The sequence below is a fragment of the Physella acuta genome, unplaced genomic scaffold, assembly GCF_028476545.2.
Source record: "Physella acuta isolate Inbredline_101_S28 unplaced genomic scaffold, ASM2847654v3 ptg000240l, whole genome shotgun sequence".
In the NCBI taxonomy this organism is placed as follows: Eukaryota; Metazoa; Mollusca; class Gastropoda; family Physidae; genus Physella; species Physella acuta.
The window spans coordinates 892,634-964,722 of NW_026731759.1; the positions used below are offsets into that span (position 1 = coordinate 892,634).

A 72,089-nucleotide genomic window follows, 5' to 3' on the forward strand; every position below is an offset into this window, starting at 1 on the left:
GGTCCCCATGCATCTCATCGATGCAAGTTCAAGTCTGCAACTTGTTATAAGTGCAGTGAGCAAGGTCACATTGCTAAGGCCTGCTTTGCAAAGTCTTCGTCTGTTGCTAAATCTAGCCAGTCAAGACAGTACCGCAACCAAAAGCAGCACTATGTTAACTCTCACCAAGACTACCTAAACCAACCAATGAACCACTCTACCTGTGAAAATGCTCACACTGATTTGCAGCCGGAGTTCAACCTGTTCCCTGTGAAATCAGAAAGTCATGCTCCCATCAGTGTACTAGTTAATATCAACGGTAAGAGCATCAGCTTCCAACTTGACACTGGAGCATCTCTAACAGTCATCACAAAGAAGATTTTGACGCTGTCACAGGAGGATCAGTGCCTCTACAGCCATGTCACAAGTGTCTAACAACATACACTGGTGACAATGTTCCGGTAATAGGAGAGTGTATGGTTCATGTAAGTTATAATGGTCAAAGTGTTAAACTTCCTCTTCTTGTGGTTGAAGGAAATGGACCACCATTACTAGGTAGGAACTGGTTAAGTGATCTTAAGTTAAATTGGGAGAGTATTTGTTCATTGAAGAATGTAAAAGAATCTAGTCTTACTTCACTAGATAGAGTTATATCTGAAAATAAATGTGTTTTTGGTAACTCTGGATTACTAAATGATAGAACAGTGAAGTTAAGCATTAAAGACACAAATCCAAGATACTGCAAAGCTAGAGTTCCACCTTATGCAATGAGGAATAAAATTGAAAATGAGCTAAGTAGATTGGAATCTAATGGCATTATAAAGAAGGTAGACTATTCCAATTGGGCAACGCCCATTGTGCCAGTGTTAAAGAAGGATGGTTCTATAAGAATTTGTGGAGATTATAAAACTACACTGAATAAGCAAATAGAGCTAAATAGGTATCCTATTCCTAACATTGAGGAAATTTCTTTGAATTTGGCAGGAGGAGACAAATTCACTGAATTAGACTTTAGTCATGCTTACACTCAACTAGAACTGCATCCAGATTCAAAAGTCTATACGACAATAAACACACATAAAGGACTCTACCAATATGAAAGACTATGTTTTGGCATATCATCTAGCCCTGGAATTTTCCAAGCTGTCATGGACAGTATTTTTAAGGATATTCCAAATGTTTGTGTGTACTTTGACAATGTGTACATAACTGGTAAGAATGACACTGAACATCTTAAAACACTTGATAAAGTATTGAAAATTGTTGGTGAAAAAGGTTTAAAGATAAACAAAGATAAATGTCAATTCATGTTGACAGAAATTAGTTTTCTTGGTTATATATTAAGCAAGCAAGGCATCAGACCTCAACCTGAGAAAACAAAAGCCATTAAAGAAGCACCCAAACCTGAAAATACCCAACAACTAAGAGCTTTTTTGGGCTTAATAAATTACTATGCAAAGTTCATGGGAAATCTGTCTGGTAAACTATCACCACTGTACAAGCTGCTACAGAAAAATGCAACTTGGCACTGGGGTAAACAACAAGATACTGCTTTTAATACAGCAAAAGAGGCTTTGTCTTCTGACACCTTACTAACTCACTATGACCCAGGGAAAAGACTTATATTAACATGTGATGCTTCACCAGATGGTGTAGGAGCAGTCTTGTCCCACATGGATGAGAAGGGTGACAGACCCATTGCTTTTGCCAGTAGATCTTTGAACCAGGCTGAGAAAAATTATTCTCAGTTAGATAGGGAAGGCTTAGGCATCATTTTTGGTGTTAAGAAATTTCATAAGTTTCTGTTTGGTAGGAAGTTCACCATCTTTACAGATCATAAACCATTGCTAGGTTTATTTGGAGAAAACAAAACCCTACCTGAGCATGCCTCACCAAGAATTCAAAGATGGGCTATCACACTAACTGCATACAATTATGAATTGAAATACAAACCTGGATCTGAGAATAGTGCAGATAGCCTTAGTAGATTACCTTTAAAAAACCAAAGCCTGAGCTATGTACCAGAAGATGTATTTGTTCTCTTCACTATCATGGATAACTCCAATATAAATGTGAATGATATTAAAAGAGAAACACAAAAAGATGAGTGCTTAATAAAAGTATATGAGCACTGTATGAATGGTTGGCCTGAAGAGTCAGTGAATGATGACTTAAGGCCATATTAAATAAGAAATAAAACCCTTTGTGAAGATAATATAAAAGATGGAGAAGATGCAGTCCATTATCAGTCAGAGTTGCCTAAACAAAGTATTTGTAACTTAATAAATGATTATGGTGATATGGCAATTTCAAATGTTTTAAAGAGAATACATTAGTAAGAAGGAATGTGATCATCAAACAACTTTGCTAACATCATTAGCACTTACAGAAACTAAAAGAAACTAAAAGGGTAACATCAAAAGTAAATACCAAACAGAAGAAGCTAAATATGACAATGAAAGAGTAAACAGGTTATTAACCAAATACCGCACAACTCCTCATATAACAACAGGTGTTGCACCATGTGAATTGCTATGTGGTAGGAAAATTAAAACTCATCTTGACCTACTACATCCAACTGTTCAAAGGTCTGTTTCCCAACATCAACATACACAAAAAGTAAATCATGACAAATCATCCATTGAAAGAGAATTTGGTGTTAATAAGAATGTGTATCTAAGAAATTATGGGAGAAAGGAAAAATGGATACCAGGTCAAATTGTTCAATGTACAGGACCTGTGCCTTATAAAGTTAAAAATAACTTGTGCAGATAATAAGTGTGAACCTATCAATCCCACCAAATCTGAACAGTTCACACCAACTCAGTTTGTTCCACAACCAAGTTCTGTTGATATGAGTGAACCAAGTTGTCTGGAGTCAGAAAATGTAAATTCTGGAGTTAATGATTTAAATCCTAGACCTCCTGAGATAGAGAATCCAGATGGTCAGAATCTTGAGTCACCAAATCAAAAGCCACTGAGAAGGTCAAGCAGGACAATCAAAGTCCCAAATAAGTTAGACCTATGATTTTAAAGGTCAAAAGGACTTTGACATCATTGTTTTGTATCTTGATTATGTTGTAGCATATTGTGCATTGTTTGTAAGGATGTAATCTACCATAGTGTTCATGTTACAATATAATTGGTGATTTTAGGATACTATCAATTGTTCTATTGAGAGATGTGTTATTGTGTTCTAAGGGTAAAGGGATGTAATAGATTGAGATAATTGTGAGGTCAAGGGAACTCACTCTTCTGTATTAGTATTATATTTATATTGTTATCTTGAGTGATGTCCCTTGCATATTGTACTTCCTCTTCCTCTTTCCTTAATGGCTGTAAATAAAGGCTGTTAACAACCAATGTGGCTCCTCGTCAGTGATTGACAATCTTTCACAGTTTTAGTTTTCAGTTTTAGTTTCTAATTTTACTTTTCAGTTTTAGTTTTTAGTTTTACTTTTCAGTTTTGCTGATACCACAATAAAAGATCGAACCTACCATCGAGTAGAAGCAGTGTTTCTTCCAGACTTTTTTCTCCGGGGGGCATTTGAAATTTTCGGGGGGGTGGGGGGCGGTAGACTTTCTTCGGGGGGCGGACACTGTTAAAAGTATATATTTTCTATATAAATTATATAAATTTCATTTCGTTCTGGGGGGCGGTAAATTTTTTTCGGGGGGCTTTGCCCCCCCCCCCCCCCCCGAAGAGATGCCTGGAAGAAACTCTGAGTAGAAGACAAAAGTGTTAACTTCATTGGTTACATTTGGCGCTGCGAGCTGTAAAACCAAACAAGACATCCATTGTTCGCTGAGTCAACGGTCGAGGGCAACCTAAGCTTACCTGACGAGGGCACCCTAGGCCTAACTGACGAAGGCACCCTAGGCTTACCTGACGAGGGCACCCTAGGCCTAACTGACGAAGGCACCCTAGGCCTACCTGACGAGGGCACCTTGAGTCTACCGGACGATCGTACAAGACCGACGGTCAGGTTGTGTGTGAGGATCCGTGCATGTTGGACGTGCACAAAGTTCACTGTCATCAATCGTGGAGTACCAACACAGGCATACATTGGTGACTGAACTGTACTAGTGGATTGTTTTATTTCCCCAACATTTAGAAGTTTGAACTTTGTGTGATGACATTCTTGATTCCTGGGACCCAGAGCGAGTTTTTCGATGTCATGATATTCAGGTACAGAAAGATCCAGAAGGGGTACTTGAGTTAATCGCCGCGTGAAAGACTAGATGATTGTGATGATTAACCTTTATTTATTGTTTATTTCTTTACACACTTTGGAGGTCTGTTGGGGTTTAGTTTTTGAGTTTTAGTTTTCAGTTTTGCTGATACCACAATAAAAGATCGAACCTACCATCGAGTAGAAGACAAAAGTGTTAACTTCATTGGTTACATATATATATATATATATATATATATATATATATATATATATATATATATATATATATATATATATATATATATATATATTTATTTATTTATTTATATATATATTTTTATATTTAAAATAAGACCCCAGAGCTTTTCTGAAAGTTGCTATGTCAAGAACTCGTGATTCTAAGACAGTGGGCACTAAATTTGTTCATATATCTTAAGTAGTAAAAAAAATTATGACGTTTTAAAAAGTTGGTTTTTAACTTTTTTTCCCAACACCCTAAAAGGCGTCATGTTTGAGAAGATATATCTGTAAGAGTATTTGTCACAAACACAATATTTGGAACTGAACACAAACACATACACAGAGAACAGACTCAATTTTTTTTAAACCTCAAAAATAAGTATTAGATTTAAATTAATCAAATAGAAATAGGCTTTTCTCACTTTTTTTTTATAAAATTAATAAACCGGGAGTGATCTCCCCAAAACTTTCTCGAATATTCTTATATAACTTGGAATATAGACATGATTTTTAATTACTTAAACTTTAAAAATAGAATAGAATCTCATAGTACTTTATAAATTTACATGCTTTTTTTTTAGAAATAGGAAATAGCGTAAATTTATACTTCCGGTCAACGGAAATTACTCAAAATTTGATAGAAGGTAGAGAATTAGATCTTTTACTTACACGTGAAATTTCATTTATCTATCCTAAATAGTACTCAAGTTATAGGCTTTTGAAAAATTCAAAGTAGAAAAAGTACCACTTCCGGTTATCGGAAATCGCTCAAAAGTTTAAACGGATCTACGATTTTGATAAAATACTTATATATGAAATTTCATCAACCTAGCTGTAACGGTACTCAAGTTATCGTGTTTACACACAGACAGACAGACACACACACACACACACACACAGATACACAGACATACGGACAAGATTGCAAAATTATGTTTTTCCGTATCAGTGAGGGGAAAAACGTCGAGATTAGTAAAAATCTCGACCTTTTAAAAAAAATTTTTTGCACGATTACAAGACTTTCTCTATACTTCGTATATACGAGAAAGTAAAAAGGGAAGTAAAAACACAAATTAGGTACATTTTTAAAACATCACCAAAAAATGTGAGATGAAAGAGCATACTTGATAAGTATATCAAAATGTAGGGGAACAATGCCTCTTTGATCTTAAGTAACATGTATGCCTACAACAATTACGTTTGAAACACACGTTTGATAAAAAGTGTGCAGGGGTTCACAATCTGTCAAAAATTCTTCTGTTAATTTTTTTTTACAAAAATAAATAAATAATAATAATTAGGACACCTGCAGTAGATCTGAGTACATAGAAAGAAAGAATAACAATAGCTCTTAATAGGTAAACAGTCTTTGTGTCTGTGACTAATTCGAATTTATATGCGATTCTATGGTGGCTGGAGTAGTGCTAGGGTCACAATGAAAATATTTTATGTTGAAATAATTATTAGTCTCTAGAACCAGTAGTGCATTTAAAAGTACGAACATTTATCTAGAATGCCTCAGTCGATGTATCTTTAAATATGTTATAAATATGTATCCTAATATATAATAGCCCATATGCGCACTTCTCTCTCTCTCTGTCCGCAAAATATTTTCAACGGATATCACATCAGCAGCGATATTTAGAGAACTTGCTACGGACTTTTGTTGAAAATCATATGGTAGATGTTTTAAATGTATAACCACAATTTTATTTAAAGAAGAAAAATAAAAAAATAAAGGCGTATTCGAATGTAGAAAAACAGTTTTAATTATGCAACAGGAAAAGCGTTTATAGTTGTGAAAAAGAATGCATAAAACCGTGACGTCGATAATGTTTATACATTAACTAATGACGTCATCTGCCGTGTTTAGAATAAAAAGAAATGACCTATTTCATTCAAATTTTATTTAGATCTACGTACGCTATAAAATTTATACAATACAAATTTGCTCGGGCTAAACTTTAAAAAAAAATTCTATTAGGATTCTAGATCTAGATATTCTAGATATAGATATTCTAGATCATCTAGATCTAGAGATTCTAGATCATCTAGATCTAGAGATTCTAGATCTAGATGATCTAGATCTACGGAAAAACTAGACCTTACAGATGTAGACCCTACCTAGATCTATAATCTATTCAAATAATACATTTCTATTCTAAAGTATTTCAGGCCTTAATTACTTTATTGAAATCTTTGTTTATCTATGCAATTTGCTAATCTCTATAATATATAAAGCAAAGTTGTCGGGTGCCCGATAGGGCACTTCCCGGCGCCGCAGGCGCTTCAAATTTGGCAGGATCTTGCCTTGGGGCGACAGAACACAGGGGCCGGTTGGCCAAAAAGTCTACGATGAGGAGGTCAAAACAGACCTCGACTGACCGGCGCCTGATATGAGCTATAAATCGAAAAAAAATTGTCCACGTAGGAACCTCTTCATAACTCCTGAAAATTCTCAATTTTTTCGAAAGCCTAATCGAAGCTGGGCAGCATGCCTAGTTTGTACAAAGCTGGTTCTACAATTATTGCGATATGTTAGGGCTACACCAATATACACTTGCCTAGTAAATACAACTACGTAGGCTAATTGGCAACCATGCTAGTCTTGTATTCTCACCCTTAGTATCTTAATAGTCGTTCTTCAGAACTATAACTTGTAAATATGTAACCAATAGCCACCATAAACGGTCAAAATAATTGAGTGGACTTAACAAGGTTTTTTTCGTAGACAAGAGCTAAATTCTTTTAAATTAATCTAATAAGGGGTTATTTCCAGGTTGACTGCAAAGTGTAAATACATCTGCACTCGTGCACTGATCATTAATATATATGGACATTGTTACAACTGTAGTAAAGATCTCGCTTACCCCCCCCCCCCCCCCTCCCCATTCCAGGTAAGCGTTGGAGGCATTAACATAACATCTAGTTAAAATTGAAATTAAAGAACGCACTAAAAATCGATTTTTGGGTAATGTAAAGTATTTCAAGCTGCACACCATATACTATTTAGTTAAAAATAATCGCTAAAACCCAAACCATTCATGAACTTGGTGGGGTTTTCTACTTTAAACTATACCCATATATTGTTGACACTTGCGACGCAATGTACTATCACGTGACCTTTTACATTTAACATATAAAAATATTCAGATATTCTAAAAAGATTAGAAAAATATGGTGTAATTAATTTTCAAAGTACCCTCTGTCAGAAAAGATAAAAATATTTGAACACATACGATTGGGTTTTAGAGTCGTTCACTAAACATAATCAGGTGCGTCCGCCGGTAACCCGGCAGGGTGCGATTTGGCGCCCCGAGCTTTTTTGGGAGGTAGTGTCGGTAAATCCATGCCCGATAAATATAATCCAAGCGCAGGCATTGTTAAAATTTAAATAACCCAGTTTTAGAAAACAAGGTCACGCGTCTAAAAATATAGGATAGAGCATTGATGAAACCCTCCTAATATATTTCGTCAGATTTTATTTGTCTTTTACGCACGGCTACACCTTTAATCTGAAACTTTGGGAAGTTGTTGAGAATACTCCTGGGGAGGTTCTGCAGGAAGAAAACTCAATTTAGCAGGGGCGGCGTCTCGACAGAGTGTAATTTGGCGCTCCGGGCAGTGGCGGAACTAGAAAAAAAGGACCACCCCGCAAAGAATTTTTTTGGGCCCCATATATATATATATATATATATATATATATATATATATATATATATATATATATATATATATATATATATATATATATATATATATATATATATATATATATATATATATATATATATATATATATATATATATATATATATATATATATGTATATACGAAAATACCAACACAGAATACTCATTTCGGGCTTGTTCGAAATTTTAGTTAAATCACTACAATTTAGTAAAATACTTAGTTTTTACTAATAAGTAATACAAGTTACAACAGGTCATTTGTGTGATTGCTATTAGTCTGTTTTGAAAATCTCTGTTATAACATGTTTACTTAGATGCCTTCATGAGTTAGTCGGTCGAAATAATATAAAGAATGAAAGCTGTGTATGTGTAATGGTTTCTCGCCTTATGTTTATTTTTATGTTTTTTTCTTATAATATTATTAGTTTTAAATGCGTTTCCTTATTATGCTTTGTTATTCTTTATTATGCATTTTTTAAAATAATAATTAAGAGAAGTAATTGCTTTTTAATTTGTTTAGTGCAAATTTATTAAAAGGCGCTTAAGAGCACACATATTTGACTAGTTAAAAAAGGGAAATAAGTCATGGAAGTGGTTTGAACAATTGCGTATCTTTCACGCGATTGGTTTATTTTCAAAAGAATTTTGCCGACAACAGCGTGTGTTTGATTGTAGGAGAAAGAGGACTTAAGATGGTGTCTATAGAATAAAGAAAATCCAACCGCAGCTGCAGTATTCTTTTTACAAAACAACCATGAAGTCAAAAATAAAAGAAGATTATTTATTTTTAACTGTAAAAAAATTGATTATGGTCGGCTGCGGGCCCCTAAACGTCCCGGGCCCCCCCGCAATGCGGGGTCTGGCGGCACTGTAGTTCCGCCCCTGGCTCCGGGTTATCCCGTGAGCGCTATAGCGCCTACGTTCGTTTGCAACAGTGCGATAGACTATGGATAAGATGGGGCGTTTAGTCGTTCACTAAATTGAATCAGGCGCGTTCGTTGGCGCCCCGGGTTATCCTGGTAGCACTATGGTGCATACGTCCGTTTTAAAGAGTGATAGAATATGGATAAGAACTAAACTGAATAAGACGCGTTCGACCATGCCCCGGCAGTTTGCGATTTGCCCCAGGCTATCTTGGGACTTTCTTTTAACCCCGCGGCAATGGGAACCCTAGTAAACTATAATTTAATAAAAACTAGACTGAAATTTTTTTAAATTAAATAGCTACAAGTTTTTTTTTCTGGACCCTCAAGCCTCTAATAGTTGCTAACATCAATTGAGAAAAACTTGTTGGTGCGTTGTTAACGAAGAAAACGGCCTTTCCCCCCGAACAGGCCAAGAGCTATTTTAGTGATCGCCATAGTGTGTTTTGTCAAGCTCGGCCTTTTTTGACCATGCTCAGAAATTTAATCATAAACAATATAAGTGTTTTAACAGAAAAAAAGGACCGCCTTTCTGAAAATGCTAATACAAAATTTATACGATGTCAGAATCATATGCTAATTTTAGAATTTCTTATTTTTTTTTAGCATTAAAAATATTTAATCTATTATAGCCTACATTTTTTTAGTATCCCACTAATGGGTATTCAGTACTGCACATTTTACAGGTATTTTTAAAGAAATACGTTAAACGATCAAAATAAGGCCCGCGAGTTGAATGAGAGAGGGGTCAAATTCCGTTACTCGACTGCCTTTGAAAAATTATCTCGGTGATAGTTTTCAATTGGTAGATGAGATATACTGTGTAATTTCAACAACTATAAAAATTACGCACAGTTAGAGGGCTTAACATCTACTTTTTGATGGTACCTAGCTTATTACTATACGATCCTTTTTTATTATAGAAACTAAGAAGTGAAAAGGTACGACATTTGGCCGACGCGGGCGAAAACGACGTTTTTACGGCCGTTTCACATACATATTAACAGTGAATAAATATATAAATACGAACCGACCCGCGGCGTATCACACGCCGCTACTTAGTTTTATTTTCTACTTTTCAGTAATCCATAATTTGTGAATTCGACAGAACCAATGCTGTCACTGAAAATACTTGCTTTAAAGCACTAAAAACCCTCCTTTCCCCCAACTCACACCCCCACCCCGTGAAAGCAGCCTCCTCTTTAGTTACCTCCCCTAAGTTTAAAATAGTTTCAAATTAAATTATTTGCCCCTAATAGGCGTCCTTAAACCCGGATCTACGATTGTAAACATTTAGTATGAACCACAGCTCACCAGACCATGTGGGCCCAGAGAGGAAGAGAGGGGACTGCTAGGTGCGCTTATAGCTTGGTGTTTTCTAACGTCTCCAAGAAGAGAATTATATATATATAGATATGTGTGTGTGTATGTGTGTGCAAAATTGATAGGGGTCATCCATTTATGACGTCTACAAAAAAAAGTGGGATTTAGCACCCCCCCCCCCCCCATTATGGACGTCCACAAAAATTTAGTAGACCTCTCGATACATGCTGCAAAATATCCCACAAAGTTTCCCTATCAAACCTGACGGTCTATGGAGCAAGTGAAGTAGAGTTCATTTGTTTCCCATGGGGTGTGATATTTTAGGTAACATCTATTACTAGGTCTAAGTAATAATTAGGAATTAAACTTTTCCAAAATGTCCCTGTTAACTTATCGTGTGAATGTGCTAAGACTATCTAAAATTGTTCTTTATTGAAAGAGTGATCGCGCATGGACGCTGTGTACCCTGCTTCTCTGTTTAAAGGCTTTTAAACCCACTATTTGTTATAAAGCACGGGTTCCCAAACTGGGGGTCGCGAAGTGCTTTCTGATGGGTCGCCAACTGGTATACTAAACCTTAGCAATGAGAAACAAAACAAATATTTAGAAGAATATCTGAAATTCGACTTAACTAACATCACTGGAGGAAATGGAAGAAGCCATGCGTGCTGTACAAAGTTGTTCTTAGTCACGAGTTTATGAATCCTTGAAAACTACAATGTCATTTGAGACGAGTCATTCGGAGCACACCAAAAATATAAGGAGTTCTTTCGTCTGCGTGAAGCTAGTTGCAAACGTCAGAGACTTGATTGATCAGGAATTTTTCATAAGGAAACACAGCGTTAGTGCAAGGATCAAATAAAGTCACGATAGAAAATGCCAAGCAAAAAAAAAAAAAAAACACAATAGGAGAAAATCTCTTAAAACCCTGCATGTTGAAGATGATGAAGTTAATTTTTGGGGATTCCAGTGCAGTAAAGATGCAACAACTATCTCAGCCTAATAATACTATTCAGCGGCTTATGTTTGCTTTTCAAGTTAATAAATCAGCAGACATGAGTTCGTATTCGCAGTTGCTTGTCTTTTTCTATATTCATTCAGATGATAGCAAAGAAGAGTTGCTATTTTGTGAAGATAGCATGGAGAAAATAAACGTTTTTTGAAAGTGGATGATTAAAATGGGTTAAAACGGCTTGGGGGTTTGTACGGATGGTGTGCCATCTATGTGTAGGTCAAAATCGGGCTTTCAGAAAACAGAAAAGATTTATCTCCCTAAACAACGCCATCAAGACGCTTCCGACTCCATTGCTAGTAAAAGTCATACGGTAAATTATATTAAATCTGGAGCTTAAAAAAAAACTGAGCAACGACATTAATATAGATCACGAGGTTCTGCTTTTCTACACTACAGTATGCTGGCTGTCAAACGAAATGACGTGAATCGTGTTTTCGAATTGAAATCTGAAATCAAATTGTTCTTGGAAGTGCAAAGGAAACAAGACCTTTTGGTAAACTTTAAACGACATGGAGCAGGAGTCGGCAACCTGCGGCTCGCGAGCCGCTTGCGGCTCTTTTGATGTCAAGATGCGGCTCTTCAGCTCAATGCACAAATATTAATAATCATTTATTTTAATTTAAAACTAATAAAAAATATTGTTCTGCAACAGTCAGTAATGAACGATGTAATAATAAATATAAACGATAAACACTCGCTATTCTATTAGAATATTTAGTTAGGCCATATTTCAATGTATTTCCTATTAACTCGTCTATCCCAAATTGAAACATTCAACTTCATGGTGGATATCACACATAAAATAAACGAGCTAAATGTAAAACTGCATGAAAAGGAAAACCGAGCCTATGACATGCTTGAAGAAGATTATTGTTTCGAAAACAAATTATTTCATTTTGTTGAAGACACGGAGAGCGGTAAATTACTTTATTTCGAAAAATCTGAAAAAAAATTATGATAAAACCAACGCTACTGTTAACATAAACTAGACTACCCGTCATCCGTTGGATAGCTGTGGGTTTCGGGGGTCATCCATAAAAAACATCACGTCTGTCACTCAGAGGCGTAGCGACCCTTCCCTGCGCCCGGGGACAAACTTTTCGATTTGACCCCACCCCTCAAAATTTCGATGTGCACCCCACTCAACCTTTCAATTTATTTTTCCAACCCATTTTGGCGCCCCCTAAGGTCGGCACCCGGGGACATATGTCCACCCCCCCCCCTCGCTACGCTACTGCAGTGTCACTTATCATCACAAAAAAAACAGACCCCACATTCAAAAAGATGTTTCGGACAATCCCTTCATATACTGACGTCACAGGTGACTTACTCAACTCTACTTCACCTGCCCAGTGTCCCGCCAAGTCTGAGACAACATGTTTTTATCGTTTAAAAAAAACGATTCCAGCCGAGCATGTCTCTGACAACACTATCCCTTCATATGCTTAGGACAAAGAAACAGATGAACTCTACTTCATCTGCCCTCTATCCCGCCAAGTTCAGATAAGCAACTTTATCATTCACATCTAAAAAATAAAATAAAAATTGAAAAAAAAAATTATCATTAGCGTATTGGTCTAGAAATCGTGCCATCCGCATGCAAGCCTATTACACTATCAACTTAGCTGTTAAACTCATACGTCTCAGATGTAATTTTATACTATACTTTAATACTTTGAGTCTCCTTATGCAACTTGATTTACGCGCATAGATCTAGATCTAAGTCTAGTAGTAGTACTTTTCAAATTAAATTTTATCTTAAATTAGCCAAACAAAGATTTATATAAAATAATGAAGGTTTGAAATTATCTAGAGCTAGATAGAATTATCTAGATCTAGATTCTACGACTAGTTTACTTAAGTCTTAAGTGCAGAGGCGTATCCATGTTTTGGTTGTAGGGGGAGCGGAAATAGCAAAAAAAAAAAGGCGCCGAATTTGTAATATTTTCTATATAAGTATATATATATATATATATATATATATATATATATATATATATATATATATATATATATATATATATATATATATATATATATATATATATATATATTAGCTGTATGTTATTGCTTCGATATGATGTAAAATGAATTTAAAGTAGCACTCTGAAGAAATAAAAAAAAACACACACAATGTAGGCCGACGAAACAATATATATATATATATATATATATATATATATATATATATATATATATATATATATATATATATATATATATATATATATATATATATATATATATATATATATACAACCAAAAACAATGAACGCGGCATAATCTGTTTCGTAACTCTTGTAAAAAAAATTACATAATAATTCCTGGAACATCTATTAAGACTAGCGAAAAGGGGAAATAATCAATATCTTAATATAAATATGTATATGTCTACACATTTTATTATAAATATCAAAACAAATCAATAATTACTTTAGAATCTAATAAAGTAGCTTAACACTATTCGATTTTACAAAAATAATTTGTCTACAATCAGAATTAAATATATTGTCATTATAAATGCTAAAGTATTACAGCATAATGAAAGTTTTTAAAATCAGAGTTGGTATAAAAGCCAGCTTTTCAATGAAGAGGTAAAACATTCGTAATAATAGCCTACATAGAACTAAAATATCGGTCTTACATTTCAGATCATGCACTTTTTAATTAGCTACTGACTTTTTGTGTTCTTTAAAGATAATTTTTTAACATAATGAGAAGGTGTGGTTAGATCACTGTATTGCTCACACACCTTTTACTGGTAATTGCAAAAACAATATTCACAGAGATTTACGTTTCAAATGTGCCGACCAAAGATAATTTTTTAACAAATATCAATGTTTAAATAGGTAGTCCAAACTGGCGAAAAAGTGCGTTTTAGGGTCAGTTTTTGCGGTTTTCAAAAATAAAATTTCACTACTTCTAGTTGTCCTATAAGAATAAAAATTATATGTCAACAAAGTTTAAGCCTTTATCTGTCGTAATCTGGTATTTTTATATCTGTAACACATGTTTGAATGTGTTTTATAATTGTTTGAAAAGTATCAGTTACGTCAACAAATTTCACCGTTTTGCGTGTACCGATCGACCCCACACTGTTTCATTTGGTTGCGGCTTCGCGATGAAGCATCGTAGAAGCATAATCTTAATGTCATTTTAAAGAGCAAATTCTAGTCTATCGTTTGATGTATAAATTGAAAAAATAACTTGCTTATTTCATTTAAAAGAATCAGTTTTTAAACTTTAAATGACGATATATACACGAAAACAAACTAATTCTGTTTCAATCTTTACACCGATGTAAAGTTCACTTTTATAACTACTTTGTGTTGTAAATTCAAGTCTTTCTGATTTACGGTCACGAAGCCGTACCCTCAATAAGCATATAACCCTCGAGTCAACTCTCAGCCCCGAGTCAGTTGCTCGCCGAACGGTTTTAAAGGTTGACGACCGATGATGCTAAACGGATTTTACCCTTGCTAGAGCGTTCAAACAAGTTGTAAGTATCATTTTTAAAGTTTCATTTCCATTTTAATAAATGAATTTTAAGTTTGAATGTCAGTTTGGTTTAATTAGCACACGTTATTAATGTAAATTTGAACCCTACTAGTCCACGGTTTTAGGTCGTGAACTACGCTTGTACACATGGTGTGTTTAAACGTGAAGCTATTTAATTCAGGACATTCTAGGGACTTAAAATATGGATGCACTTAACTATTAGATGCTAGTGTTTACTAATTCTTTAAAATCTATCGAATGGGATTAATGATATGGTCGTATTACTACAGTTTATCTGGACTATCGCGTCAAAATTATGAATCGACAAATTCAAAATGGCCACCAGACATTCTTGGTTACTATGTGGACGAACTCAATTATTTACAGGGAACGAAGGTTAAATACTTATAAAATATTATTGAAACACAAAAGAAACTTATAATTGTAATAACTATACATTTTTATCAATTTATTTAAAACAAAAGACACTAAATTTTAAGGACTGATGTGATTAATTTTTAATTTTCTGTTGTGCACTTTGATTCTGATTCCCCTGCTGAATAATGTGAAATGGTCTGCGCCAGTCTCCTTGATAAAATGTACCAGATCAATTTTTAGATGGTGGTGCAATTTAATAAGATTGTACATGTTGTGACTTAGTTTTAAATGTTATATTAGTTGTAAGTGTAAGTAGTACTAGTAGTATTTCTCATTATTTATTTATTTTATATGTATATAGTAACACTGAAGGACAGTTAAGTTGTCCTATATGATGTTGAGAACCACAGTATGGCATCTTCATCATTGGATATCTCAACCATTGTGGCACAAACAACGAATATTTCATTTAATAGAATTAATGTTCAAAATATACTATCAAGTATAAATTTCTTTAAACAAAAAGGTGTTTTCAGGCTTTTTCATGTTTCCAGCTACAGTCACAGGATAAATAGTAGGCCTACACAATAGGCTAGTAGTAAATCTAATTATATTTTATTAATCACTAAATCAATTATTTATTCCATAGCTGGAGACATTTATGGTGGCCTATCCAGAACTTTCCTTACAAGGGAAGGGAAGAAGGCCAAGCCCCCCCCCCAACTACAGTTCCCAAAACATATCACTTACTCTTGATGCTCCACAAGATCAAGGTTGGGGGAAACAAGACATACAAAGATGTGGAGTTGTCGTTTTAAAAACTGTTCCCCCAAAGCAGTTATCAACCCAATAGGTTTGAATGTAGCAGCAACTGCTGCATTACTTGTAGGCATCACGTCTTTATTAGATTACATTACATTACTCCACTAAATTTTGATTATGTTTCTCCTGCTCTAGATAACTGTGGCATTTTTTAAAAATAATATTTTAACTCATGTGATTTTTGAAAATAATGAACACATTATTCCTGTTAATGTTACCAACAAAATAGTTTAAGAGTTATTCTATGTCCAAAGCAAAAAAAAAAATAAAAATAAAAAAAAAAATTATGAAAATAAAAGTGACCAAAACGCATTTTTGTCATTTTCAATTATTTTTTTTTACCTTAGAAAGACTCATTTTAGATAACTGAAAAAAATTGGGCATATATATTACAAACTTTGCAGTAACTTTACCAATTTCTACACTTCTATGTTATTTAGTTTAGAAAATATGGGTTCTCAAAAATGGCACTTTTTAAAAATCAGTTTTTTACCAAATTTTGCTTTTTTAAAAATCGCATAACTTTTTCATTTATTAAGATATTTTTATAAAATTTGTGGCATAGAGCTTACAATTAAAAGTTCTTTCATGACATACTCACTCCAGAAGTCTGCAATCAATAGTTAATTTCAGTTTGGACTACCTAGTTTAAAACTTAGAGTTTAAAAAGTTTCCAAAAAGGCGCCACTTGGCTAAAAATGGCCAGAGGGGTAGCGGCAGCTTCCCCCCCCCCCCCCCCCTGCGTACGCTCTTGCTTAAGTGTAGTTTTTGCGTAACTCTTGCTAGATCTAGAATCTAGATCTAATCATTAGCTACGCTAATAGGCCCTGGATCAAGCATTTCAAAATTAGCATATTCCAAACAAAGATTTATATAAAATAATAAAGGTCTAAAATAGTTTAGTATATAGAAACTCATTATTATCTAAATCTAGATAGAAAATTATCTATATTTTAGATCTACGACTGAGCTGTATCTAGAATTTACGTTTATAATTTTGCAAAATTAGCGGTATAGAAGCCGCATATGAATCTTAAGCTACGCAAATAGGCCCTGGGTCGAGCATTTCTAAATTAGCATATTCCAAACAAAGATTTATATAAAATAATAAAGGTCTAAAATAGTTTAATATATAGAAACTCATTATTATCTAAATCTAGATAGAATTATCTATATTCTAGATCTACGACTGGTTTGCTTAAATCTAGTAAAGTTTTTTTTTTTTGGATTGTATTTATAACTAATAAATCTTTGTTTTGACCTACATTCTAGATCTAGATCTATAAATAAATTTCTTGGACAGATTGTAGAGCAAGAGAAATTTATTGTAAAACTAAATGAAAAAGACAGTTGAAAATTTATATATCGTATTAAAACAGTTATCGAGAGTAATTCATATTGAAAGTCTCCTAGAAAATCTTTTTTTAGTGCTTATTAATTTCCATACTAATATCGGCTTTTTAATATATGGGGGTCGCGGGTCACTTACTTTTTATAAAAGAGGGTCGCCTCTCGAAAAAGTTTGGGAACCACTGTTATAAAGAGTCAGAGATTGCAGGCAGTCATGCATCTTTTTTAAAATTGAAGATGCTTTAGACCGACATTTTTATGTCATTTGTGGCTGTCTAGCTATCAACGACTATGTGGGTTCGGGTAAATTCGGCTAATCAACGTGACGTCATATTACTTTTACTCAACTTTACGCTGCATGTGTTCATAACAAACCACCTATCCCCCCTTTTTTTGTGGTCGCGCTGTCCGTTCGACCAAGCGAGCATATTATACACGCGCTGATATTTAAATATCTTCTTAAACGTGGTTCATTTACTTAAAAAAAAAATGACTGACACAAAATAGTAATGTAGGCCTACTATGATTTAGTTACAATTGTTTGTAATAAACTTAAAATACCATTAATTGTTTTAGAAAACTGCCGCGGTCACTTCCCCATCCCCTCCCGCTTGTAAAAAAAAAATATCGCATTTTTCTTAGGCGGGTGTATCACGGATATTTACCACGAGAACTGCTGATTTAATGTATAATCTGCATTTTATATGCATTATTAAAATTAATTTTTTACACTATCAAATTTAAGTTTTTTTTTGTGGACGTCCACATTGACCCGACCCCACAAAAGTCAATTGTTTTCGGCCCTCAGTATGGACGGCATTAATAGATTATTCCCCCTTAGTTCGCCCCGGGCGCCGAAATGGGTCGCTATGCCTCTGCGTCAGTCAGCTAACAATTTTAATTGGTTTCTGGATACTGTTTTAAGATTTATTTGATGTAAAAATTGTGAAAATTATACAATATAAAATTAATCATAATGCTATCTTATTGTGCGGAAGTCTATATAATTATGTTGTGAGAATCCGATATTTTTCTTTAAAGCAGCTCTCAGACAAAGGCTGGACAACCCTGCATTAAATTTAAAGAATGAGACGTGTTATTTAGTTTACCGAATACTTCCGAACTTCCTCACAAAATATGATTTGAAGCACACCACTGACATATTCAAACATATATGTTTAATTACTTTAAACACAAGAATAATTATGAGGATTTGAAAAGCTTATATTTTGAAAAAAAAAGATCCATTTTGTGTACATAATATTAAAATGTCACAGAATTAAGAATAAATAATCTGTCTTCCTCCTTCTTGATCCATCTCAAAAGTTTGTTGACAGCGTGTATGGCACTTATTTTAGTAACCAACGGGCCAAAAACGGCATACAGTTCAAAGCCTTGAGTGATCTATTTGGAAAAAAAATAAATATTTAATTGGACTACAACCTATTACATTTTTTCAATCACTGCATTGATAAACTAATATATTATTGATTTAAAATGAAGTCATACACGAAATGCAAATAGTAGACACCAAATGTATAAGCCTAACAATAAGTTTTATTAATTATTGAGATGTATCATGTAACCGCCCGCCTTGGAAAAAAAACGGACATTTTTAAAAAAGCTGTGAACCATAAAAAAACTCTTATTCGGTTGCATAATTTAAGGTTATTTAGCGCCATGGGCAAACCTTAATAAAGCCTCTCTCTGTCCCCACCCCCCGCAATTTTTTTCGGCTCTCATATTATATAGAATATTTAGTTATATATATACATATATATATATATTAGTAGACTGACTCTAAATTTTAAATTAAACCATTTAACATATTTCCTTGCAAAGTATATCCATCACGAGACAACAAACCACACAGAGATAGGCTTAAACTCATTTCTGGTTTGAAATAATCGAATTTTAAAATTTCTCATTTATGCCCAACTAAAATAATAGCGTAGGCCTACCTTCTTTTCTGGCAATTCGGTCAAAAGAATATGAAACAAGGAAACTTGATATGTGTAATGGTTTCCCGTGTAATGATTTTTTTCCATTTCTATTATTAATTTTAAATTATTTCCTTTTCATACTTTAGCTATTTTTCAGGATGCTTTATCTTAATAATAATAATTAAGAAAAGGAATCTTATATATATATATATATATATATTTCTCTTCTGGGAGACGCTAGAAAACAAGCTGTAAGCGCGCTCCCTACCACCCCAACCCTACATGGTCTGGTGAGCTGTGGTTCACGCTAAATGTGTACGATCGTAGAGCCGTGTTTAGTGACGGCTATTATGGGCAGATAATTTATTTACGATTTTAAACTTAGGGGAGGTAACTAAGAGGGGGCTGCTTTCACGGGGGGGGGGGGTGTTATCGTCTTTAACGAGCTACTGACAGTGTTTTAAAATATATTCAGTGGCAGTATTGGTACTGTCAATTCAAAAATTATGAATTACTGAAAAGTAGAAAATAAAACAACTATATAGCGTTGTATGATACGCCGTGGGTCGGCTCGTATCGTTTTAATTTGCTTTGTACAAAAACCAGTTACATTTGCTTTATGGGCACCCCTATTAGACTATTAAAAGAGGTGCGATAAGTCATTGACGTGTTTTGAGGGTTAGCCTATCTTTCACACTACAGCTCGTGAGTTTTCTTTGTCTATCTAATCTATGCAACAGTGAGTGTTAGTTACTGAAGAACAATCAGCACTGCAGTCGGGGTCTAGCGGTATAGTAGTTCCGCCCCTGCTGTAATAAATTTCACTTTTGAAAAACTGCAGTCTTTACTAGCCACGGACACTGGAAATGTAATATTCTCAAGGAAACAGCAACATTTGGTACACACTTTTCCAATTTTGGTTGGACTATGTAGAGAAGCAGATCTTATGGTGGCAACTGCTTAGGAAGCTATTATTTGAAGCTCATTGCAAAGATATAAGCATCAACATCTTTATTAGTTTTATGCGTCAACGGCGTTTCTAAATGTGGGGCGGCCGTCTATGGCGCCGACCAAAATGGGGCGCCAAACGAATAATATAAAAAGCTCATTACCTAACTATATACAGTTGAAGTAAAGAGCATAGACTGGTTTTTTTATATTACGGATTTATTTAATTATTTTCTACATCAAGTGACTGGTAAAAAGCGCCCCGACCTTTTCAAATGAGGGAGTTGAGGGCGTATTTTCACCAACGCGAATAACTACATAACACTAACAGACCTAATTTGGGGAGGTGACGTAAAATCGATCATTCGCCCTGGGTGCCGAATAGATCGCTACTCCTTTTTAGATAACATTCTCTTTTGATTATTGTAATCAAAGTTATTAATTATAAGTACTTTTAAAAGAACTTTTAAAAAAGTTCTCTGAATTATTCATACATTTTAAATTCATTGTAAATATTAGAGCATAATAATTATGAAAGGTGGAATTTATGACGAACTATAATAATTTATCAAAGGATTTTTAAAAATGTATAACTAGCATACGTAAATTCTTTTTGTTACAAAAGCCTTAAGATCTAAATGAATTAATGTTCTTCAAATTCGTTTATTTTTATACTTAACTAAGGCTTTTAAGGTCATTTATAAGAATATAAATAAACCGGGAGTGATCTCCCCTAAACTTTCTCGAATATTCTTATATAAAACAACAGGGGATGGGAACTCGGGATATAGTTATGATTTTTAATCCATTTTAATACTTAAACTTTTTAAAATAGAATCCCATAGAAAAAAGAATTGCGCACCAAGCGAACGCCGAATAAAGATGTGTATAATAGTGCGGAATATTATTAGTACTTTATAAATTCACATGCGTTTTTTGAGAAATCGGAAAGAGTGAAAATTACTACTTCCGGTCAACGGAAATTACTCAAAATTTGACAGAAGGCAAAAAATTAGATATTTTACTTACATCTGAAATAGTACTCAAGTTATAGGCTTTTGAAAAATTCTAAGTAGAAAAAGTTCCACTTCCGGTTATCGGAAATCGCTCAAAAGTTGATAAGGATCTACGATTTTGATATAATACTTATATATGAAATTTCATCAACCTAGCTGTAACGGTACTCAAGTTATCGTGTTTACACACACACACACATAGACATACGGATAAGACTGCAAAACTTATGTTTTTCCGACTCAGGGAGGTGTAAAACGTCGAGATTTGTAAAAATCTCGATTTTTTTTTGCACGATTACAATACTTTCTCTATACTTCGTATATACGACAAAGTAAAAATGTTAACTTTTAGTTTTAGTTTGTTTTTATATATGATCTTGCAAGCTTGATAAATAGATCTAATGAAACATTTATTTTTTAAAATCAACTAACATCTTTATTAAAGCCTGATCATTAGACAACGATGATAATCACCAAAGTATTCACTATTAATAAATAATAACTGACTTTGTACTGGTTTACTTTGATTGTATACAAAATCTTATGCCAATTCAAAACAAAATTTCTGAATATGGTTAGTTGGAAAGTTAGGAGAGTTGAGCCAGCCTGCAAAACTAATAGTTTTATTTATGTAAAGGCATTGTGTACAAATTATAACAGACTAGCCGCCTCGGCCAGGCTCTGCATTGGTTTTTGTGAACACTTATCTGTTAAAAGAACAAACACATAAACACAAACCCCAATCACAACAATGAACCCTCTCCACACTCACGTCTACGCCTAAAACTAAAACAAGTTAATTAAAAAGTCTAGTGACATTTAAGCGCAATTTCCTTATGTTATCTAAAAATAGCTCTGTCGTAGCGTAAATCAAGAGCAGGGTTAGTAAAACCATTGGTTAGTTATTAAAACGTTTTTTCTTAATTTTTTTCCCCAGTATTTTACATGTTTTATTTACAATAGTTACATGACTAAAAACCATTGCGCGCCTAGCTACCGAACGTGATGTCGCAGCCATTGATTCTCATTGAACGTGATGACGCGTGTGGTGTGGTTGGATAAAAATGCCTACTAATTCGGGCCAAATTTTAATTAATTCAAAAATTTTGTTGTGACCGAACGAAAGGATATTTTTGAAAACTTTCTTCGGCAATATTGTTCTAAATTATGGCAGGAATCGATTGGTACATGTTTCAAGTCGCTAAGTGGTCTGGTTGCCGAGATACGGGCCAAAAACTGCATTTTTTTTTGAGGTTTTTTGGCTTTTCCGGGAAATCCATGAAAGAAACCCGGAATTTTTTGGCCTATGTTCATCCTCGTAACTTGCTTAACATAATTGCTTTTGGAACTAGTCCTCGATATTGCTTTGTTGAGGAGGAGATACGACTTAAAGCTGCGGACACATATCCATCTATCCATCCATAAATGACGAGTTAATAAACGCAATTCTCCAGAATGGAAATTGCGCTAAAAATAAACCTTAACTCTCACCACAACCTTAAAACATAAACCCCTATATCAACACATTCATATACCTAGATATAACCTATTTCTAACATATCCTTGCGCTATCCCCATCCGGGTCTCTATAACAAAATGAACGGCGAGTAATTTATTGGTTGTGATGTCCTACTGCAACTGCTTGGGCGAAGTGTACAGGGAGATAATTAATTGGGTGGGGGTGGGAAATGACCGGGAGTACTTAACAGCTTGTTGGTGTCAACCTTCGAACATGTTCTTTTTTTCCCTTTGCGCGCGTCATACGACAGAAAATTGACCACATCATTTCCAAGAATATGATGCCAATAATAGATCACCACTTAACTCTAACCCCCGTTCAAATTAACAGACCACTATCTTTTTGTTTAACGTAACCTAATTCGTAGCACGTTACTAATGTTTTTGACATACATTAACATTTAACACAACACAAATTACAAACTACCCGTAGCTATTATTACGCACATTCATTCAAATAATTAAACTATATTACACCCACCGATATGGGACGGAGTGGTCTAGCGGTAGAGAGCTGGACTGCTAACTCATAAGTCTCGAGTTCGAATCCGGGTTCAAGTCAGTAGACCGTCCCTGAGTCCACCCAACTCTGATGGTACCTAACTGACGTTAGGGAGAGTAAAGGCGGCTAGGCATAGTGCTGACCACACTATCTCTTCATATGCCGAGGTCACAGAAACAAGTGAACTCTACTTGACTTGCCCTATAGACCGTCAGGTTTGAAAGGGAAACTACTTTTTACTTTACACCAGGGGTTCCCAACCCTGTGCCCGCCTCTCACTATTCGACAGATAGAATTTTTTTCATAAACATTATTTTAACATATGATTTATTTTTATTTATTTGTTACAGTTTTCATTTTTTTTGACTGCCTAGGTTTATTAAAATGTTTGATACTTGTCCCAACTTGTCTAGCGGCGAGCCAGACTGCACTATTTACGCTAGCCTGGAACGGCTAGTGCCATTTGAATCATTTTTCGGTTCAACATATTTATGCGAATCATTGTTTTCAAACATGAACTTGATAAAATCAAGATATAGATCTCGACTCACCAATGAGCATCTTTATGATTGTCTGCTAACAGGATTATCGTCATACGCTCCTAATTATGAAGCTCTGGCCAATGAAATGCAATGCCAAAGATCACATTGACTATTATATTTTTTTAATTAAATGTTTTCTTTGCATTTATGTGTGTTTTTTTTTTTTACTTTCTTTACGTTTTGTAAATACATTTCTCTGTGTGTATGCACTTTGAAAAAAATGCCAAATAATTTTATTATTTTTAAACTTTTTTTGTTTATTATTTATTAATACATTATGACAATAAGAAAATAAAATAAATTATGGGAAAATGACAAGTTATGGAAGGAGTTTGTCGATTTAAAATAGGTGGTGCCCGCCACCCTACCAATATTTTAGAATGTGCTCTACAGTAAAAAAAAAGGTTGTGAACCCCCGCTTTACACCAACCGATACAGTCTGACGAGATATATTAGGAGGGTTTCATCAATGCTAGATATGTATTCTTAGACGCATGACCTTGTTTTCTAGAACAGAGTTATTTAAATGTAAATAATACTTGCGTTTGGGTCATAATTATCTTGGCACGGGTTTACCTATACTACAGGTATATGAAACCCTTAAGTGTACGTAAATCACTCGCCTTAGTAGAGGGGCATTCTCGTGAGTCCCCGATAACACTCGCCTTAGTAGAGGGGCATTCTCGTGAGTCCCCGATAACACTAAAGCAGGGACGCCGCGTACGTCCCCGTTTTAATCATCGAATGTAGTGTGCCGACTTGTCAATATCGTAGGGAGCTACTTAAAACTAATGTAGGCGCCATAGTGCTCACATGATAGCGCAGGGCGCCAAATCGCAACCTGCCGGTGTGCCATCGGGCGCGCCTGATTATGTTTAGTGAGCGACTATAACGCCCCATCTTATCCATTGTCGCACTGGTTAGAACGAACGTAGGCGACATTGTGCTAATGCGGAAGCACAGGGCGCCAGATCGCACCCCGCAAGGGCGCCGGGAGACGCGCCGGATTCGATTTAGTCGACGATTGTTGCCCATTGTCTTCAGTGTATAGCCTTTTTTTTAAACGAACGTAGGCGCCATACTGCTAACAGAGGATCCCGGCTCGCTGCGGGTCACGCAATAGCCATGGCGCAGGCGGCTGCACTTGTTGAAGTTTTAAAGCTGAATATAGTAGTAAACCTTAACCGCTATGCAGGACGCCCGATGAACGGATACAAAGAGCTAACAACAGCCGCTTTGGAACTCTGGGCGCCAAACAGTGACGTGTTTTAACAAAAATCACAACCTCCCAGGGCGTCGACCAGAGGCGTAGCGACCCTTCCCGGCGCCCGGGGACATACTTTCAATTTGGCGCCCCCCTCGGGAGCAAATTTTCGATTTGCACCCCCCCCCCTCGAACTTTTCATTTGCACCCCCCCTCAAACTTTCAATTTGGCGCCCCCCCTAAGGTCGGCGCCCGGGGACATATGTCCCCCCCCCCCGCCCCCTCGCTACGCCTCTGGCGTCGACATAAGACATTTTTTTTTTCGCAGAAAGCTTCTCGGGAGTATTCTGATCAACTACCCAAAGTTTCATGGCACTTGGATGAACGTTGTCGAGCCGCATCCGCTTTAAAAAAAATGTATATAGAGAAAAATCGCACACTCTCAGGGCGCCGCCCTTGCGAAATTAAAAAAAAATATTTTTGTGTGTGCAAATACCTCCCCTTGGGTGTTCTTAACAACTCACCAAAGTTTCATGGCGATCGGATGAACGAAGTCGAACCGCAATCGACTTTTTTTTTGTTTTTTACAATATATACAGTAGATTGAAAAGAATCGAATCGCGCCCTGCCGGGACACCGTGCCTGCAAATTTGAAATTTTTTTCTTCGCAGAAACCTCACCAGGAGTATTCTCAACAAACAACTGCCCAAAGTTTCATGTCGACCGGATGAAAGGTGTATTAATGCATAAAAGACAAACAGACATACATTGCTTTATATATATATATATATATTCGCGTGCCCGTCACAAAATAGCACCCTGTCGGAGTTCCGGCAAACGCGCCTGATTCAATTTACTGATCGACTATAACACCCCATCTAATCCATTGTCTATAGCACTGTTTAGAACGAAATTCAAACCTGCAATGGTGCCGGGGGTATTGAACGAAAATAGCACCCTCCCTTGCGCCGCCCTTAAGAAATTTTAACTTTTTTTAATCACAGAAATCCGCCTGGGAGTATCCTCTTTGACTCTCGAAAGTTTTATGGCACTCGCATGAACGGTGGCGAATCGCATCCTACTTTTATTTTTTAAACACCGTATATAGAGAAACAAAGCACCCTCCCGGGGCGCCACCGTTGCGAAATTAAAAAGTTTCATGGCAAACGGATGAGGGGTGTCGATCCGCATCCGACTTTTATTATTTTATAAGCCGTATTTGAATTTTTTTTCCTCGCAGAAACCTCCCCACGAGTATTCTCGACAACTTCCCAAAGTTTCACGGCGATGTGATGAGAGGTGTAGTATAGTAGTAATGCATCAAAGACAGACACACACATTGCTTTATATATATATAAATACACTCAAGGTTTTCATGCGGCAGTGTAGGTAAACCCGTGTCCCGATATTTATGATCCAAGCGCAGGCATTGTTTACATTTAAATAACTCACTTTTCGAAAACAAGGTCACGCGTCTAAGAATATAGGATTGGTAACGCATGGATGAAACCCGTCTTACATATTTCGTCGGACTTTCTTCTATTCCCGCGGCATGGCGAGGGGACGGGTACGCTAGTCTATATATACAATTCTCTTCTGCGAAACGATAGAAAACACCAAGCTGTAAGCGCGCTCCCAACCACCCCCACCCATACATGGTCTGGTGAGCTGTGGTTCACGCTAAATGTGTACAATCGTAGAGCCGGGTTCAGTGACGGCTACTAGGGGCAGATAATTTAGTTTGAAACGATTTTAAACTTAGGGGAGGTAACTAAGAGGAGTTTACTTTCACTGGTGGGGGTGGGGGGGGGGGGGGGAAGAGATTGGGTTATCGTCCTTAACGAGCTACTGTAGTGTTTTAAAGCAAATATTTTCAGTGGCAGCGTTAGTACTGTCGAATTCACAAATTATGAATTACTGAAAAGTAGAAAATAAAACAATTAAATGACGGCGTATGATACGCCGTGGGTCGGCTCGTATATATATATATATATATATACATATATATACATATATATACATATATATATATATATATATACATATATATATATACATATATATATATACATATATATATATATATACATATATATACATACATATATATATATATATATATATATACATATATATATATATATATATATATACATATATATATATATATATACATATATATATATATACATATATACATATATATATATATACATATATACATATATATATATATACATATATACATATATATATATATATATATATACATATATATATCAGTAGCGTACGCAGGGGGGGAGCAGGGGGAGCAGCCGCTCCCCCTCTGGCCATTTTCATCAAAGTGGCGCCTTTTTGGAAACTTTTTAAACTCAAATTTTTAAACAATGATATTTGTTAAAAAATATTTTTGGTCGGCACATCTATGTAAATGACAAGATTTCTTTTCATGCAGCAATTAAGCATTATTGTACTAGTCTAGTAGTGTCTACGTTTACAACACGTATTAACATCTGCATCAGTTTCCCATTCTAAAAAATAACCATTACGATGCATTGCAATGTTTAAAAAACCTCTACGGTAGTACCACTTGGCAAGAGGGGTGTTAAGTTTAGGGCAACTGTATAATGTATGTGCTTACGAATAATTGCATTAGAAAATGTTATACATAAAACTTCACACATAATTACTTTATATATACTTTATATATACAGTTTGAATCGTGTCATTAATTTTTGAAAAAAATACCATACAGAAACAAATACAACTGATGTGGCACCTCTATTTAAATTTACTGCTTAGTGGTGGGGAAATTTTGACAAGTTCAACAACGTCATCACGATGAAGTAGTAGTATTCTTACAGTTTGGGCGATAGTGATTACGATTACAAATTATATGAAACAGTTACAATCCCCCCTCCCCCATGGACCCTTCTGTAAAAAAATATTGTCATAATACCACTGCTACTTATTTAAATCTATTTGTGTAATATATATTTGTGTAATATCTATGTTTAGAACAGTCATCTAAAAACTGACGCTATGTTCACTCTGATTATGCTGTAATACTTTAGCATTTATGATGACGATATATTAAATTTTGATTATAGACAAAAACTTTTTGTAAACATGAATAGTGTTAAACAATTTCATTATATTCTAAAGTCATTATTTATTTATTTTGACATTTATAATTAAATGTGTAGATATATACATATTTATATTAAGAGAGTGATTATTTCCCCTATTTCAATTATCTTAAATAATTTCCCAGGAATTATTATGTAAGAAATTTGTTTACAAGAATTACAAAACAGATTGTGTTACGTTCATTGTTTTTGGTTGTAGTATATATATATATATATATATATATATATATATATATATATATATATTGTTTACATTGATACAATTTTTGTTTTGTCGGCCTACATTGTGTGTTTTTTCTTATTTCTTCAGAGCGCTACTTTCAATTTATTTTACATCATAGCGAAGTAATGACATACAGCTAGTAATTATATATATATATATGTATATATATATATATATATATATATATATATATATATATATATATATATAATACACGTATATAGAACGTGCTAAATATTCGGCGCCTTTTTTTGCTCTTTTCGCTCCCCCTACAACGAAAACCTGGATACGCCTCTGATATATATATATACATATATATATATATATACATATATATATATATATACATATATATATATATATACATATATATATATATATACATATATATATATATATACATATATATATATACATATATATATATATATACATATATATATATATACATATATATATATATATATATACATATATATATATATATATATATATATATATATATATATATATATATATATATACATACAAAGCAATGTATGTGTGTCTGTCTGTCTGTCCTTTATGCGTTACTACACCTTTCATCTGATCGCCATGAGTCTTTGGGAAGTTGTTGAAAATATTCCTGGGAAGGTTGCTGCAGGGAAAAAAATCAAATTCGAAGGGGTGGCGCCCCGGCAGGGCGCGAATTGTTTTTTCTCAATATAAGGTATATAAAAATATAAGTCGATTGCTGTTTGACACCTTTTATCCGATCACCATGAAACTTTGGTGAGTTGATTAGAAAACTCCAAGGGAGGTTTCTGCAAAATAATCTTTTTAAATTTCGCAAGGGCGGCGCCACAGGAGGGTGCGATTTTTCTCTATAAACGGTATATAAAAATAATAAAAGTGAATTGCAGTGACACCGTTCACACGATCGCCATGAAACTTTGGGAAGATGTTGTGAATATTGCTGGGTAAACACAAATTAAAAGCAAAGATAAACCATTAGTGCTCGCAATCTAGCCCGGGGCGCCAAATCTCTCCCTGCCGGGGCGCTGGCGGAACTGATTCAACTTAGTAAATACCCCAACTTATCCATAGTCTCTTGCGCTCACTTAAAGGAACGTGGGCGCCTATGCGCTCACGGGAAGGCCTGGGGCGCCAAATAAACCTTACTTACCCACAGCTTATCCCACTTTTTAAAACGAAAGGTGCCAAACCGAACCCTGCCCCGGCGGACGCGCCTGATTCAATTAAGTGTACGACTTAAACCCCAGCTTGTCCGCAAACAGAAAGTTAGAAGTAAACATAGATAACATTTAGGAGCGGCTTCTAAACTGTTATTGATCACAAATAATAATTAGTCCAGTGTATAAAAAAAAGGCAGTAATAAAAATAACCGTTTTTTTACCTAGCATATTGCACTTAATCCAATCATGCTAACTATATTATTCCAACAAAAATGCCCCCATGGACGTCCTAGTAATTTGCATTAACATTTTTATTTAATAGCGGGAGTTGAATTTCTTTTTAAAATTACCTCCCCGGGTATAATTATTAAACCATTTAATTTTTTTTTACTTTTTTTTACCCTAATGTTATTAAAATGTATCCTTTTTTTTCCCCTAAGAAGCTGAGCGAAGATAATATTCGTTCAATCAATATGTTTTAGCAATGTACGTGCATTTAATATTCTCGAAAGAGTAAAAACTGCCATTTAGGAACACATTTTAAGTCCTTATATAAATAAACCTGCGATGCACGTGGCATGTGATGTTTAATTTTATGGTTCCGAAATCTATAGCGATGACGGAATGACTGACTGACACACTTATATTATAGACTAGCAGCATACCCGTGCTCCCAACGGTGAATCATTTTATTCCTTCAGCGCTGCGCCACAGTGTGAATATGGATATTACCTCATAGTTTACCGCGTTGAGCGCGGTGCGGGTCCCTGCGTTGGGGCGAATATTCCTTCAGCGCACCGCGCTGTGCGCGTGTAGCTTATACCCGTGCTTCGCTGCGGTGTGGATATTACCTCAGTTAACCGCTCTGCGCGCGGATGGGGGACGCCGCATTGGGGCAGATATTCCTTCAGCGCACCGCGCTGCACGCGGGTGTCGGTAGCACTTTGGTGCGAATATGGATATTCACAAAAATGAAGCTACGGTAAGAAAAAAAAAACGTCCGCCAAGACATCTCTCCTCCCCGAACCCTAGGCGTCATGTTAACAAAAAAAAAATGTTTTCCGAGCCGTCCGTGCCCAGAGAGAGCCTTCCAAAATCTATAGCGATGACGGAATCACTGACACACTACCAGCAGCGTTATATTATAGACTAGCTGCATACCCCTGCTCCCAACGGCGAATCTTTGTTAAATGTACCAACTTGGGAACAGAACAAAACACCAACACAACACAAAGAAAACACAAACACAATGGAAACAAAACACAAAAACAAAAGAAAACACTAATGCAAACACAACGCAAAAACAGAAAACGCAATCCAGATGCATACCGTGTTTTACCTACCATTTATCAATCCATGCTAATTATATTATTTCAACAACAATGCACTCATGGAAGTCCGCGGAATTTGTATTCACATTTTTTTCTATTAGTGTACTTTCAATGTTTAAACAAATTACCTCCCCTGGCATTATTATTAAACATTTTAAGTAATTACTGCCCACTATTTCCTTAACATAATTCCTCATATTTCTTTAGCTTCTCTCCAACTAGTCTTGTACAAACGAATTTGTGAATTAAATTTGTTCTGTAACCTTGCTTTATGTCATATTATTTGCAAAACAATGTTTCCATTAAAATTAATTGAAATGCCTTTAACCTGTTTCACCCACTTAATTGCCACTCATATCTTTTGTTTTTGTTACGTTTTTTTAAAAAAAAATAATGTTTATATAAACAATAAATAGTGCCTAAAATTATTTTTAAAAAAAGAATGTAAAGAAAAAACTAATATTATTAAGTATATTTGCAGTCTGAGCTAACAGAGGATGCTGGTAAAGGTGTACAGTTTATTTAGAGGTTGGGTGTTGGAGATTCACTTTGTTAATTTACTTAGCTCTTTTGGTCACTTAGTCACTTAAACTCACTTGCTCGTTGCATTCTTAATGCTAAACTTTATCACAAACCATAATAAAATTTAACTAAACTTCACTTATTATAATTTAACTTAAATGCTACAATACTCTTAAACAGGGTAGGCAGTATGTTAAATTTTAATTAAATTGAAGTTAGGCATAGATGTAGGCATACCAAAAATTTAAACTTTTAAGCCATCCTGAAATATGGACATGAATAATTTTTTTTTATTTGAAGATTCTAACAAAATAATTTAGTTTTTGTTGTAGATAATTTATTAGAGTAGAGGGACACAGTTTAAACCACACCAGCTATGTTTGCAAATATTACTTACCCAACCTAATAAAGTTTCATATGGCCCAACATGAAATAATATTTTCAGTGGTCGCCCTGATGTATGAATTCTGTCATGAAGGTAATAATACAGCCCAAAAAGTCTTTCTTGCTCTTCCTTAGTGTTATATGGGGCTTCCAATTCAGGACTTGTGTACTGAGCAGTACTACGAGCCTTGTATAAAAAATGGCGTAAATCACTAATGCTACACTGCTGTATGGAGTAGGAATTTCGCCTCAAAGAATTGCCTATAGCAGATAGTGCATTATATCTCTGTAATCTCTATAAAAAAAAAAGATAACTTCAAAAATATGAGCATTTTTAAAAAGTTCCTTTTTTAAAGGCATATATATACATACTTGGTGCACAGTCAAAACAGCTCAGTCAAATCGACCACGGACAAATGACCTTGTCAAAATAGCCACGTCACATTGACAGCGACCTATTCATATAGGCTCCCAACAAAAGGACTTCCGACATATTGGTCCCAACAAATAGTCTCAGGACATATTGGCTCCCGACATAAGAATAATATGACCATTATTGGCATAAAAGTAACCATTTTGTCTTACCTCCAACTTCCTATTTTAAATGCCTTGATGAAATTTTTTGTCATTTACAAACAGCAATTCACAAAAAAATCGAGCCCTAACAGCTACATTCCACCAATTTTAAAATGTTGATAATGTAAAGACATGTTGCTTAAAGTGAGCACAGAAGTTTAAATGTTTGATATACATGATGTTTACAGGATAACATCTTGTTCTGATAACCTACAAGCATACTGCAGGTAGGAAAGTACAGCATGACCCTCTCTTCCCGCACGCTGAGTTGGAACAGCCTACAACCGGCTAATTTATGGAAATCAGATGACCTTTAAATTTAAAACATACTATTTCTTATACTAAATAAAAGTCTAAAAATAAAGGGTACTCCATAAATGACGTCACGCTGGTTTTAATGATTTTACCCCCCCCTCTCTCCGTCACATAGAGCCAAGCACCCCCCTCTAAAATGACGTCACACCTCAGCCTACACCCCCCCCCCGTTCAAAATTGCAGTTGAATTTTTCTTAAAATAACATATTTTCCGAAATCTTGTCTGAACTGGAGTATTTTAATCAATCCTATTACAATTTATTAAAACAGTTTTCTAAAACGCGAATTAACGGCTAAAATTCGTTTTCTAACATTGTATTTTTTTTTTAATGCAAAAGTGTGTCGTCACGCCATCTGAACCCCACCTCATCACACACCGTCTTAAAATTATGGATCCCCCTCCCCCCTACGAGTGTGACGTCATTTATGGACGAACCGTAAGGCCTGCCGAACAAGCGTAGCATACTTTGTATTACATAGCAAGCTAACTCTTAAAAATAGTAATGATGAAGGGGTCCCACTGGCAAGTGTCATATTCAATTAGGACGTTTTGCTGTGATACTTTGTCGCGGAGCCTGTTAGTCGGGAGGTTTATTGACTGGAGCCCTTTTGTCGGGAGCCTATATGACGACGGGGCAGTTTTGTCATTGGCCATTTTGACGCGGTACGTACATTCATTTATACATACATCCATATATAATCTTTTCCGACGTGTGCCCAAGACACACGGAGCAGATAAAGTAACTTTCAACTGGTTCAATGACCTCAACATATAGGGAGATACTATGGTCAGCACTATGCTCAGTTACCTGAGATGCACATCAGAGCTGGGTGGACTCGTAAGGACATTTTACTAATAAGAAAACCGATAATAACTTTGAGACTTTCAGATTAGCAGTCAAGCGCTTTATCACTAAGCCACGCCCCCCTTAAAATATACATATTATATATATACATACAATATGTACATACACACATATGGTACACCATCAAAACGGCCCGGGACTAAACGGCACCGTGAATATGACCCCGTCAAATCGACCCAGTCAAATAAAGACCCGACACATTGCCTCCCGTCATATAGACTCGCGACATATAGGCTAACGATAAATGGGCTCGCGACATTTCGAATCCAGACAAATAGACTCCCAACATACTGGCTCCCGACAAATAGGCTAAGGACATGGCTCCCGACTAATCGGCTCCAGACATATTGGCTCCCTACAAAATGAGTTCCGTCACGTAGGCTCCAGACAAATGAATCATATGACCACTATTGGCATAAAAGATGCAACCATTTTGCCATACCTACACTGCTACTATGGCTTCTTTTTTAGTGCCTGAATGATTTTTTTTTTATTTCATGAACCAACACCTATTCACAAACAAATGGACTTATTCACGAAAACGCTAAACCATTTCGGTTTTGGCTGTGCGGTAGCCATGTCTGTAGTTCCCTAATATACCACAACGAATGTGTGTGTATGTATGTGTATATATATTTATATATATATATATATATATATATATATATATATATATATATATATATATATATATATATATATATACACACGCATTTATACATATAAATATATACATACAAATGTATACCTCTCTCTATATATATATTTATTTTTATATATGCATATTGGGATATATGTGTGTACATGCATTTGGGATACTGTTAGAAGAAAAGCAAAGCAATAATAAATTATTGATTAATATATTATATACAAACCTCTTTGATTTTAGCTTTGCAGTCTGACAGAATGTAAAATGCCTCAATGTCTACAGACAGCAAGAGCAGACAAGTTTGACACTCATCATCTAGATAGGACACATGGGCCTGTAGAAAACCACTGCAAAATAATGAAATTAGCTTGATATAGTGGCATAGCTAGGAATCGAGAATATATATATATATATATATATATATATATATATATATATATATATATATATATATATATTCTAGTCGTCCCGGCAAGACCCTGACCTCTCTGGAAAAAAAACTATATGAAAAGTTTAGTAATCAGCATATATACTCGGCATTGTTCGGGTTTAGGAAATATATTACTTTTCGAATTAACCCTGACCACAACCAACCAAAATCAAACACAAATAACGCAAATATAACGCAGGCACAAATACAAACAAAAACGCAAACATAAACCGAATCGCAAACAAATAAACACACGCAAACAAATACAAAACCAACCACAAACGCAAACCCAAAGAAAACACAAACAAAAAAGTAAACACAAATACAAATAGAAACACAACCGCAAACATGAACGCAAAAGTTAATTCAAAATAATGCAAATAAACGCAAACATAAACACAGACTTAAATGCAAACATAAAAGCATACTGCTCATAGTCTAGCCCGGGGCGCCGGCGGAACCGCCTGATTCAACTTAGTAAACGACGAAGACCTGTGGCAAATTTTAAAGCAACAGCCAATAGAGAAAGATATCAAGGCCCGTAAATGGGGATGGATCAGACACACGTTAAGAAGAGAAAAAGAAAACATCACAAAACAAGCTTTGGACTAGAATCCCCAGGGAAAAAGGAGGGTGGGCCGGCCAAGGAAAACATGGAAGAGAACGGTTGAGGAAGAGGCGATACCAGCTAGGCTCACATGGGCACAGATAAAGGGGGCAGCCCAAAACCGAGTCCGCTTGAAATGTGTGGTTGCAGCCCTTTGCTCCCCAGGGGCCACAAAGGAATGATGATGATGATAAAACGACTATAGTACCCCAACTTATTCTTAGTCTTATGCGCTCACTTAAACGAAAGTAGGCGCCATAGCGAACACGGGAACGCCCGGGGAGCCAAATAGCACCCTGTCGGGGCGCCGGATGACGCCCGGATTCGTTTCAGTTATAGACTATAGTAACCTTTCTTATCCATAGTCTATCGCACTGTTTAAAACGTTATTATGCACCATAGCGCTCACTGGGCGCCAAAGAGTACCATGCCGGGGTGCCTGCGGACGCGCCTGATTCAATTTAGTGAACGACTATAATACCCCAACCTTATACGCAAACGGAAAGATAGAAGTTAACATAGAGGACATTTAGGAGCTCACTTCTAAACTGTTATTGATTTTAAAAAAATATTTGTAGTGTAAAGGAATGTCATGTGATAGAAACTTTGAACTATAGTTCTTAAAAGAAATTGTTTCTTCGATCTTGCCTTTACAATCGAGAACGTAGTAAGACTTTACACTGCTAAATATACTGTTAAAACGAATGCTTAAAATAAAAAGGAGAAAATAAATTCTATACTACTATTTAATTAAAAAACTATAAGAAAAGCGTGGGTCTCTTCCTAAATATTAGTAAAGGTATCCAATAGATACTAAAGTGACCCATGCTTTTCTTTATAGTTATTTAAATAGTAGTGTATAATTTATTTTCTCCTTTTCAGTGCATTTTTACATAAAAGCTGTTTATTAAAACGGTTTTTATGAATTTTTTTTAGTACTTTACATGTTTTTATTTACAACTAGACTACCCGTCATCCCTTGGATAACTGTGGGTTTCGGGGATCATCCATAAAAAAACATCACGTCTGTCACTTATCGTCACAAAAAACCAGACCCTACATTCAAAAAGATGTTTTTTATCTTTTAAAAACACCGCGCCAAGTCTCAGACAACATGTTTTTATCGTTTAAAAAAACGATTCCAGCCGAGCATGTCTCTGACCACACTACCCCTTCATATGCTTAGGACAAAGAAACAGATGAACTCTACTTCACCTGCCCTGTATCCCGCGAAGTTCAGATAGGCAACTTTATCATTCACATCTAAAACTCTACTTCACCTGCCCTGTATCCCGCGAAGTTCAGATAGGCAACTTTATCATTCACATGTAAAAAATTTAAAAAAAAAATGGAGTTTTTTTTTTAAACATTGACGTTTTGGTCTAGAACCCGTGCCACCCGCATGAAAGCCGATTACACTAACAACTTAGCTATTTAACTCGTGACGTCACTGATGAATTTTTATAGTATAGTTTAATACTTTGAGTCTCCTTATGCAACTTGATTTACGCGCATAGATCTAGATCTAAGTCTAGTAGTAGTAACTTTAAAATTAAATTTTATCCTTAATTAGCAAATTACATAGCTAAACAAACAAAGATTTATATAAAATAATTAAGGTCTGAAATTATCTAGATAGAATTATCTAGATCTAGATTCTACGACTCGCTTGCTTAAGTCTTAAGTCTAGTTTTTGCGTAACTCTTGTTAGATCTAGATCTAATCATTAGACCTATTCTAGCTAGATAGATCTAGATAGATAAATCACAAAGATTTATATCAAGTATTTAAGGACTGAAAAAATGTATTAATCTTTGGTTTGTATCTAATTTCTAGATCTAGATCTATAAATAACTTTCTTGGCCGCCTGATATTTAGATCTATAAATAAATAGATAACTTTCTTGGACAGATTGTAGAGCTAGAGAAATTTATTGTAAAACTAAATGAAAAAGACTGTTAAAAATTTATATAAGTGTTGGAACGTAATTAAAACAGCAAACGGACTTATTGTTAAAGTTATGGCTGACAAAAAATTAGCTTTAGAACGCGTTGAACTTCTGAATGGGCCACAAAGTCCATGATGGTAGCCGCCATTTTATTGTACTAAAAAGTAAACAAATTATGTGACGTCACTATTCAGTCAAGGTAAAGCCATTGTTTGAAAATTTTTTAATTAATGTGGTTAATCTACCTATGATTAAATCAATTAATTAATTAACGTCTTTAATTAAATTTGTGATTAACAGTCTGTCTGAAAAACAATTGTTCTCTACCTACATACTATTTTACAGCTCTCCACATAGAGCAGATCCTCTCCAGTATTCTATCAGACAAACAAAAATACAAAAAAAAAAATATTCAAACATGTAAACAAAATTGAGTTTCAGTAGTATATAGATAGAGATACATGACTAAAAACCATTGCGTGCATATTGAACGTAATGACGCGCTTTTGCTGTGATGACGTGTGTGGATAGAACTGCCTACTGATTCGGTCAAAATTTTAATTATTTCATAAAAAATTAATTAGGCATCCAATTAAGTCAAATTTAATGTCATGTTGCATTGTCTTCAAGTCTTGACCCACGTTCCAACTACAAACCTTATCTGTCAGTTAGAAGTGCCTGCAATTTCGCTGGGGCGTTTCGATCTAGACAGACAGAGGAAGTGAGTTAAAAAAGGTTGTAAAAAGCTACGCACTATGGTGACGTAAAAAAAGACGATGTTCATCATGTTTGGTGCGACTGACAAAAATAAATTCCGCTTCCTGTGCAAAACAAGTAATTAAAAAAAGTCTAGTGACAATTTTAGCGTAATTTCCTTATGTTATCTAAAAATAGCTCTGTCGTAGCGTAAATCAAGAGCAGGGTTAGTAAAACCATTGGTTAGTTATTAAAACGTTTTTTATTAAATTTTTTTTCAGTATTTTACATGTTTTATTTACAAAAGAGTAACATGACTAAAAACCATTGCGCGCCTAGCTACCGAACGTGATGTCGCAGCCATTGAACGTGATGGCGCAGCTATTGAACGTGATGACGCGTGTGGTGTGGTTGGATAAAATGCCTACTAATTCGGTCCAAATTTTAATTAATTAAAAAATTTTTTTGTGACCGAACGAAAGGATATTTTTGAAAACTTTCTTCGGCAATATTGTTCTAAATTATGGCAGGAATCGATTGGTACATGTTTCAAGTCGCTAAGTGGTCTGGTTGCCGAGATGTGGGCAAAAAACTGCATTTTTTCGAGGTTTTTTGGCTTTTCCGGGAAATCCATGAAAGAAACCCGGAATTTTTATGGCCTATGTTCATCCTCGTAACTTGCTTAACATAATTGCTTTTGGAACTAGTCCTCGATATTGCTTCGTTGAGGAGGAGATACGACTTAAAGCCCGGACACACATTCCCAGAAAAGACGAGTTAATAAACGCAATTCTCCAGAATGGAAATTGCGCTAAAAAGACAAAAACGAATGGGCACAAATAATAACCTGCGGGTATTCCCATTCACGAATAAAGACGGTTTTTTCTAACGTCGTCTTTGATTAAAAAAAAAATTAACAAAATACCTACAACACTGGATTTGATTAGGGGTGTCTAACTGGTTTTTTTAAACGGTCCCAGAGCTTTTTTGAAAGTTGCTATGTCAAGAACTCATGATTCTAAAATAGTGGGCACTAAATTTGTTCATATATCTTAAGTAGTAAAAAAGTTATGACGTTTTAAAAAATTGGTTTTTAACTTTTTTCCAACACCCTAAAAACTTTAAAAGTGCTATGTTTGAGAGGTTATATCTGTAAAAGTATATGTCACAAACACAATCTGCTTCTAAATTTAACTAAACTCAGTCCAGTATCAGATAATAGTATTGTAATTAGGTAGGCCACTGCGCCCGATGTGGAGGTCCACGGCCCTGTCACTCCGGAGCAAAATTGGGATTTTCAACTCAAATGTCAAGGCAGTGCTGCTCTATGGCTCGGAGACTTGGAGGGTCAAGAAGACAAATACTGATAAGCTACAGGCATTCATAAACAAATGCTTACGACACATACTTAAAATAAGATGGCCAGACAAAATATCAAACAAAGACCTGTGGCGAACTTTAAAGCAACAGCCAATAGAGACAGATGTCAAGGCCGGAAAATGGGGATGGATCGGACACACATTAAGAAAGGAAAAAGAAAACATCGCAAGGCATGCTTTAGACTGGAATCCCCAGGGAAAAAGGAGGGTGGGCCGGCCAAGGAAGACATGGAGAAGAACGGTTGAAGAAGAACGGTTGAAGAAGAACGGTTGAAGAAGAGGCGAAAGCAGCTGGGCACACATGGGCACAGATAAAAGAGGCAGCCCAAAACCGAGTCCGCTGGAGATGTGTGGTTGCAGCCCTTTGCTCCCCAGGGGCCACAAAGGAATGATGATGATGATGAAGTAATTTATTAAAGCCTTCTACAACAAAAGTATCAACTACTTTTAAAATTTAACATAAGTAGCAGATTCTATAACTAAGTAGTCATACAATCTATTTCAATTTCAGAAAATTTCGTTTGCTAAATAAAATGATTAGAATCTAGAGCTAGATTCTAGATCTTAGAGTCGCGACAATCGCATTTTTATTATTAGGCCTATATTTTATTTAATTATTGGTGAATCGAATATAGATCTAAATTTTCTAGGCCTGACTAAATCCAATTAATTTTGTAATTACATTAAATTAAATTAGTAGATTCTATGTGTATGTAAACCTAACGTAGCCAGTCACTCTTAATCTAGATCTAGATTTAATTTCGTTTACATGATTAGATTTAGAGCTGGATTCTAGATCTAAATATTAAATAAATATTCCAATTAAATTTTATTATTACTTTTGACTTAGGTCATTTGCTATTAGATCTAATATTTAAGAAGGCCGAGCATATTTGTTTTATTAACAGTTGCTTTGTTATTAATAGAAATGAAGTTTACAACTTTACTGTCACTACCTTTATTTGCCGCTGCTTCACTCACACCGCTAAACACTGACAGCATCTAGATCTAGATCTGCTTTCTGTTGATTGCCGATCGCTATCACTTTGTGCGTTTCCCCCGAAGAGATGCCTGGAAGTGTGTTTTCCCAAATGTAACACCCAGGTAACGCCTGTCTAGTTCAGGTGGGGGATAATCCACTAACGGCTTCCATGATCTAAAAACCCATACCGCAACCCCACATTTCATTACATCAACATGGGCTCAATAACTCTACAGATAGCTCTACTATTAACTGGAATAAAGGGCGCACAACCAGTTGATACGTATACTTAATTGTGTTGGAAAGGGGTCGGCGTGGTCAAGTCGGTAAAGCTCATGGTTGCTAAACCGAAAAGTCTCGAGTTCAATCCCTTCCAACACTAAAAATTAAGAACGTAGAAGAAGTAGAAGAAGACTGGAATAAAACTGGCTCTGTATGTGCCCCCCAATTACTTTAAAGGAAGCTCTACTCAGAATTAAAATATGCGTATCAAAAAAACAATATGGGCATTCTTATTCTTAAGTATGCTCACATAATGCATGAAAATTAATATATTCTAAAAGATGTCCCTACAATTTAACAAAAAAAAATCATGAGTGTTATTACACTACAAATGGCCATATATTTCACCAAAGATGCCCCAAACATTTATAATAATAATATGGGCATTATTACCATTTGGATGCCCTTAAAAAATGTATCATAATGAACATGTACATAAAAGCTTTAGAGATGCCCCCAACGTTAGACACAATGGTGATAGGTATAATTACTGTTGGATTCCCTTCGAATGAATTATATGTAATATAAAATAATTACTTTCAAGATGCCGTAACAGTATACAAAATGGGCATACTTATTATACGTATCCCTTTAAATGTATTTTAAAGTGAAGTGGGCATATTAATGGATGCCCTTAACATATAATCTAACGAATACACTAATAGTTACTTTAAAGATGAACCTACAGTGTAAAATAAACCGGGAGTGATCTCCACTAAACTTTCTCGAATATTCTATATAACATTATGGGGGATGGAAACCAGGGATATAGACAATATTTTTAATCCATTTTAAATTACTTATAACTTTTTAAAATAGAATAGAATCTCGTAGAGCAAAAGAATTGCACACCAAGTGAATGCCAAATAAAATGTGTAGCCTATAATATTGCGGAATATTATTAGTACTTTACTAGCCATCGGTACCCGTTTCACGTGAATTAGGCCTATATATTTTAAAATGTTGTACTTCTTTGAGAAAAATCTATATATATATAATTCTCTTCTGGGAGCCGTTAGAAAACAAGCTGCAAGCGCGCCTTACAGTCCCCTCTCTTCCTCTCTATTGCTACCACCCCCCACCCCCTCACATGGTCTTGTGAGCTGTGGTTCACGCTGTTTACATTTTACAATCATAGAGACGGGTTTGGTGACGGCTATTAGGGGCAGATAATTTAGTTTGAAACGATTTTAAACTTAGAGGAGGTAACTAAGAGGAGGCTGCTTTCACGTGGGGGGGGGGTAGTGTTTTTAAGCAAATATTTTCAGTGGCAGCATTGGTACTGTCGAATTCACAAATTATAAATTACTGAAAAGTAGAAAATAAAACAACTAAATAGCGGCGTATGATACGCAGCGGGTCGGTCGTAATTTATAAAATAGGTATTGGTCAAAACGCAATGCGCATTACTACACGCTGAACGATATTAGTGACAAAGCAAAGAAATAACTAACTAGCTAAAAATCAGTGGCGTAGCTAAGATTTTTGGGCCCCTATGCAAAAAAGTGTTAGTGGGCCTCTCAGAGGCGTAGCGACCCTTCCCGGCGATCGGGGACAAACTTTCGATTTGCACCCCCCTCAGACTTTCGATTTGCACCCCCCCCCCCTCAAACTTTCGAAAAAGGGCCCTATTTGACTTGGGCCCCTATGCCTTGCTTACGCTAGCTTTACGGTAGCTACGCCAATGCTAAAAATCCGAAACATTTAACATAACACAGGTACACACTGATTTAGTGACTTAAATGATTCCGTTAAAAACTCGGCTATTCCACTGTATTCTTCTTGTTTTAAAAGTGATTTAGTTTTATTAGGTTTTTATGAATAGATCTATAGATTTAAATGAAATAGTTTATTTCTTCATCGGTAACCATACCATATTAAATGCACTTGCTGATTAAGAGACTTAAAATTAAGAGACTTAAACTTAAAAGATTTCTTTTAAAACCCGGCTGTTCAATGGTAGTTAAGTTGTTTTAGTAGATGGTCTAAATCCAGATCTTAGCGTCTAAGTCTAGTTTTTCCGTAGATCTAGTCTAGATCTAGAATCCAAATAGATAAAGTAAAAACTTATAAAATTTTAGGCCGAGAAAATCGTATTGTATACATTTCATAGTGTAATAGCTCTAAATCATATTTTAATGAAATAGTTCATTTCTTTATTTTATTCTAAACTCGGAAAATGACGTCATTAGTTTCGTGCTCTTTTTTTAGTGTAAACATTAAGTGACGTCATTGTTAAATGCGCTCTTGTCCGAACTATAAACACTTTTCCGGTTGCATAATTAAAATTGTTTTTCTACATTCGAATACGCCTTTATATTTTATTTTTCTTCTTTAAATAAAATTTTGTTTATACATTTAAAACATCTAACATATTATTTTCTACAAAAGTCCGTATCAAGTTCTCCATATATCGCTGAAGATTTTGATGTGATATCCGGCGAAAATATTTTACGAACAGAGAGAAAGAGAGAGAGAGAAGTGTGCACATGGTCTTTTATATATTAGGATAAATACACATGCGTTTTTTGAGAAATCGGAAATTGCCTAAATTACTACTTCCGGTCAACGGAAGTAACTCAAAATTTGAAAGAAGGCAGAGAATTAGATCTTTTACTTATATGTGAAATTTCATTTATCTATCTGAAATAGTATTCAAGTTATAAGCTTTTGGAAAATTAAAAGTAGAAAAAGTTCCACTTCCGGTTATCGGAAATCGCTGAAAACTTTACATGGATCTACAAATTTGATATAATACTTAAATATGAAATTTCATCAACCCAGCTGTAACAGTACTCAAGCTATCGTGTTTACAGACAGACACACACACATAAAAGATTGCAAAACTATTTTTCTGACGCAGGGAGGTGTAAAACGTGGATATATTTATTTTTTTTTGCATTATTACAGTACTTTCTCTATACTTTGTATTCGAGAAAGTAAAAATAAATATAGATATACTTACTTTACGGATGTCCTTGAAAATTAGTGTAACAAATAAGGGCATATTACTTTAAAGATGCCTCTATAGTGCATAGGAATTATCTGGGCAAAAGTACTCTAAAAGATGCCCTACCTATACTAAATAAATATCACACACGTTTATTAAGGGAATAATAATGACTACCATAGGACTACTGTCATAGCGTAGATATATAGAATTAGACTAGACTAGTAGAGGTTACTAAGGACGGTGCGAACTTGACGGTAGACGATTTGGTGCGAGAGTATTGTGCGCGTGTTCAATAAAATATTTGTGGCGTGAGTGTGATATGGGCATGATGCGACAATGTACCGATGACGTAAGACACAGCAGTGAAGTTAAATGGGGGTTAGCTATAGTAGAAGACTGACGTATTCTTTGATATTGTGCACATGATCTATAAGTGTGTGTTAGTAAAGTTCATGTTATTTCATAAACGAAGTTGATGACATTGTTAATTAGTGTCTGCGAAACAGAGTTACTTACGTCCTTCTCACGAGTATAATAGTTGCCGTATGAATAGTAGTAGATCAGAATATAGAGAAGATTAATATAAACCCCCCATCACAACTACCCTTTACTGATGTCTGCTATTTCTATAAAAGTCTTACGATTCGGACAGTATAATGTCAAAACGAGGGATAGAAGATTGAATATTAATATTACAATTTGTATTTGGTGAGATTTGCTAATTCTTGGCTGATTTTTACTTTCTCGTATATACGTAGTATAGAGAAAGTATTGTAATCGTGCAAAAAAATCGAGATTTTTACAAATCTCGACGTTTTACACCTCACTGATACGGAAAAACATAATTTTGCAATCTTGTCCGTATGTCTGTGTGTGTGTGTGTGTCCGTGTGTAAACACGATAACTTGAGTACCGTTACAGCTAGGTTGATGAAATTTCATATATAAGTATTTTATCAAAATCGTAGATCCGTATCAACTTTTGAGCGATTTTCGATAACCGGAAGTGGTACTTTTCCTACTTTGAATTTTTCAAAAGCCTATAACTTGAGTACTATTTCAGATAGATATATGAAATTTCACATGTAAGTAAAAGATCTAATTCTCTACCTTCTGTTAAATTTTGAGTAATTTCCGTTGACTGGAAGTAGTAATTTACGCTACTTTCGATTTCTCAAAAAACTAATGTAAATTTTAGAAGTACTAATAATATTGCGTACTATTATGCGCTTTTTTATTTGGCGTTCACTTGGTGTGCAATTAATTTGTCTACGAGATTTTATTCTATTTTTAAAACTTTAAGTATTTGAAATGGATTAAAAATCATGTCTATAGCCCGAGTTCCCATCCCGTTATTTTATATAAGAATATTCGAGAAAGTTTAGGGGAGATCACTCCCGGTTTATTTTGTTTTGTTAGAAAACTTGATGTTTTAGCTGCATACTCACTGTGAGATCAAATGCAAGATTGCAATTATTATGTTTGTTATTAAAATCTTAACAAGATCCACCTTATCAAGTTAATCTGTATACAGCGAATGATGTTTAAAGTAGATAACTTATCCATATTATTACAACAAAGGAAGCATCATATGAAGCACATAGATTCGGCATTTTTAAAATATGTAAACTATAAGCACAATACTTGAGTGAAATTGCTTACTGGAATGATAAAGCCAAAAAATTTTAAAGTGAAACTCGAAGAATTAAAATAAGACACATCACACAATTGGCAATTAAATAAATGTAATGATTGCAGCGTTGGTCAATGTTTTATCCTACAGGTTTGAAAAATTGTATCACAGTTTCCTCAGCCAGTGGCTCGTCTCATGGGTGGGGTTCAAATAATGAAAGATTTTTAAATCAGAGTTCTATCTAATAGAAAAACTAAATCTAATAGGTGGAACAATCTGAATAATAACTAACATATAACTAAATTATTGGTCTTGCAGTTCAGATCATTCAATTTTTTGATTAGCTACTGTTTTTTTAGTTCTTTAAAGATCATTTTTTAACATAATGATATGGTATGGGTTAGATCCCTTCATTGATCACACACCTCTTTACTGGTAATTGCAAAAACAATATTTACAGAGTTTTACCTGTTTCAAAAGCTATGATTCTGGCGGCATGGTACTTTGGTACCTCATTACGCGTTTTCCCAAATGTACTTAACAGATCAGTTCGGGGTGGGTTGGGGGGGATTCAGCTTCATTCACCACTGTCCGGTCACTTTAGGTGAATTATCCTACCCAGCATATACCTAGGTGTGACATTAATGTCGCTCTAACGAATTGTGGTGGTGAGGTGGGGGGGGGGAAGTCAACTCAAAGTGAACATAGCGTCAATTTTTAGATGACTGTTCTAAGCATACATATACAATTATACAGATATACTGATTCAGAAATAGATTTAAATAAGAAACAGTGGTATTATGACAGTAAAATTATTTTTACAGAGGGGTCAATGGGGGGAGGGGTTGCAAACCCCCTACCTCCCCCCACTGCCTACTCCATTGCTGCAGTTTTTTTCATAGCAAAACACACATAACATATTTTGCACAAACACTCTTGGTCCAAAGAGGAAAAATTCCTTATGGCAAGTTAAAACTAATTAGTTACAAGTTAATCACCAATTTGTTTTCATGCAGGACAAAATGATAAAATATGAATTTTGTTAAAATTGTAAACCTCACATTGGATGTCAGTGAGCCTACCCAGCACTAACTAAATAGTTGTGTATGACAATGAGCACTCAATACCTTCCAATACCAAGTCAAAAACAAAAAGATGAATTCTTATTGAAATCTTGATGAGAGATTTATATTTATATTTTGTCTTAAAAATTGGTGAATAAATTTGAAACCACAGGAGTTTAATTATTATTATTTAAAAATTGGAAATGATTAACAAATTTAACATTTTACACTGCAAAAAGAGGATGAAAAAAAAATAATACTAACGCTGCATCAAATTTTGGGAGGCAAATTGGAGTCCAAGATTCTGCAGCTTTAAACGACTCAGATGCGTTGATAAGATTCAAGATTAAATGCATGTCCATAGGGTGTAGATAATATTTTTTCATGCGTACAACTGCAACTAACTGGTTTTGTGCAATGATCAAAGCAAAAACCAAATCCTGTAAAATGAAGTTAGTTTAACACAGTATAACACATTACGTCTAACAGATGAAGCCAGACAATTTATTTTCATTAAATTCACATTTCTATTATATATGTAATAATCCCTGCTTAATAAGGAGGTTGCAAGTGATAGTACTATGTGATCAAATCATTTGTAGTGCATAAAGTATATTCATTTTTGGTGAGAAATGACAAGAAAGCTCTATTCAAAAGGAGCTACATGGTCATGGATGACACATCTATCTGAGTTAAGGGCAAGGTGAATAATTGCCATTGTGGTTTTCTACTGGGATTAGTTGTATCCTAATGTGCATCACACAGGCAATTGCATTGATGGGTCAATTCTGTTGGTGGACAACTTTCAGCGTGGTTACTAACCCTGTGATTTTTAGGTTAGTAAGGACACATTCTACTTCCAACACTTTACCATACAGCAGGGGTTCCCAACCTTTTTTTACTCTAGAGCACATTCTAAAATATCGGTAGGGTGGTGGGCACCACCTATTTTAAATCGACAAACTCCTTTCATAACTTGTCATTTTCCCATAATTTATTCTTATTTTCTTATAGTCATAATGTATTAATAAGTTATAAAAATGTTTCAAAATAATAAAATTATTTGGCCTTTTTTTCAAATTGCATACACACAGAGAAATGTAGTTACAAAACGTAAAGAAAGGTTTTCTGCGTGTACAAGGTGTGAGGTGCAAATGGCAGTAGCGGTTCCAGCCTAGCGTAAATAGTGCAGTCTGGCTCGCCGCTAGACAAGTTTGGACAAGTATCGGACATATTTAATAAACCTAGGCAGTCAAAAAAAATTAAAACTGTAACAAATAATTGAAAATAAATCAAATTTTAAAAATAATGTTTATGAAAAAAATTCTGTCTCTGTCGAATAGTGAGAGGCAGGCACATACGAATCGTTCAGCGGGCGCCATGGCGGGCACAGGGTTGGGAACCCCTGCCATACAGTCACTACCTTAAATTATTTCTACAGACAATGAAACAGCACTTGTGTCTATAGTGCTGTATTACTGATGTTAAAGCTAATTTAATTTTTTTAGGTTATACATGTTCACTATTCTAGGATAGCACAGATTCAGCTCAGGCCAAACAAAAACCACAAGGACATTTGTCAGTGGTCCTGTTTGTGGGAACTGATGCGAGCACTGATGTAGAGAATTTCAGCCAAGTGCCTATTGCATACTTTATGCATGCTTCCAAGAAATAAGTCATTGGTAGCTATTTTGTAGCTATTAATTAGGTTTATTTCTGTATATTAAACATGCATGTAGTTTTTCTTTACAATATAAAGCTAATGTGACTCTTCTTTATATTCAATATCTAATCTAGCGTAAATGAATTTTCTTTCTAAAAACATTTTATTGCAATTATGCTTACCTTTACTTTAGCATACTGAACTATAGTTTGTGATATGGTATCTCGAACAGCACTATCAAGTGGAAGACATCGTACTGATGTAAGCAACAGGCCAGGTTCTATGTCCATTAAATTTAGTAAATTATCAAAGAATTTTTCTGCCCCACTTAAAGGTCTTCTTAAATCATAATTTCTGTGTTGTCTAAATATACGTGTCAACGTAGTATGTGTAAGTACACTGATAACCTGTGGAAACATGTATAATTAGCACTATTTTTTCAATAAATCAAGGCCAATCTAAAAGTTTGACATGCGTAGCAACACTAGCAATGGAAACATTTGAACAGTGGTAGAAGTTCAACAGATTAAAAAAAAAAACAACCAAAGAAATCAATGACTAACAAGATGATGATTTTAAATTAATCATCTAGCAGGACCTAATTTATTTGTGAAACTGGGTACCTGACAAATATTTTAAAAATTAGCAGCTCAAAATATATTAATTAATCCAAGCAAATTATTTGAATATTAGAAATTCAAAACTATAATTACCTGACTGTACATGTAATTGAGCTGCAACAGTATTTGTTGTGTCGATTCCTTGCCCTTAGTGACCCCTACAAATGTAAGGTGGTCTCTAGTCATAAATACAAATTTGTGGTCACCAGCCACAATTGAACGTAAATTATCTTTATCACTATCTTGAACAAAAGAGACTAAAGCTTGCATAACACCCATAACAGTTACAAGTTTATCTTCACTACCATGCCTAAAAGTAAAATAGGAAAAACAGTTAAGACATTATATGTATAACAATAAGCACTTATACTAATTTGTAGAAGATACAACTTTGTTATATGTAAGCTAATTGTTAAAAGTGAAAGTTCAAAATTGAAACGTATATTATTTAATTAATATTTGGATTAATCTTAATCTAAATGTTAGAATAGATTAAGAATGGTTGAACTAATGTTTATGATCAGCAGATTTAAACTTTAGAAAACTTCAAACATATTTTTAACATACCTACTATAGATTGGTTTGCCGGATTCACTGAGTATAAAAATATGCTTTTTTTGTTGCTTCCATTCCAAGGAATTTACATAATCGGTTTCACTATTGCTTGCAATAAGATGAGGAAGAATTCTTTCTGACTCTTTTTCATCATTATCTTGCAATAAAATTTTATTTATTGCTGACTGAAAGAAATTAAGAAACTATTAGGTATAGTTTAAAAAACTATAGACAAAAGTAACTGTTTAAATCGCAGTTCAAATTTATGGCACATTTCTGGGTTTAACCATGATTATTAATTAATAACCTTTGATAATTAAATTCATTTTTACAAACTTTTATTTAATTATGTAACTCACTGTCTCTGTCTAGATGGAGCGAAAATTCTGGCACTTCTGACAGATTTAGTTCATAGTTCATACGTCGGTCAAGACATGAAGGCAATGCAACATGACATTAACTTTGACTTAATTGGCCGCCTAATTAATTTTTTATTAATTAATTATTGTTTTGTCCGAATGAGTAGGCTGTCTCATCAAACTATTCCACACTATTATACACGTGTCATCACGTTTATTAGGTGCCCATGTTTTTTAGTCATGCAACTCTATTGTAAATTTTAAAAATTTAAAGTACTGGAAAAAAAAATTCATAACAAGCTTTCATGTAATAATGCACTAAAAAGTAGAAAATAAATTATACACTACTATTTAAAGAACTATAAAGAAAAGCGAGGGTCTCTTCCTAAATATTCGTAAAGGTATACATTGGTGCACCTCCAAAATGATCCGGGACAAATCGGCCCCGTTAATATGACCCCGTCAAAATAGCCCCGACTTATTATCCCGTCAAATAGGCTGCTGTCATAATGACTCGCGACAAATAGGTTCCTCACAAATGGGCTTTGACAAATGGACTCCCGACATATTGGCTCCCGACATATTGGCTCCCAACATAAGGGCTCCCGACATATTGGCTACCAACTTATTGGCTTCCGACAAATGAAGCGTATTACCACTATTGGCATAAAAGTAACCATTTTGTCATTTATCCACTACCGCTATAACCTCTTTTAAATGGCTGCATGAAATTGTTTTTCATGAGCCCCCCCCCCCCCCCTCAAACTTTCGATTTTCACCCCCATCTCAAACTTTCAATTTGTTTTCAAGCCCCCTAAGGTCGGCGCCCAGGGACATATGTCCCCCCCTGCCCCCCCTCGCTACATCCCTGGCAGGTAGGGATGTACAGCGTGGACCCCTCTCCCCACACACTTGAGCTGGAACAGCCTATAATCGACTCATTTATGGAATAGAAAGATGACCCTTAAATTAAAACATACTATTTCTTATAATAGATAAACTATTAAAACTATTATAAAAATAAGGTCAGCCGAACAAGAGATGCATACGTTGTATTACTTAAGAATGTTGGATAAGCTAACTCTAAAGAATATTGATGAAGGGGTCCCACTGGCAGGTGTCATATTCAATGAGACCGTTTTGCCGGGAGACTTAGTCTCTACGGAAACCATATTGTCAGTGGTCCTTTTGCCGGGAGTCAAATTTACAGGAGCCTATTTGTCGTGAGCCAAAACGACGGGAGCCTATTAGTCATGAGCCGTAATGGTGGGGGCTGTTTTGTCGAAAAACTAAATGACGGGAGCCTTTTTGTCAGCAGCCTATATGACAGGGTCCATATGTCGCTGGCCCTTTTGACGGGGCTCTTATGTCGGGGCCGTATTGAAGGGGCCGTTTTGTCATTGGCCGTTTTGACGCCGCATGGTATAAAATAGATTATGGGTTCCCAAACTGGGGGTCAAGACCACCAGGGGGGGTCGCAAAGGGCTTTCTGAGGGTTTGCCAACTGGTAGACTAAACCCTAGCAATGAAAAAAAAAACCTAAATATTTAGAAAATATCTGAAATTCGGCTTTATAAAAATCACTGGAAATGGAATAGAGAAGAAACAACGTGTACTGTGCAAAGTTGTTCTCAGTCATGAGTCTATGAAACCTTAAAAACTTAAACGTCATTTTGAGACAAATCATGCAGAACACAACAAAAAAGATGTGGCGTTCTCTCGTTTTCAAGTTAGTTGAAAGTGCAAGAGACTTGATTGAACAGGAAGTTTTCACCAAGAAAACACAACAATAGTGCAAGCATCATATGAAGTCGCATTAGAAATTGCCAGGCAAAAAAAAAACTCACACAATAGGATAAAATCTAATGAAACCTTGCATGTTGACCATGGTGAAATTCATTCTTAGGGATTCCAGTGTAGTAAAAATGCAACAAATATCTCTGTCTAATAATGCTATGAAGCGGCATATAGCAGACATGTCCATAGATGTAAAAAAAGAAATTTTGAATGAAATAAAACTTTCACCAATGTTTGATTTTCAAGTTGATGAATCAACAGACGTGAGTTTGTGTTCGCAGTTGCTTGTCTGAGAAATATATTCATTCAGATGATAGCAAAGAAGAGTTGCTATTTTGTGAAGATACAATGAAGAGAATAAACACATTTTTTTTTTAACTGGAGGATTAAAATGAGAAAACAGCTGTGGGGTGTGTACGGATGGTGCGTCACATTTGGGTCAAAAACAGGATTTCAGAAAAAAGAAAAAGAGTTGGCTCCCTAATGAAGGGGAATCTGCTGCATGATACACCAGTATGCACTCGTCAGTAAAACTCTTCCGACTCCATTGCTAATAAAAGTTGCAAGTTATTTTAAATCTGGAGCCTAAACACCCGTCTGTTTCAAGAACTTTGCAAAGACATCAATAAAGATCACGAGGTTCTACACTATAGTACGCTGGCTGTCAATAGTAAATGTGAATCGTGTTTTTGAATTGAAAGATGAAATCAAGTTGTTCTTGGTAGTACAAAGGAAACAAGACCTTTTGATATCCTTTAATGACAAAGAGTGGTTGGATAGAGTAGCATACCTAGCAGCTATATTAGAACATCAACATAAACTTAACCTGAAGCTTCACTTTAAGGAAAATGAACGAATATTATCTCTTTTCATGATGATCTCTTAGCATGTTTACCAAAACTGAAAATTTGGCAAATAAAAATATGTATTAGAAATATTGCCATGTTTGAAAAACTGCAGTGTGGTAAATGTTTCTGATTGTGGGATTAATAAAAATTGGAAAGAGGATTCTGTGCATCTTGAATCTCTTGAAAAAACGAACTGCAGCGTTATTTTTTCCTGAGCCTAAAGGAGAAGAATTTTCATTGTCACGTAACCCATTCTCTGCTTCCCTTGATGTTGCCAGCATTCCATTTGAATTACAAGAAGAATAAAGAAATCTTAAATTTGCGGAATGATTCCGCATATCTAATTGTATTAAATGGAAAACTGCACAAACAATTTTGGTGTAGTATGTACCATTCATACCCAAACGTGAATCGATTGCCTTTTGAGTTTTAGTTCCTTTTGCGAGAATAGATTTTAAACACTTCTCCAATTAAAAACAAAACAAAGAAAGAAATTAAATGCTGTGAATGACATGAGGTTGGCATTAACAAAAACTCATCCGTGCATGTTGAGGCTAGTGAATAGCATGAAATTTCACCCATCGCATTTAACAGTTATCAAGAATGATTCATATTGAAATTCTACAGAAAATTGTATTTTAGTGCTTATTAATTTCCTAACTTATTTCAACTTTTTATTTTTATGGGGGTCGAGGGCCAATTACTTTTTATAAAAGGGGGTTGCCACTCAAAAAAGTTTGGGAACCACTGCAATAGATACCAAAGTCACTCACACTTTTCTTTATAGTTATTTAAATAGTAGTGTATAATTTATTTTCTACTTTTTAGTGCATTATTACATAAAAGCTTGTTATTAAAACATTTTTTAAGAATTTTTTTTTTAACTAGCTTTTATTTAACTCACTGTCCCTGTCTAGATCAAAATGCCCGAGCGAAAATTCGGCACTTCTGACAGCTTCAGTTCATAGTTCACACGTGGGTCAAGACATGAAGACAATGCCACATTACATTCAATTTGTCTTAATTGGACACCTAATTAATTTTTTATTAATTAATTAATGTTTTGTCCAAATTAGTAGGCTGTCTCATCAAACTATTCCTTACTATTATATATGCGTCATCACGTTCATTAGGTGCGCAATGGTTTTTAGTAATGCAACTCTATTAAAAAACGAGAAAAATGGCCCGTTGAGGGAGGATACAACGGGCGCTAGGTTGATAGTGCTGTCTATTTTCTCGGTACTTTAATTTATTCAAAATATAGTCATAGGCATATCCCTAAAACATGCACCTAATCTCAATGACAAAAGTCGCATTAAGAGTTTCTTTCAGGCAACTCTACCACACCACACTCCAAAACATGTCTACCGTCCCATTCAACGAAATATAATTATATACTTTTTCCAGTGTCCGCTCCCTCCCAGAAAATTCTACCCCCGCCCCCGAAAATTTCAAGTACACCCACCCCTCTCTGGGGTGGAAAAAGTCTGAAAGAAACACTGGTGTCGCGCTTAGCCACTACCCGAAGAATTGCATTAAAGAAATTGCAAGAAAACCACTTTTTAGATTAGACACATTAATTAGGCGGTAATTTTATTGTAGAGTATCGATGAAGAAATTTCTTTTGAGTTGGGGGGGGGGGGGGGGCTCAGACGTTCTTACGCGGGGGTGGGGCTTCGCCCCTACCCGAAGAATTGTATGAAAGAAACTTTTCACGCAAACCACTTAGATTAGACAAAATTGCCTTTTTATTCAATGTTTACTCGAGAATCAATGACGTCATATTACTGTGTGCACTCTCCGGCTTGATATTATTTTCTACTATACGACGTCATTTTTCGTTTTTCGAATTACTATGCATGTTTTTAATTTGCTTGTGTTTTCTCTAAAGCGTTCTTGTCAGATACATACACAGATAGATACACAGACAGCGAAACTATTAGTATTAATTTAAAGTGCTGAAAAAATTCATAAAAAATGTTTTAATAACAAGCTTTTATGTAAAAATGCACTAAAAAGAAGAAAATAAATTATACACGACTATTTAAATAACTATAAAGAAAAGAGTGGATCTCTTCTTAAATAATAGTAAAGGTATCCAATAGATACTAAAATCAGGTTCAGCCTATTATGAGCTAATGAAGAAAAAAGTACTACAACTGTGAGGCCCTTTCATCCGGCCCGCGGAGATCATTTTGTTGTTCACAGAAAAAATGTTTGTTGGTGATGGCTGAGGAACTTTGCCCAGAAAAATCAAAGACATGCCTGGCAGAAACTGGCCCCCAACTAAAATTTGATAGTTAATTCGGCCCTCGGACTGAAAAAATACGCTAAACTGGAGGTGAACGTGAAGCGGAGAAATAAAATACGCTTAAATGGAGTTTTACAATATTCTTTTTATAATTTGAAGAAATTTGATTTTTTATGAGACTAACTAACTAGACTAACTTTAACTTAGTCTCTTTTAGACTTTTAGTAGGAATGTTGGGATATTTTTCCTAATTATCATAGAATGATAAAATGTACACAGATTAATCCTATAATATACCCCATTGATAAAAATACCAAATTTATCATTCTAGGCCTAATAGTTTTTTTTATATGAATTTTTAAAGTTATGTATTAAACCTGTTATATATCACTGTAACATCGGATTTAATTGTGTGATTGGCTTTAGGCTTGCATACCACTGCTGCTATTTGAGATAAAATTATAAAACTTTGCACATTAGTGCTAGAGAGTGTGGGCAATAGAAATATGAAAGTAAAATCAAAATTTGATGAAGGATAATTAGAACTAATCAGGTCAAATTAAAGTGAGGGGTGCTGTTCTATATAGGTCAATATGCAGACTGAAAATCTATGTTTTTTTTTTTTAATATTAAAATTGAAACTTTGCTAGAGGGTGGGGGCAATAGAAATATAGAAAAAAATTAGATTAAGTATGACTGCATATAATTAAAAGTCCTATGAAAGGGTGTTGCACCCTTATATAGTAATTATAGTGACTGCAACAGACGTATGTCCAGAATGCTACTATAACAGATAGGATAAATTTGGTGATTGATACTGAAGCATGTAATAAGAAGAATGCTGAAAAATAAAACTAGGGATGGTGTGGTAAAGCACTCAACTACTAACATGCAAGTCTTAAGCTCAGATCTCAGACAAGTCTGTCTGTGCAGCACGCAGCATCCTCCACCAAGCTCAGATGAGTACTTGACACAAGGGAAAGTAAAGATAGCTTGGCAGAGAGCTAACCACACCATCACTTCATGTTCAGTGGTCAAGAAACAGATAAACTCTACTTCAGCTGCTCTATGGATGATGGATTGACAGGTCCAAAAGGGAAACTACTTTAATTATTTAATATACTAGGGTCTTTATCAGGCCCTATTGATATTATTATTTTGGTACAACTAATCAATAGAAAAACCTTAAATTCTTGTAAAAGTTTATTAAGTGTTAAGTAAGTCGTACCACATCAGAAGTTACAGCTTCCCTGTCTATCGGCTTATATGAATATATTGGCAATATGCTGTGATTTAAATACGTAATGTTTGTTGTATTTGTTTTTTGTTACTTTTTATTATTAAACTAGGCATGCTGCCCAGCTTCGCTTAGGCTTTCGAAAACATTGAGAATTTGAATGCTTAATTAATTCGCCCGAGGGTCGGTCTACGACCTCAGGAGTTATGAAGAGGTTCCTCCGTGGACATTTTTTTTCGATTTATAGCTCATATAAGGCGCCGGTCAGTCGAGGTCAGTTTTGACCCCATCATCGTAGACTTTTCGGCCAACCGGCCCCCGTGTTCTGTCGCCCCAAGGCAAGATCCTGCCAAATTTGAAGCGCCTGCGGCGCCGGGAAGTGCCCTATCGGGCACCCGACAACTTTGCTTTATATATTATAGAGATTAGCAAATTGCATAGATAAACAAAGATTTCAATAAAGTAATTAAGGCCTGAAATACTTTAGTATAGAAATGTATTATTTGAATAGATGAATCTAGAATATCTAGATCTAGAATCCAAACAAATAAAATAAATTTTATGAGTTTAGGCCGGAAAAATTGTATTGTATACATTTCATAGTGTACGTAGATCTAAATCAAATTTGAATGAAATAGTTCATTTCTTTTCATTCTAAACACGGCAGATGACGTCATTAGTTAATGTATAAGCAATAGTGACGTCACAGTTTTATGCGTTCTTTTTCACATGTATTAATGCTTTTCCGGTTGCATAAATAATACTGTTTCTCTACATTCGAATACGCCTTTATTTTTTATTTTTCTTCTTTAAATAAAATTGTGGTTATACATTTAAAACATCTAACATATTATTTTCAACAAAAGTCCGCAAAAAGTTCTCGATATATCGCTGCCGATTCTGACGTGATGTCCGGCGAAAAATTTTTGCGGACAGACAGAGAGAGAGAGAGAGAGATGTGCGAACGTGGGGATTTATATATTAGGATGTAAAAATTGTATCCTAAATTATTATGAATAATAACTATCATGCCTTTTTCGTGTCATTCTAAATTCACTGCCTTATTAATTAGTATCCCCCCCCACCCATGTCAATTGCTGCGCCTTTTGTTTATTATATTTACTATTTACTAATGTCATAGGCATAATTATCACAAATAATTAATTAAGTTTATCACCAAGCTTCTTTACTTATCATAACCAATAATAGGCCCAGACTTACTTTATCAATCGATACATATAGCATTAGTTATTCTAAGAAATAGGCCTATAACTTATTTATTATTTATAGTATAAAGTATAATTTAGTATTAACTTAATTAAGTATAAGCCATAAATCTAAGTACTAAGTAGGTATGTGTGAAATGCTTGACACTAGTTAATGTAAGCCTAAGCTTCTGGCCAGTCGTTTTTAATAGATAACTTGATCAATGTATTTTATCTAGTTTTAACAGTGCCACCCACAATTTAAATTCTTTCCAACTTCGAAAACTACGTCATTTGCATTAGTGCGCGTATTTTATCGATAATAGGTAATGCTGTGCTAAACGGACGCCATGGCGTTGTCAAGGCCGAAGCGCTAGCTCGGGGATTTGACATGTATGATAACTCGTAAACAGAAGTAGTAAGTGCCATAAAACCGTTATTATAATAATATTTGTTTATTTAATGGACACTTACAACTAATGGCAAGACACTTATAATGTGTTTAATACGTAAACTTATTTAAAATGTGACAGCACCGTACGGGACATGTTCGCGAGATAAACTCATTAGAATCGTGCGATCGATTTCGGCTTTAAAATTGTCATAATGGCGGTAATTTTCTAATTGAAACATATAATACGTATCTATATCGAATATTTCTAAAAACTCAATTCCAACAGTCAGATTCGGCATTCTTCGGAAAATGGCGAGTTTTTATAAAAGTTTGCATCAAAAAGTCCGGATGTGGAATACCGAATCGAAACAGCGGAAGTCGGAAAATGCCTACTTTTTAGTTAATCTCCTTACCAAAACCGGAAGTCAGAGCCTGACCCTGAAACGTCATGCTCTTTTGGTTTTCGCATTTTAAGTGTTTTTGGGGGGTCCTATATACAAAAATGAAAAAACTGCTAATCTAGCAATATCTCATCATTATTTTAATGCGAAATGCTAAGGAAATGGATACTATGGCTTAAATGCCAGAAAAATTTGCGAGATATGTAGTTATAATTAAAACAAGCATTGCTTGTTGAGCACTCTCAGGAGAAACTGAACTTCAACGAAAAACGACCGACCACCGGGCAACAGCGCTCGACAGCTCCTAGATAAATATATATTTGAGATATTTACCATGATTAATTACATTGATGATGGTTCCCCTTTCCAAAATCCAATTCACCATAGAAATACCATGCCTCTGCTATTTTTAGTAACGTTACGTCATTGTTACGCTAGTTGTCAGATAGAAACAACTAATTTTTGTTTTTTGCGGAATGCACTGTTAAGTCTAGTATTTTAATTATAATTCAGTTGTAGCGTGTGTAGAAATTGTGGACATTATTATTGTATTAAAGTATTAGTAATTTTATAAGTATATTGATTTTTTTTCTTCACTGCAAGCCAAGTAGGCAGACTGTACTGTTAGTTTTATTGAACATAATTCGTGACCGGTCGTTAACCTTGTAAATACTACATCTAAATACTTCGTGGCCTACCCGACTGCATAATTTATATGAAATTATATGTAATTTTTAATTAGGCCTTAGTATTGTATTTTAAACAATGCTCATTCCGAGCCTTTTTTGTGCTAAATCTAATTAGGCCTACTGGCAATTTTTTTTTATTTTTAGACTTGGTCAACCTCGTTAATGCTGTTGTGTGTAAAATTTACGCAGTTACTCAGTTACTACGTAGTACGATATCAATAAATAAAGTAGTATTTATTTCCATTTAGCAATCTTTTGATACAAAATGTCTAATATTTTATTTTCCAATACATCGTGGTGTGTGGCAGAGTAAACAGAACGGTGCGGTAGGTGACCTAGAATCTCCGAGTTGAATCCGAAGTAAATCAGTTGTGCTTTATTTTATTGTTTCACATAGGAAATGCCACGAGCGGCTTTATTTTCTTTCTTTTTTAAAAATATTTTTTTGATCGAAATAATATTTTATAAAATAATTATTCAAGATTTTCCAAAAATCGTCGCTCGCATCGCTCGCGAGATCGACTGCTTACATTTTCTTGTCTGCGGGAGAAAAATGTTGACACTGTCGAGGGTTCATCGTGAGTTCAGCAGGCCTACCATACATACGTCACAGCATTAACGATTGCTGTTAGAGATCGTCGGTGGGCAAACCCACCCCTCCCCTCATAAACCAAGCAAATTGTAAAACAACTTAGGGTCATTTTAAGTTCATGCAAGCTTACAGGACTATAGATTTACTACGCATAGCTGGTAAAAAAAAAAAAAAAAAAACTTCGCCTAACCTAATGCTACTACAGAAGAGAAAAATAATTATAGAGTATTTATTTTAAAGTTTTAAAAAAATTTGATTTATCATCTTACCTAATACTGTATTGTCTTTACAGTTAGAATGCCTAGATCTAGATTTCTGTCAGATCTATTTTTAGTTTTGGATATTAATTTTATTATCATCTTCATGGGTATTGATTGTTCAATTCATCATGGAAGGCCTAATGTCTTAAATTGTACATTATACATAGAATTTATAATAAATATGTCTGATATTTCATCCGATATTTCTTTAATAAACATAATGAATATAAAGTTTTATTTCCAACAAAATGTTTTGGTTTTTTTTTGGTAACTAAAATACCCAATGTTGTTGTAATTGCTATGACATCATGCTACGAATGGAAAACACAAACCAACGTAACTTTTTGAGCTTTTTTGATGGCGAAAAAGAGTTTCGCATTTTAAGAAGTTAATTGGTCATTTTGTTTTTGTTTGTTTTCTTGGCCCCTAATTAAGCTAGACCATTAAATTTGGTCTCAAATTAACCAGTGTGATATAGTTTGTAATGATATATCATAAGTGACAGACAATTTTAATTAAAAAATTTAATAAGAAAACCTACTTACATTTAGACTACTTTTAGAGTTTTAGAAGAATGCAAACTTACCCCAATAACATTATCTGAAGTACAATCATTAGGAATTACACTTTCATCTGTGTTCTCTACTGACACTTCTAAAGATTCGATTGTTTCCACAACTGTATCATCACTACCAGTAACAGAATTCAATGAACTAATGCTTCTTTTCTTAGCTTTCTTGTTAACAAGTGAATTGATTGTTCCTGTGCAAGTTGAGATAGCGCCTTTACTCAATTCTGAAAAGCTTAAATCCTCAAAAGAGTCAGAGGCCAAAAGTAAACAATTATCACTTTTACCAGGAGTATCAGAAGTTTCAATTAAATCTGACTGCGCTGAATCTGAGTCTGATGTGTTTCCTACCAGCAACGCCTCTCGTACTTCAGCAGCCATTTGTATTCTGTGTTGAATTAGCCTATTGCCGAACCGAACCAAACAAAATAAAACGTATCAGAAAATTTGTGACTGCTGCATTGTTCAAATCTTGATCTAGATTGGTAAAACCTTCTTTTAGCGTCGGAAATTATCGGGTAATGTTTGTTGAGTTTCGGTAACTACAGTTGCGGTAAACCATGAAAATATTCCTGGGGAGGTTTCTGCGAAAAAAAAATTTCAAATTCGTAGGGGTGGCGCCCCGATAGGGCGCGATTTGTTTTTTTTTCTATATACGGTATATAAAAATACAAGTCGATTTTGGTTTGGAATCGTTCATTCAATAGCCATGAGACTTTGGGGAGTTCATTATACCACTCTAGGGAAGGGTTCTGTAAAAAAATAATTTTTAATTTCGCAAGGGCGGCGCCACGGGAGGGTCCGATTTTTCTCTATTTACGGTATATAAAAATAATAAAAGTGAATTGCAGTGACACCGTTCATCCGATAGCCATGAAACTTTTGGGAGCTTATTATAAAACTCTAGGCAAGGGTTCTGTAAAAAAATAATTTTTAACTTTGCAAGGACGGCGCCACAGGAGGGTGCGATTTTTCTCTATGTACGGTATATAAAAATAAAAGTCGATTTTGGTTTTACACCGTTCATCCAATAGGCATGAAACTTTGGTGAGTTCAATAGAACACTCTAGGGAAAGGGTTCTGCAACAACAAAAAATTAAATTAGCAAGGGCGGCGCCACGGGAGGGTGCGATTTTTCTCTATATACGGGAAATAAAAATAAACGTCGATTGCGGTTTCACAGCATTAATCCGATCGCCATCAAACTTTGGGGGGTTGATTAGAACACTCCAGGGAAGGGTTCTGCAAAAAGTCTTTTATTAATTTCGCAAGGGCGGCGCCTCGGAAGGGTGCTGTTTTTCTCTACATGTGGTATATAAAAATAATAAATGCGACTTGCAGTGACACTGTTCACACGATCGCCATGAAACTTTGGGAAGTTGTTGAGAATATTCCTGGGGAGGTTTCTGAGCTAAAAATATTTTCAAATTTGCAGGGGTGGTGCCCCGACAGGGCGCGATTTTTTTCTTTATAAAGGTATATAAAAATAAAAGTCGATTTTGGTTTGACACCGTTCATCTGATAGGCATGAGACTTTGGGGAGATGATTAGAACACTACCTGGAACGGTTCTGCAAAAAAAAAAAAAAATTCTTATGGGGGGCGCCACTGGAGGGTGCGATTTTTCTCTATATACAGTATATAAAATAAAAGTTGATTTTGGTTTGACACCATTCATCCAATCGCCATCAAACTTTGATGAGTTGATTATAACTCTCAAGGGTAGGGTTCTGTAAAAAAAATATTTTGAAAGGGCGGCGCCCCCCGGGGGGACGATTTTTTCGTTATACACGGTATATAACAAAATAAAACTCGGATGCGGTTCATCCGAGTGCCATGAAACTTTGGAAAGTAGATGAGAATACTCCCGAGAATATTTATGTGAAAATTTTTTTTCTTATGGGCAGCGCCATGGAGGGTACAATTTTCGTCAACACACGGTTTGGCGCCCAGAGTTTTAGAGCGACTATGTAGACACTTGGCATCCGTTAATCGAGCGTCCTGCATAGCGAGTAAGGGGTACTACTATATTCAGCGGTAAAACTACAACAGGCTTCTAAAAATAACTTTGTAACGCGAAGGAAATCCTTCTGTACAGTTTCGTCACCTTGCGAAAGATGAAAACATAATTTTTTGAAAATGAGGAGCCTAATTAGAGTTTCGTCACTTTGCGAATGATGCAATAAGCATCTTTTTTTTTAGACGATTTAATCAGAAATTGAGATCGAGCTTTTAATAATATACCATTAGTAACGCTAAGTCACACTGATGTTTATAACACTTCAACAAAAAAAATGTACATGTTAAAATCCCTTTTGATTTATGTAACTTTAGCGAATGATGCAATCTGCATCATTGTTTCTGGATGCTATGTGTCGCTCTGGGTTATCCTGTTAGTACATTGGCACGTTGCTATTTTTAAAGAGCCAACATACCTACGCTGCGCCTCTGCGGTAGTGTTATTGTGGGGCTCCTGAGAGTGCCTCTCTATGTTTCTGATACATGGGTGGTCACGAAGTGTGTTCTACATCATTATTATTAGGTGAGTGATTAACGAACATTCAATGATTTCATTTGGTAGTGTAGGTGTCCCGATAATTATGATCCAAGCGCAGGCATTGTTTACATTTAAATAACACAGTTTTAGAAAACAAGGTCACGCGTCTAGGAACATATGATTGGTAACGCATTGGTGAAATCCTTCTAATATATTTCGTCAGACTTTATTCTATCCCCACGGCAACGCGCGGGGGACGGGTACGCTAGTAAATAATAAAGTCAAATGTTTTTGTCTTGCAGCGGATTTGCGACCATTAAGTAATTAGATCTAGGCCAAGTAAAACAATCTAGATTACGAAAATAGTAAAAAAAAATTACAAAAATGTAAAAATTATTACAAAAATAGTACAAGTGACTAGAAACTGTTCGTACCTTGCTTTGAAAATGAAACCAGACCTTTGTAACCACACCATTATTTGTGCTGAGAAACTTTTGTCTGCTATTAAAAACTACCGGTATCCCCCGAGTTTAGATATCAGTGACCTTAGTTTCTAGGAGGGGTAGGTCAGTCTGGCCCTAATCGTCAGCTTTTGCAAAGATTTCAAAAACAGTTTGGAGAGTGAATTCAAAATACAGGTAGTTAAATTATACATAGACTACCACTTACAGCTTCCCACATAATTTTTTTAAAAGACTACCTGTCAGCAACCTCAGACAAAAGAACAATAGCGGGTTAAAAAAAAGATGTCAAGATTTGTATGGCCGATCATTCTTTCATTAAATAACAATTTTAAATACTTGTAACACATTTACTCCCCCCTCCCTCCTTCAATAACGTAGTAACTGAGAAATCGAGTTTCTTCTGCGATTCAGCGAAAAACGTCATACCACAGTGTAGCCCGTCCAGACTTTTTAAAGTCTGAAATTCACTTTTCTAAACTCAAGACTTTTTCCAGACTGCGTACGAACCCCGTTAAACAATGTTTAGTAGCAGAAATATTTAGCTGAAAACCTTAAAAATAACTAGTTATACAAAATGATTAATAAAGCAGGATTTAACACGCAATTAAAATAAATCTATCCAAATTTTAAACGTTTTGTATTTTAAAAAAAAGATGACGCCAAACAAAATATGGTTTACAGTACTTCAGGTGGATTCTGGAACTGTATGACAGACTTAACTATTGTTTAACTGTTTTTTTTACTGCTGTACCATTCCGGAATAATAACCGACGCTAAACTAAGGTTTTACAGGTAATCTAGAGATATCTAGAAAATTACCTCTGTGTATAGAAATCTAGTCCTGGAAAAAGGCCCTATATCCAATAGTTTACGAATATATTTCATAACTAAAAAAAAAAAAAAAAAAAAAAAAAAAAAAAAAAAAAAAAAAAAAAAAAAAAAAAGAAAAAAATTAAAAACATCGTAGCCTAGATCAATATCTAGGCCTAAATACTTATATCAGTTGCATAATCCTGCTCCGCCACAATGAATCTTTTTTAAATGTACTAACTTGGGAACAGAACAAAGCAAAACGCAAACACAAACACAACGCAAACTCAAATAAACAAAAATAACGCAAACGCAACGCGCAAACACAAATACAGACACAAACAAAAATGCAAACGCTAAATAAAACACAAACGCAAACACAAACGCTTTATCAAATGGCCTTTACAAACGGCCGTGAATTCCAACAATAATGTTCTCACGACGTCCGCGCAATTTGCACTCGTATTTAAAATAAACAGAATTGAACTTTTTATATTAGATTCAGGGGTCGGCAACCTTTTGCCATATATATATATATATATATATATATATATATATATATATATATATATATATATATATATATATATATATATATATATATCAATGTGTGTATGTATGTATGTATGTGTGTGTGTCTGTCTTTCTTTTATTCATTATTACATCTTTAATCCGATCGCCATGAAACTTTGGGAAGTTGTTGAGAATAATCCTTGGGAGGTATTTGACGGAAAAAAGTCAAATTCGCAGGGATGGCGTCACGCAGGGCGCAATACGGTATACAAAAATAAAAATCGATTGCGGATTGACACCTTTCATCCAATCGCCATCAAAATTTGGGGAGTTGATTAGAACAATCCAGTGAAGGGTTCTGCAAAAAAAACTATTTTAATTTCGCAAGGGCGGTGCCCCGGGAGGGTGCGATTTTTCTCTATTTATAATAAAAGTCGGATGCGGTTCAACACCGTTCTCCCGAGTGCCATGAAACTTTGAAGAGTAGATGACAATACTCCAGAGACTTTTTTTTTTGCAATTCTTATGGGCGACGCCCGGGAGGGTGCGAGTTTCGTCGATACACGGTTTGCAGCCGAGAGTTCCAGAGCGGCTATGTTAGCACTTGGCATCCTTAAATCGGGCGTCCTGCATAGCGGGTAAGGGGTACTACTATATTCAGCGGCAAAACTGCATCTGGCGCAACCGCCGGCGCCTCGTCAATTGCACAGCCCGAAGTGCCCAGGGCTAGCCTGCGAACACTATGGCGCCTACGTTCGTTTAAAAAAAAAGGCTGTACACTAAAGACACGATAGGCAACAATAATCGTTGACTTAATCGATCAGGCGCGCCGGCAGGGGGGCGATTTGTTTACCCGTGAGCACCATGGCGCCTACGTTCAATTTATACAGCGCGATAGGCTATGGATACAGTGGGTTGCTATAGTCGCTCACTAGCTTTAATCAGGCGCGCCCTCCGGCGTCTCTGCATGGTGCGATTTGGCGCCCAGGGCTATCCCGCGAGCACTACGCGCCTAAATTAGTTTTAAGAAGCACCCTACAGTATTGATAATGCGGTACACGACATTCGATAATTAAACCGAGCTATGGGCCGGACGCGGCGCCCCTGCGGTAGTATAAACAGGGGCTCACAAAAGCGCCACTTTCCGTCCATGACATTTAGGCGCTGAATGATTAACGGTGATATTACGATGAGTGATTAACTTACACTCAAGGCTTTCATTCATTACGCCCCTTTGCGTGTTGGGCGGTAGTGTAGGTAAATCCGTGCCCTGATAAATATTATTCAAACACAGACATTGTTTACATTTAAATAACTCAGTTTCAGAAAACATGTAAGTACATTGAAATAGGGAGTAACTAAATATCTGTCTGTCTATGTATCTACCTATCTATCTGTGTATCTATCTGACAAGAACGCTATAGAGAAAACACAAGCAAAATAAAAACTTTCATAGTAAAACGGAAACGAAATAGTAAGTCATATTGAGCATAGAGTAGAAAAGAGTCGAAAGCCGGGAGAGTGCACAAAATAATATGACGTCATTGATTCTCAAGTAAACATTGAATTAAAAAGCCAATTTTGTCTAATCTAAGTGGTTTGCGTGAAGAGTTTCTTTCATACAATTCTTCGAGTAGGGGCGAAGCCCCACCCTCGAGAAAGAACGTCTAAGCCGCCCCCCCCCCCCCCCCCGCCAAACTCAAAAGAAATGTCGTCATCGATACTCTATAATAAAAATACCGCCTAATTAATGTGTCTATGCTAAAAAGTGGTTTGCGTGCAGAGTTTCTTTCAAGCAATTCTTCGAGTATTGGCTAAGTGCAACACCAGTGTTTCTTTCAGACTTTTTCTTTCCTGAGCGGGGAACTTGAAATTTTCTAATCTAAAAAGTGTTTAGCGTGCTGTTTCTTTCATGCAGCTCTTCCAGGCTCTACCTTTAGTTTGTATGATCAACAAATGCGACCAGTTTTTCTTTCAGACATTTTCCTCCCCCGAGAGGGGTGGGGGTACTTGAAATTTTCGGGGGCGGGGGTGGAATTTTCTGGGAGGGGAAAAAAGTATATAATTATAGTTCGTTGAATGGGACGGTAGACATGTTTTGTGGTGGGGGGGGGGGGCGGAGCCCCCATACCCCCAAGTAGAGTTGCCTGAAAAAAACTTTAAATGCGACTTTTGTCATGATTGAGATAAGGTGCATGGTTTAGAGGTATGGCTACGACAATATGTAGTATAAATGCGCGATAACTAAGCGTAGATCATGCTTAAATCCGATTAAAATGCCGATTCTGGATAAAAATCCGTTTTCGATGTCATTTTTCGTTTCTGTTTAAATTTGAAGTATAGGTGGTGATTTTGGTTTTGGTTTTTGTTTAGAGAAAATAGACATCGCTATCAACCTAGCGCCCGTTGTATCCTTCCTCAACGGGCCATTTTTCTCGTCTATACTAATAGTTTCGCTGTCTGTCTATCTATCTATCTATCTATGTATCTGACAAGAATGCTATAGAGAAAACACAAGCAAAATAAAAACTTTCATAGTAAAACGAAAACGAAATATGACGTCACATTTAGCATATAGTAGAAAATAGTATCAAGCCGGAGAGTGCACACAGTAATATGATGTCATTGATTCTCGAGTAAACATTGAATAAAAAGGCAATTTTGTCTAATCTAAGTGGTTTGCGTGAAGAGTTTCTTTCATACAATTCTTCGGGTAGGGGCGAAGCCCCATTCCCGCCTCCTCCCCCGGTGCCCTGTCAAAACGGCCCGGGACAAATCGGCCCCGTCAAAACGGCCCCGTTAATACGACCCCGTCAACTCGACTCCCGACAAACCGACCCCGTCAAAATAGCCCCGTCAAAAGGGCCCCGACTTATTGGCTCCCGTCAAATGGGCTCCCGTCATATTGACTTGCGACATATAGGCTCCCGACAAATGGGCTCCCGATATTTAGGCTCCCGACAAATGGACTCCCGACATATTAACCCCTGACAAATAGGCTCGGGACATATTGGCTCCCGACAAAGCGGCTCCCGACATATTGGCTCCCGACATAAGGGCTCAAGACAAATGGGCTCACGGCAAATGGGCTCACGACATTTTGGCTACCGACAAATGGGCTCCCGACATATTGGCTCCCGGCAATTGGGCTCCCGACATATTGGCTTTTGACAAAATGACTCCCGACATATTGGCTCCAGAAAAATGAATGATATGACCACTATTGGCATAAAAGTAACCATTGTGTCCTACCTCCAATACCACCATAACCTCTTTTTAATGCCCGAATGAAATTATTTTTTCATGAACCAACATTAATTCACAAACAAATAGAGCCCTTAACAGCTAAATTCCACCAATTCTAAAGTTTTGATAATGTTTAATTTACAACAGAAAAGATCTGTTGCTTAAAAGCGTGCACAGAAGTGTAAATGTATGATATACATGATGTTAACATGATAACAGCATTTTGTTTTGATAACCTACAAGCACAGTGGCGTAGCGAGGTCGGGTGTCACCCGGTGCGGCACTTAATGGTGTCACCTCTCCCCCAGAGGCGTTGCGACCCTTCCCGGGGACAAACTTTCAAGTTTTCGATTTGCACCCCCCCCCCCCCCAAACTTTCGATTTGCACCCCCACCCCCTCAACTTTTTCTCTATATATTTTGCTATTTTTGCCTTTGTGTCACCCTCCTAAATGGTGTCACCCGGTGCGGTCTGCACCCCACGCCCCCCCCCCCCTCGCTACGCCCCTGTACAAGCATATTGCAGTTAGGAAGGTACAGCGTGGACCCTTCTCCCCACACAATGAGTTGGAACAGCCTATAACCGACTCAATTATGGATGTCATAGATCTCTCTCTCTCTCTCTCTTAATCCTCATCACTCCCTGTGGAGTATAGGGCAACAACAAATCTCCGCCATTCCACCCTGTCCTGGGCGAGCCACTTTAGTTCATGCCAGGTTTTGCCAGTAGCCTGTACTTCTTCTTCCATCTCCCTCCTCCATGTTCCCAGTGGTCTTCCTCTACTTCTCTTTCCGGGTGGGTTCCACTTCAGCGCCATGTTGGGGAGTCTTTTTTTGCTCATGCGTAGGACATGGCCCAGCCATCTCCATCTCCTCGTTCTAACTTCTGAGACAATGTCGTTTAATCCTGTCCTTCGCCATATTTCCTTGTTCGGGACTTTGTCGTCCCACTTTATCCTGAGGATGCGTTGGAGGGATCTTCTTTCAAAGCCTCTGAGTCGGCTGTCTACTTTCTTGTTTAGTTTCAATGACTCTGCAGCATAGAGGAGTACAGAACGTACATTAGACTTATAGATCCTTATTTTAGTTCTCTGCTGCAGTGAGGATGATTTCCAGATCTTAGCGAGTCTGTTGAAAGGATGTCATAGATAGATGACCCTTAAATTAAAACGGGAACAGGGCATTTCCCCCCTGTCAATTACCCCCCGGATATTTCCCCCCGACATTACCCCCCAGAGTAATTACCCCCCCTGTCAATTACCCCCCTGTCAATTACCCCCCGCCCAGTAGGACATTACCCCCCCCCCCCCCGGACAGGGTTAGGGTTAGTGTTAGGGCTGGGTTTAGGGTTAGGTTTATGGCTAGGGTTAGGGTTAGGGTTAGGGTTAGGGTTAGGTTTAGGTTTAGGTTTTGGTTTAGGTTTAGGTTTAGGGCTAGGGATAGGGCTAGGGCTAGGGTTAGGGTTAGGGTTAGGTTTAGGGTTAGGGTTAGGTTTAGGTTTAGGTTTAGGTTTAGGGCTAGGGATAGGGATAGGGCTAGGGTTAGGTTTAGGGTTAGGGTTAGGTTTAGGTTTAGGTTTAGGTTTAGGTTTAGGTTTAGGGCTAGGGATAGGGTTAGGGTTAGGATTAGGATTAGGGTTAGGGCTAGTGTTAGGGTTAGGGTTGTGTCTAGCTTTGATTTTGGTTTTGTGTGAAGTTTTAGGCTAAGGTGGATGCTTATGTTTTGGTCTTTTTCTTAAGGTTTGGATTAAAGTAGTATATAGGTATAAAATTCTAGATAGAGTTAGGGTTTTAACTTGAGAGGGGGGGGGGGGGGAGTAATTTCCCGGGGGGGGGGGGGGGGTAATTGACAGGGGGTAATTGCTCCGGGGGGGGGGGGGGGAAATACGGGGGGGGGGGAAATGTCCGGGGGGGGGGGGGGAATATCCAGGGGGGTAATGTCCTGTAGCCAATTAAAACATACTATATTTTATAATAGATAAACTAATATAAAAATAAATCCTGCCGAACAAGAGATGCATACGTTGTATTCAGTGGCGGAACTAGAAAAAATGGGCCGACCCGCAAAAATATTTTTATCTATATATCTATATCTACATCGACATCGACATCGACATCGACATCTCTCTCTCTCTATTTCTCTCTCTCTATATCTATATCTATATCTATATCTATATCTATATCTATATCTATATCTATATCTATATCTATATCTATATCTATATCTATATCTATATCTATATCTATATCTATATCTATATCTATATCTATATCTATATCTATATCTATATCTATATCTATATCTATATCTATATCTATATCTATATCTATATCTATATCTATATCTATATCTATATCTATATCTATATCTATATCTATATCTATATCTATATCTATATCTATATCTATATCTATATCTATATCTATATCTATATCTATATCTATATCTATATCTATATCTATATCTATATCTATATCTATATCTATATCTATATCTATATCTATATCTATATCTATATCTATATCTATATCTATATCTATATCTATATCTATATCTATATCTATATCTATATCTATATCTATATCTATATCTATATCTATATCTATATCTATATCTATATCTATATCTATATCTATATCTATATCTATATCTATATCTATATCTATATCTATATCTATATCTATATCTATATCTATATCTATATCTATATCTATATCTATATCTATATCTATATCTATATCTATATCTATATCTATATCTATATCTATATCTATATCTATATCTATATCTATATCTATATCTATATCTATATCTATATCTATATCTATATCTATATCTATATCTATATCTATATCTATATCTATATCTATATCTATATCTATATCTATATCTATATCTATATCTATATCTATATCTATATCTATATCTATATCTATATCTATATCTATATCTATATCTATATCTATATCTATATCTATATCTATATCTATATCTATATCTATATCTATATCTATATCTATATCTATATCTAAATCTATATCTATATCTATATCTATATCTATATCTATATCTATATCTATATCTATATCTATATCTATATCTATATCTATATCTATATCTATATCTATATCTATATCTATATCTATATCTATATCTATATCTATATCTATATCTATATCTATATCTATATCTATATCTATATCTATATCTATATCTGGCAGGTGTCATATTCAATGAGACCGCTTCACCGGGAGACTTAGTCTCTACAGAAACGGTATTATCAGAGGTCCTTTTGTCTGGAGCCAAATTGACAGGAGCCTTTTTGTCGTGAGCCAAAATGACGCTAGCCTATTTGTCGGGAGTCGTAATGACGGGGGCCGTTTTGTGGAGAAACTAAATGGCGGGAGCCTATTTGTCGGGAGTCGTAATGACGGGGGCCGCTTTGTGGAAAAAAATAAATGGCGGGAGCCTATATGTCGGGAGCCAAAATGACGGGAGCCTATTTGTCGGGAGCCTTATTGACTGGAGCCCTTTTGTCGGGAGCCTATATAACGGGAGCCTATTTGTCGGTAGCCTAAATGACGGGAGTCTATTTGTCGGGAGCCTATATGACGGGGTCCATATGTCGCTGGCCCTTTTGACGGGGCCGATTTGACGGGGTCGTTTTGACGGGGCCGTTTTTTTCGGGGTCGTTTTGACGGGGCCGTTTCGTCATTGGCCGAATTGACGCCGCACGCCTCCCCCTAACTCAAAAGAAATAAAGTCATCGATACTTTATAATAAAAAGACTCACATTAAGACATATTTATTGTGTATAATCTTATAAGCGTTTTGCGTGTAGAGTTTCTTTCATGCAATTTTTCGGGTAGTGGCTAAGCGCGACATCAGTGTTTCTTTCAGACTTTTTTTTCTCCCCGGAGGAGGGAACTTTTTCTAATCTAAAAAGTGTTTTGCGTGCACAGTTTCTTTCATGCATCTCTTCCGGTAGGAGCGAAGCCCCTCCCAGGTTCTTCCTTTAGTTTGTATGATCTACAAATGCGACCAGTGTTTCTTTCATACTTTTTCCTCCCCGGAGAGAGGTGGGGGTACTTGAAATTTTTGGGGTCGGGGTGGAATTTTCTGGGAGGGGGCGGACACTGGAAAAAAGTATATAATTATATTTCGTTGAATGGGACTGTAGATGTGCTTTGATGTGTGTGTGGGGTTCTAATAGAATAGCGAGTGTTTATTGTTTATATTTATTATTTTTTGTTCTAGTGTTGCAGAGTAATATTTCTATTAGTTTTAAAAATAAAATAATTATTAATATTTATGCATGGAGTTGAAGAGCCGGATCTTGACATCAAAAGAGCCGCGGGTTGCCGACCCCTGTATTAGATAGATTCGTGCAAGTTTATGGGGGATCACTCCCGGTTTTTTTTTTCAATTCTTTTCAGGTTACATACCGTTTCCAGTTATTTTTTTAAATTTCCGATTAGATGTCCGGATTAAGTTCAAATGCCATCTCCGAATAAAGTTCCGTTTCGGTTAAATTTCATGCCTGTTAAGGTTATAAATTTCCGAATTCGCCCAAATTTACAGATTCCTTTAAATGCCGATTCCGGATAAAGTTCCGTTTTCTAAAAAATGTGGTATCCTGTTTGATTTCTGTTTTTGCCTAAATTTCCGTATCCATCAGGTAAAATTTCCGGATCCGGTTAAAATACCCATTTTCGATAAAAATCCTTTTTTAATGGCAGTTTCCGGTTAAATTTCTCGAGTTTCTGTCTGAATTTCCGTATCGTCTGAATTCCCGATCTGGTTATAATGGCGATTCTGTATAAATTTGAGGTTGAGGTGGTGGATTTTGGTTTTAGTTTCAGTTTGGAGAAAAAAGACAACACTATCAACC

At 35.6% G+C, this 72,089-nt stretch overlaps 1 protein-coding gene across 3 annotated transcripts; it reads right to left on the reverse strand.

Moving 5' to 3' along the window:
* Positions 1-18,598: 18,598 nt before the first annotated feature.
* Positions 18,599-60,137, reverse strand: LOC131938286 (vacuolar fusion protein MON1 homolog A). 3 transcript variants are annotated; one of them, XM_059296270.1, is made up of 8 exons: positions 59,689-60,129; positions 49,086-49,254; positions 48,608-48,672; positions 48,077-48,301; positions 46,496-46,671; positions 34,485-34,605; positions 31,866-32,147; positions 18,599-18,799 (listed from the first exon to the last, which is right to left on the reverse strand). In XM_059296270.1, exons 1-8 carry the CDS (start codon positions 60,049-60,051, stop codon positions 18,659-18,661), a joined length of 1,542 nt encoding a protein of 513 aa, XP_059152253.1. In that variant the 5' UTR covers positions 60,052-60,129; the 3' UTR covers positions 18,599-18,658. The 3 variants fall into 3 exon arrangements, with proteins under 3 accessions (XP_059152253.1, XP_059152252.1, XP_059152254.1); XM_059296269.1 differs by having other exon boundaries at positions 48,608-48,824; positions 49,082-49,254; positions 59,689-60,127; XM_059296271.1 differs by lacking the exon at positions 31,866-32,147 and having other exon boundaries at positions 48,608-48,824; positions 49,082-49,254; positions 59,689-60,137.
* Between the last annotated feature and the right edge of the window lie 11,952 nt (positions 60,138-72,089).

Bases quoted from the DNA above. Each gene is read 5' to 3' on its own strand.
- LOC131938286 (XM_059296269.1), bottom strand. From the start codon at position 60,051: ATGGCTGCTGAAGTACGAGAGGCGTTGCTGGTAGGAAACACATCAGAC. The intron at 46,672-48,076 runs GTAAGCATAATT...TTCATTTTACAG, and splicing joins TTCAGTATGCTAAAGTAAAG to GATTTGGTTTTTGCTTTGAT. The intron at 32,148-34,484 runs GTTTGTATATAA...TTTTTTTTATAG, and splicing joins GCAAAGCTAAAATCAAAGAG to AGATTACAGAGATATAATGC.